At 37.3% G+C, this 72,089-nt stretch overlaps 1 protein-coding gene across 1 annotated transcript; it reads left to right on the top strand.

The window, feature by feature from the left end:
- The first annotated feature begins 15,265 nt into the window (after positions 1-15,265).
- USP38 (ubiquitin specific peptidase 38) lies at positions 15,266-50,053 on the top strand. The gene is made up of 10 exons (XM_079920748.1): positions 15,266-16,447; positions 17,976-18,111; positions 23,975-24,104; positions 26,067-26,168; positions 30,230-30,388; positions 32,509-32,702; positions 35,265-35,358; positions 37,944-38,050; positions 39,233-40,592; positions 48,061-50,053. The coding sequence occupies exons 1-10, from the start codon at positions 15,766-15,768 to the stop codon at positions 48,220-48,222; spliced, it is 3,126 nt and encodes a 1,041-aa protein (XP_079776874.1). The 5' UTR covers positions 15,266-15,765; the 3' UTR covers positions 48,223-50,053.
- Positions 50,054-72,089: the final 22,036 nt, after the last annotated feature.

Genomic DNA, 72,089 nt, shown 5'->3' with positions numbered 1-72,089 from the left:
TAGGTAAAATTTCCCCTGAAGATAGGACATTTAAATTGAGATCTGAAAGAATGAGTTAGTGACACTTGAGGAAAGGGACCACAGCAGGGAAGATCTACTATGATTAAACACACACACACATACATATGTGTATAGCTAGCACAAGGTTAAAGAGCTTATCTAAATAACTACAGAGGTTTTTTGCAACCAGAAGTTGTTATTTTATTTCTGTAAAACATTCGAAAACTAATGAGATAATTTCCAGAAAACTTTTAAGAAAGGAGATGCAACTTAAGCCAAGCACTGGGCTCTGTACCTTGCATATTTAATTTACTCTTTCAACAAAATTATGAGGTAGCTATTTGTGGGCCCTGGTTTTATTCCTTCTACAATTTGCCAAGCCAAAGTGTGTCTTGCACACTGACTGTCACAGCAGAAACTTTAAAAAGAACCTAAACAGTAAATGATAAAGTTCTCTGTCCTGCCTTCCATCTAAATCTTAAACCTGTACACAAACACTGCATAAGTATCCATTCCAGCCCTCTCCCCTTCTTAGCAAACTTGAGTTTTCAGACTCCGTAGTAAACACCCCAATCACATAACAAATAAAACTGCAGCTATGCCATAGCCATCTACTCTCTTGCTCTCCACCTCATTCCTACTTACATCACCCTGTGATTACATGGCCCTCTCTGAGCCAGTCAAAGCCTTCGCTGTCCCTGACCAGAAAATTTTTCACCTCTCAACGTTCAAAAGTAGCAATGATAGTTGTGAATTCTTGTTATAAATAAGTGAAGAAGAGACACACAGATCTAGTCTTAGGGAGAAGATAAGTGAGTTGACCAAAACAAGAATTAGATAAAAATTAATAATCCCACACAGTGTTTCTTCCTGTAGCACATGTTGATTATTTTAGGCAGAATAGGAAAAACTGTTACAGTTTTTAATGTGTCTATAAATATTTATGTCCATTTTCTAGGTTTGGAATCTTCCCACCATTTCTTTATTTTGAATTCATGTTCAGCCAGTTATGCCTGTTTTGATCTTTTGGGATTTTCAAAACATCAAATTTCAAGTTTCAAATTTTGTTTGAATGTAACAACAGGTAAAATGTCTACAAATCAACAAGATGATACTGATATTCCAACTCCCCTCAGGTAAGAGGGCAGAAACTTACTGCCTAGATTTTGAGAAAGATCCTCTTGTGATGATGAAAGTCTTTGAGATAGCAGCAATAATTGCTGTATGGTGTAAATTGAAGGTAATGAATAGTAAACCTGATTATCTCCAAGGTCTTCTGATTCCTTCCTAACCCCAAAGACCACCCTGCACCCTTTACAAGGTAGACATTTGGCCAACAGGCATTTCACTCATGACTAATCCAAGCCCAAGATTGTCCTTGAATAGGCACTAAGGTTGCACATTTGTTTAATTATAGTTTCCTTTCTGAACTTAAAGCTTTTTTCAAAGACTTTCATCAAGATGAATCTCACTATGCACCTCATGCCTGTTGATTTTAGTTGCCACAAAAAGCCAAAGTTAACTCTCATCTTCAGGACTCTAATTCCTATAAGACTCTGAACATCTCCTTTTCTGACCCATTTCTTATCCCTGTCGGACACCTGAAAACTTTCCACTGGGCCCTCTGAGACTCAGTCATCAGCAAAATCACCTTCTCTAAACATATCCTTCACTTTTTTGCTTTAAAACCTGATCAGCCCTCTCCTCTGCAGCCCAAACTCCCAAACTCCACCACTACGAAGCCTGGAGGTGGAGAGGATGACATTCCTGCTCCCTGCAGCTCCTTCCAGACCACTCTTCTTCCCTCCTCCAAAAGCTGCCCATTTAAATTTTATGACATCAAACAACCGCACGAACTCCCTCTCCCTGCTGCGGTTCTCAAACAATCCCCAGGCTAGTCTCCCTCCACCCCATTCCTTGGAGATTTTAGTTCTTAACTCCCTGACACTGTCTTAAACCGCATTCCTGTCATAATTCTCAGCGGGCTTCAGTGTCCACATAGATGATCTACCCAATACATTGTCACTCAGTGCCTTGATCTCCTCTCCTCCACTGACTTTTTATTCTCCACCTTACCTCAGCTACTTACTCGCATGGCCATACCTCAATCCTCCTCTTTCCCAATAACTACCGTCAGCCCTCCATATCTGTGGGGTTCCACATCCTCTAATTCAACCAGTCGTGGATTAAAAATATTCAGGAAAAAAAAAATCCAGAAAGTTTCAAAAGGCAAAACTTGAATTTGCTGCGCACTGGCAACTATCTACACGGCATTTACATTGTATTTATATAGCATTTACAGTTGACCCTTGAACAACATGGACAGTGCAGGTCCTTACACGTGGGTTTTTTTCACTAAATACTACAGTACTGCATGATCCATGGTTGGATGAATCTGTGAATGTGGAACCGAGGATACAGAGGGCCGACTGTAAAGTTAAACATGGATTTTCCCACTGCACAAAGGGTCAGCGCCCCTAACTCCCACACTGCTCAAGGGTCAGCTGTACATTGTATTAGATATTATAAGCAATCTAGAGATGACTTAAAGTATATGGGAGGATGCGCATAGGATATATGCAAATCCAATGCCATTTTATATAAGGGATTGAGCATTCATGGATTTTGGTATCCATGAGGGCACCGGGAAACAACCTCCTCAGATACCAAAGGACGACTCTATTGCCTCTTGATCATCTCAATTTGAGGTTATCTCATTTTGACTATCATCTCCTATTTTTCCAGCTCACCACCTCTACTTAGAATCTGGAAAATTCCAACAATCCTCTGACCCCACCAGAACCTACAGTTCATTGATTCTAACGTCTTTTTCTCGTCTCCCACCCCTCATACCTTAACTTCTGTCCTTGTCCAGCTTAAATTGCACAGTCAATAATAATCACTCCTTTGCATACACTCTTCACTCTCCTGCCCTTTTCTTGTCTCCCTGTACATGGCTAAACCACAACCCTGGTAATGTCCAACTCTCTGCCTATTCCATGGTTGTACTTGTGCATGTACACATGGCTGGAGGAAACAAATAAACAAACTGACTGGTTTCACTTATATTCATGACCTCTAACTTCAATGGGCCCCTAATGCTGCCTGGAATCATACTGTATTTCCATTCTCCTCAACACTAAACAACTATTACATGGCTTTACCTCTCTCCTAAAACCTCCAACTCTTCTTTCAGTCTCACTCTCAACTGACGACCTTGCTTTCTATTTTACTGATAAAATAGAAACAATCAGATGAGAATTTCTGCAGACTCCCACGACATTCACCCACCTACCTGCAGCTGCTGTCTCTCCCGTTACTGAGTGAACTCGTTCATGCTCCTAGCAAAGGGAAACCCTTCCATTTGTGCACTAGATCCTTTCCCATCTACTCAAAGTCATTGTCTCAGCAATTCTTCCTTCTCTCTCCAGTATCAAAAATCTCCTTTCCTAGATTTTTTTGCCATTAATGAACAAACATGCTTTTTCTCTTTTCTTAAAATTTCGCTTTATCCTGCTCTGCGTTATAGCTACCACCCCATTTTTTCCCTTCTTGTTAGCAAACCTCCTTGAAAGAGTTGTTTATTCTTGCTGTCATCAATTTCTTTCCCATTTTCTCTTCAGTCTCCTACAGGCTTTAACACTCACCACACCACTCCATCCAACTGCTTATCTTTACATTGTTAATTCCAGCAGCAATCCTCATCTTATTATAATATTTAGCAACATATAATGTAGCTAATTGTTTTCTTCATGCAGGATACCAGGATACTTGGTTTTCTTTCCACCATGCTAGTAGCTTCTTCATAGCCCCTTCTGTTGCTTCTTCATAGCCTTCCAAATATCTTAATATTATAGAGCCCAACTTAGAGCTATTTCTCTTCTCCCATCTACACTAATTCCCTTAGTGATCTCAATCAACCACCAGTGGGCAAATGAGAAATGCTAGACCTGCCTCGGTTTAACATGGAGGAAGGGATTCAAAGGCTTAAGGAGATTGGAATGTTAGAGTGGATTTGTCATTTAAGACCTATGTATCCATATCGGAAGGGTACAGAAAACATATCTTTCACCACTACCGTGAGAAATAACCTTGTGAGAGGAGCCCCAACATCTCTGAAGAACTCTGTGATCACTCTTCTTTATAGGCGAGGCCTTATAGCAGGGACTGCAGTCACTGAATTGGAAAACCTAAATGCAATGGGAGTGATTGAATCTCAGAGAGCAGGGATCAAGTGGCACTGCCAAAGGCAAGGTGCTCTGGTTACCATAATGGACAGCAGAGACGTAGCAACCAGAAAAGTCTGACTTGCATAGACCTAAGGCACTGGCTAGTGGATCGTGGTGTTCCTAGAAATGAAATAGATAGGAAGCCTACTAAATTCTTACTTGATCTGTATAAGCAGGAAAGTTCTAGGCCAAATGAAGACAAGTCTAACCTGAGTCATGAAAAGAAAGAGTCATGGTCCTTCATTTAGTTCCCAGACTTGAGCCAGTTTGTAGACCCAGAACCCCTTGAATGAACTGCCAAAAATTTATACTGTTAATCTTTTTCCCAGCCTTCCCCAAAGTAACCTACAGCTTTTTGCCAGGGTAAGTGTGATTGGGCAAAAGGAAATACTCAGAGATTTGGGGGACTACTGGACTCTGACTCAGAACTGACACTAATTCCGGGAGATCAAAAACATCATTATGATCTACCAGTTAGAGTAGGAACATATGGAGGTCAAGTGATCAATGGAATTTTAGCTCAAGTCTGTCTCACAGCGAGTGAGCCCAGTGGGTCCCCTAACCCATTCTGTGGTTATTTCCCCAATACCAGAATTAATTATTGGAACAGATATACTCAGCAACTAGCAGAATCCCCACAAAGGTTCCTTGACCCGTGTAGTGAGGGCTATTCAAGTGGAAAAGGCCAAGTGGAATCCATTAGAACTGCCTCTACCTAGGAAAATAGTAAACAAAAAGCACTACCATATTCCTGGAAAGACTGCAGAGATTAGTGTCACAATCAAGGACTTGAAAGATGCAGGAGTGGTGATTCCCACCACGTCCCCATTCAACTCACCTGTTTAACCTGTTCAGAAGACAGATGGATCTCGGAGAATGACCGTGGACTATCGTAAGCTTAACCAGGTGGAGACTCCAACTACAGTTACTCTACCAGATGTGGTTTCATTGCTTGAGCAAATTAACACATTCCTTGGTATCTGGTATGCAGCTACTGATCTTACAAATGTTTTTTCTCTATACCTATTGGTAGGATCACCAGAAGCAGTTTGTTTCCAGCTAGCAAGGCCAGCAGCAATACACCTTCACTTTCCTGTCTCAGGGGACTAAACTCTCCAGTCCTAACTTAGGGGATCATAATTTAATTCACAAGTATCTTGACTGCCTTTCTCTTCCACAAGACATTACACTGCTCCATTACATTGATGACAGTATACGGATTGGACCTGGTGAGCAAAAGATGGACCTGGAATAGGAACTACTCTAGACTTAATGGTAAGACATTTGCATGCCACAGTGAGAAATAAATCTGCCTCTGTGGCCTCATGGGGAGTTCCCTAAATCAATTGACAGAGGAAGAGAAGACTCTGGCCTGGTTTACAGATGATTTTGGACAATATGCAAGCACCACCCAAAAGTGGACGGCTATAGCACTACATCCCCTTGTTCTGGGACATCCCTGAAGGACAGTAGTGAAGGAACTCCTCCAAGCAGGTGAACTTCAAGCAGTGAACCTGGCTGTTCACTTTCAATGGAAGGAGAAATGGCCAGACATATGATTACATACTGAATCACTTTTTCCCCAGCCACCCCTGTATTCACCCAATGTTCTCACAGACAAAGTGGTCATGGTGACAGGGATGGAGGTTATGCATGGGCTCAGCAACATGGACTTCCACTTACCAAGGCCTGGCTATGGCCACTGCTGAGTGCCCAACCTGTCAACAGCAGAGACCAACACCATGGCACGAGTTCCTTGGGTGGTAGCCAGCTATCTGGTGGCAGGTTGATTACACTGGACTCCTTCCATCATGGAAGGGGGAATATTTTGTTCTTACTGGAATAAACATTTACTCTGGATATAAATTTGTGGATATAAATTTGTCTCCCCTGAACACAATGCTTTTGCCAAAACTACCATCCATGAACTTACAGAATACTTTATCCACCATCATAGTATTCTACACAGCATTGCTTCTGATCAAGGAACTCACTTCACAGCAAATGAAGTGAGGCAATGGACCCATGCTCATGAAATTCACTGATCTTACCATGTATCCCACCATCCTGAAGCAGATGGCTTGACAGAATGGTGGAATAGCCTTTTGAAGACTCAGTTACGGTGCCACTAGGTGACTAGAACTTGCAGGACTGTAGCAAAGTTCTCCAGAATGCTGTATATGCTCTGAATCAGCATCCAATACATGGTGCTATTTCTCTCGTAGCCAGGATTCACAGGTCCAGAAACCAAGGGATAGAAATGGGAGGGGTACCACTCACTATTTCTCCTAGTGACATTTTTTGCAAAATGTTTGCTCCCTGTTCCTGTGACCTTATGCTCTGCTGCTGTAGAAGTCTTAGTTTCAAAGAGAAGAATTCTGCCACCAGGAAACGCAACAATGATTCCATCCCACTCATAAAAAAAAAAAAAAAAAATGAGACGGCAAAAAAATGTCACAGATGAAGGAGCAAGGTAAAAACTACAAGACCAAATAAATGAAGAGGAAATAGGCAGTCTACCCAAAAAGGAATTCAGATAATGACAGTAAATATGATCCAGAATCTTGGAAATAGAATGGAGGTATGGATTGAGAAAATACAAGAAATGTTTAACAAAGATCTAGAAGAACTAAAGAACAAACAGAGATGAACAACACAATAACTGAAATGAAACATACACTAGAAGGAATCAATAATAGGATAATTGAGGCACAAGGACGAATAAGTGAGCTGGAAGACAAAATGGTGGAAATAACTGCTGATGAGTAGAATAAAGAAAAAGGAATGAAAAGAATTGAAGACCACCTCAGAGACCTCTGGGACAACACTAAACGCACCAACAATCAAACTATAGGGGTTCCAGAAGAAGAAGAGAAAAAGAAAGAGTCTGAGAAAATATCTGAAGAGATTATAGTTGAAAACTTCCCTAACATGGGAAAGGAAATAGTCACCCAAGTCCAGGAAGCACAGAGAGTCCCAAACAGGATAAACCCTAGGAAAAACACACCAAGACACATATTAATCAAACTAACAAAAAAATAATTCAAAGAAAAAATATTAAAAGCAGCAAGGGAAAAACAAAAAGTAGCATACAAAGAAATCCCCATAAGGTTATCAGCTGATTTTTCAACGGAAACTCTGAAGGCCAGAAGGGAGTGGCAGGATACACTTAAAGTGATAAAAGAGAAAAACCTACAACCAAGATTATTCTACCCAGCAAGGATCTCAGTCAGATTCAGTGGAGAAGTTAAAAGCTTTTCAAACAAGCAAAAGCTAAGAGAATTCAGCACCACCAAACCAGCTTCACAACAAATGCTAAAGAAACTTCTCTAAGCAGGAAACACAAAAGAAAAAAAAGATTCACAAAACCAAACCAAAAACAATTAAGAAAATGGTAATAAGAACATACATATTGAATTTAATAACCTTGAATGTAAATGGATTAAATGCCCAAACCAAAAGACACAGACTGGCTGAATGGATACAAAAACAAGATGCATATATATGCTGTTTACAAGAGACCCACTTCAGACCTAGGGACACATAAGGACTGAAAGTGAAGGGATGGAAAAGATATTCCATGCAAATGGAAATCAAAAGAAAGTTGGAGTAGCAATACTTATATCACATAAAATAGACTAAAATAAAGACTGTTACAAGAGATAAGGAGGGACACTACATAGTGATCAAAGGATCAATCCAAGAAGAAGATATAACAATTATAAATGTTTATGCACCCAACACAGGAGCACCTCAATATGTATGGCAAATGCTAACAACCATGAAAGGAGAAATTGACAGTAACACAATACTAGTAGGGGACTTTAACACCCCACTTACACCAATGGACAGATCATCCAAACAGAAAATTAATAAGGAAACACAAGCTTTAAATGACACAATAGACCAGGTAGATCTAATTGACATTTATAAAACTTCCACCCAAAAGTAGCAGAATACACTTTCTTCTCAAGTGCACGTGGAACATTCTCCAGGATAGATCACATCTTGGGTCACAAATCAAGCCTAAATAAATTTAAGAAAATTGAAATCATATCAAGCATCTTTCCTGACCACAATGCTATGAGATTGGAAATCAATTACAGGAAAAATACGGTAAAAATCACAAATACATGGAGGCTAAACAGTGCACTACTAAATAACCAAGAGATTACTGAAGAAATCAAAGAAGAAATAAAAAATACACTGAAACAAATGACAACAAAAACACGACGACCCAAAACCTATGGGACACAGCAGTTCTAAGATGGAAGTTCACAGCAATTCAATCTCACCTCAAGAAACAAGAAAAATCTCAAATAGATAATCTAACCTTACACTTAAAACAACTAGAGAAAGAAGGACAAAGAAAACCCAAAGTCAGTAGAAGGAAAGAAAGCATAAAGATCAGAGCAGAAATAAATAAAATAGAAATGAAGAAAAAATAGCAAAGATCAATAAAACTAAAAGCTGGTTCTTTGAAAAGATAAACAAAATTGATAAACCCTTAGCCAGACTCATCAAGAAAAAAAAGGAGAGGACACAAATCAATAAAATTAGAAATGAAAAAGGGAAAATCACAACTGACACTGCAGAAATACAAAGGATTATAAGAGATTACTACAAACAACTATATGCCAATAAAATGGACAACCATGAAGAAATGGACAAATTCTTGGAAGGTACAACTTTCCAAGACTGAACCAGGAAGAATTAGAAAATACAAACAGACCTATCACACGTAATGAAATTGAAACTGTAATTAGAAATCTTCCAACAAACAAAACTCCAGGACCAGATGGCTTCACTGGTGAATTCTATCAAACATTTAGAGAAGAGCTAACACTGATCCTTCTCAAACTCTTCCAGAAAATTGCAGAGGGAGAAACACTCCCAAATTCATTCTACAAAGCCACCATCAGCCTGATAACAAAAACAGAAAACGATATCACAAAAAAAAAAAAATTATAGGCCAATATCACTGACGAACATAGATACAAAAATCCTGAAGAAAATGATAGCAAACAGAATCCAACAGCACATTAAAAGGATCATACACCATGATCAAGTGGGATTTATCCCAGGGATGCAAGGGTTCTTCAATATACACAAATCAATCAATGTGATACATCACATTAACAAATTAAGGAATAAAAACCATATGATACTCTCAGTAGATGCAGAAAAAGCTTTTGACAAAATTCAACACTGATTTATGATAAAAACTCTCCAGAAAATGGGCAGAGAGGAAACCTACCTCAACATAATAAAGGCCATATATGACAAACCCACAGCAAGCATCATACTCAATGGTGAAAACCTGAAAGCATTTCCACAAATACCAGGAACAAAACAAGGATATCCACTCTCACCACTCTTATTCAACATACTTTTGGAAATCCTAGCCACAGCAATCAGAGAAGAAAAAGAAATTAAAGGAATAAATATTGGAAAAGAAGAAGTAAAACTGTCACCTTCTGCCAACGACATGATAATATACATAGAAAATCCTAAAGATGCCACCAGAAAACTACTAGAACTAATCATTGAATTTGGTAAGGTTGCAGGATACAAAATTAATGCACAGAAATCTCTGGCATTCATATACACCAACAACGAAAAATCAGAAAGAGAAATTAAGGAAATACTCTCATTAACCATTGCAACAAAAAGAATAAAATACCTAGGAATAAACCTGCCTAAGGAGGTGAAAGACCTGTACTCAGAAAACTATAAAATACTGATGAAAGCAATCAACGATGACATAAACAGATAGAGAAATATATCATGTTCTTGGATTGGAAGAATCAATATTGTGAAAATGACTATATTACCCAAAGCAATCTACAGATTCAATGCAATCCCTATCAAACTACCAATGGCATTCTTCATAGAATTAGAACAAAAAATTTTACAATTCGTATGGAAACACAAAAGACCCCGAATAGCCAAAGCAATCTTCAAAAAGAAAAACAGAGTTGGAGGAATCAGGCTCCCTGACTTCAAACTATACCACAAAGCTACAGTAATCAAGACAGTATGGTACTGAAACAAAACCAGAAATATAGATCAATGGTACAAGACAGAATGCCCAGAGATACACCCACATACATATGGGCACTTAATTTATGACAAAGGAGGCAAGAACATACAATGGAGAAAAGACAGCCTCTTCAACAAGTGGTGCTGGGAAAACTGGACCGTTACATGTAACAGAATGAAATTAGGACACTACCTAACACCATACACAAAAATAAACGCCAAATCATTAAAGACTTAAATGTAAGACCAGACACTATTAAACTCTTAGAGGAAAACATAGGACAAACACTCTTTGACATAAACCACAGCAAGATCTTTTTTGACCCACCTCCTAGAGTAATGGAAATAGAAATAAAACTAAACAAATGGGACCTAATGAAACTTAAAAGCTTTTGCACAACAAAGGAAACCATAAATAAGACAAAAAGACAACCCTCAGAATGGGAAAAATATTTGCAAATGAAACAACAGGCAAAGGATTAATCTCCAAAATATACAAACAGCTCATGGAGCTCAATATCAAAAAAACAAACAATCCAGTTAAAAAATGGGTGGAAGCACACATATGGACACCTTATCTTTGATAAAGGTGGCAGGAATGCACAGTGGAGAAAGAACAGCCTCTTCAATAAGTGGTGCTGGGAAAACTGGACAGGTACATGTAAAAGTATGAGATTAGATCACTCCCTAACACCATACACAAAAATAAGCTCAAAATGGATTAAAGACCTAAATGTAAGGCCAGAAACTATCAAACTCTTAGAGGAAAACATAGGCAGAACACTCTATGACATAAATCACAGCAAGATCCTTTCTGACCCACCTCCTAGAGAAATGGAAATAAAAACAAAAATAAACAAATGGGACCTAATGAAACTTCAAAGCTTTTGCACAGCAAAGGAAACCATAAACAACACCAAAAGACAACCCTCAGAATGGGAGAAAATATTTTCAAATGAAGCAACTGACAAAGGATTAATCTCCAAAATTTACAAGCAGCTCATTCAGCTCAATAACAAAAAACGAACAACCCAATCCAAAAATGGGCAGAAGACCTAAATAGACATTTCTCCAAAGAAGATATACAGACTGCCAAAAAACACATGAAAGAATGCTCAACATCATTAATCATTAGAGAAATGCAAATCAAAACTACAATGAGATATCATCTCACACCAGTCAGAATGGCCATCATCAAAAAATCTAGAAACAATAAATGCTGGAGAGGGTGTGGAGAAAAGGGAACACTCTTGCACTGCTGGTGGCAATGTGAATTGGTTCAGCCACTATGGAGAACAGTATAGAGGTTCCTTAAAAAACTACAAATAGAACTACCATATGACCCAGCAATCCCACTACTGGGCATATACCCTGAGAAAACCAAAATTCAAAAAGAGTCATGTACCAAAATGTTCGCTGCAGCTCTATTTACAATAGCCCGGAGATGGAAACAACCTAAGTGCCCATCATCGGATGAATGGATAAAGAAGATGTGGCACATATATACAATGGAATATTACTCAGCCACAAAAAGAAACGAAATTGAGCTATTTGTAATGAGGTGGATAGACCTAGAGTCTGTCATACAGAGTGAAGTAAGTCAGAAAGAAAAAGACAAATACCATATGCTAACACATATATATGGAATTTAAGAAAAAAAATGTCATGAAGAACCTAGGGGTAAGACAGGAATAAAGACGCAGACCTACTGGAGAATGGACTTGAGGATATGGGGAGGGGGAAGTGTAAGCTGTGACAAAGCGAGAGAGAGTCATGGACATATATACACTACCAAACGTAAGGTAGATAGCTAGTGGGAAGCAGCCGCATGGCACAGGGATATGGGCTCGGTGCTTTGTGACCACCTGGAGGGGTGGGATAGGGAGAGTGGGAGGGAGGGAGATGCAAGAGGGAAGAGATATGGGAACATATGTATATGTATAACTGATTCACTTTGTTATAAAGCAGAAACTAACACACCATTGTAAAGCGATTATACCGCAATAAAGATGTTAAAAAAAAAAAAAAAAGGGTGGAAGACCTAAATAGACATTTCACCAAGGAAGACATACAGATGGTCAAGAGGCACATGAAAAGATGCTCAATATCACTAATCATTAGAGAAATGCAAATCAAAACTACAATGAGGTATCACCTCAGGCCCATCAGAATGGCTATCATCAAAAAATCTACAAACAATAGCTGGAGAGGGTGTGGAGAAAAGGGAACCCTCTTGCACTGTTGGTGGGAATGTAAATTGATACAGCCACTATGGAGAACAGTATGGAGGTTTCTTAAAAAACTAAAAATAGAACTACCATATGACCCAGCAATCCCACTCCTGGGCATATACCCTGAGAAAACCATAATTCAAAAAGTGACATGTACCACAATGTTCACTGCAGCACTATTTACAATAGCCAGGACATGGAACCAACCTAAATGTCCATCAACAGATGAATGGATAAAAATGTGGCACATATATACAATGGAATATTACTCAGCCATAAAGAGAAACGAAATTGAGTTATTTGTAGTGAGTTGAATGGACCTAGAGTCTGTCATACAGAATGAAGTAAGTCAAAAAGAGAAAAATACTGTATGCTAACGCATATATATATATGGAATCTAAAAAAAAAAAAAAAACGGTACTGATGAACCTAGTTGTAGGGCAGGAATAAAGAGGTAAACATAGAAAATGAACTTGAGGACATGGGGTGGGAGGGTGAAGCTGGGGCAAAGTGAGAGTAGCATGAACATATATACACTACAGAATGAGAAGCAGCAGCATAGCACAGGGAAATCGGCTTGGTGCGTTGCGATGACTTAGAGGGGTGGGATAGGGAGGATGGGAGGGAGGCTCAAGAGGGAGGGGATATGGGGACATGTGTATGCATATGGCTGATTTGCTTCCTTGGGCAACAGAAACTAACACAGTATTGTGAAGCAATTATACTCCAATAAAGATCTATTTTTTAAAAAAACATGCAAAGAAGGGAATTAGTGTGCTGGCTGGGGTGATTAATCCTCACTATCAAGAGGAAATTGGACAGCAACTCTACTATTAATACAATGGAGATAAGGAATGCATTGTCTGGAATACAAGAGATCCCTTAGGGCATCTCCTAGTATTACTATGCTCTGTGATTAAAATCAATGGAAATCTACAACAATCCAATCCAGGTAGGACTAGTAATGGCCCAGATTCTTCAGGAATGAAGGTTTGGGTCACTCCACCAAGCAAAGAACTACAACCAGCTGAGGTACTTGCTGAAGGCAAAGGAAATACGAAACAGTAGTGGGAAAAGGCTGTTATAAATACCAACTATAACATGACCATTTACAGACTTATAAGTATTTCCTCCTTTTTTCGTTGTGAATGTGTAATATATTTGCTTAGTATATATAACAAAAATATTTGCTTAGATTATATATTAATATATATAACAAATATAACAAATATTGTTTTCTTTCTTCTGTTATTCCCTTGTCACATAACATAGGATGTAACAGATAGTCATTAAGTATTGTTAATTTTACATCTCAGCATTTAAGTTACAGGGTATCAGCAAATCCACAATCCTACCACTCAGTCCTCTTAATGCTTTACTTTCTACCTTATTTTTGTCTTCCAACGTGGCACCATTCCCAGTAAAGGCGAACTTTCCTCTGTAGTTTTACTTCCATCTATTGGAAAAGGAAAAGTTCCAAAGCTATTCCTGTGTTCTAGCATGACTGTCTTAGATCCATCAATTACTTCATATCTCTTTTATCTTCAATCTCTTCCTGCAAACTAACTCGGTCTCAAGTTTCCTCTACCCAGCTCCTACCTTGTCTAAACAGACATTCTTTTCAAGATTATCCTTACTGATGCGTGAAATATATTGGTGTAACCATTTTGTAAATTGGTAAAAACCAAAACACTATTAAGCAAGGTAAACAACTTACAATTTTGTTCGTTTTTCTACTGGACATTTCAACTAAACCGTTTTAAAGTTTCGTCTGTATTACAGGCCGTTAACGTCTGACATCACAATCATATTAGTCAAGTCTTAACGGAGCTATAATTAGGCAATATTTTCCAATTTAAAGGTCTCCAATTAAAGCCTAAATTCTTATGGTGAATCCTTGGAATTTAACTTGAAAGAGTACAAGCGTGATGACTCCATCTATTCTTCTTTATTGTAAACCATCTTCAGTGTCAGCCTACACGTAAATACTGTGAAAATTTCACCTTTTTTATTTTCAAAGTACTCTTTCATTCTTTCTCACCTGTCATTTTCCTTACTCTCCCCCCATTTTTCGGACAACATAAATTTTCGACACGCCACAAAAGCTCATTAAAAAGATATTTGCTAAAGATAACGGATCGTCTCCAAACGCATATGGCCACCAGTACAGCCCTTACTTTAATAACCACACGCAAGAGAAAGGCAATCTCATTTAGGAACCCTAGCTCATTTCTTGATGAATGGGCCACGACCTCAAACGATTTCCCTTCAATCCGGATTTTGAGTTCTTTTCCTTACTTTCTCCCCAAATGCTCTTCTACTCGTGTTTCCAAAACTTTCCCATTCACAAGGTTTTACCTAAATAAAACTTTCTCGGCCTTTCACAAGTAACCTGACTCGGACAGAACGGATAGAGATAGGAAGGTGGAACTCGTAGAGTCGTAGTCACCTCCAACGCGTCCGCTCCCGGCCGCTTCTCCCGGGAAGCCTCCTGTGACTTATACACGATCCCCAGTGACACTACGGTAGCCGCCCCACTCAGCCAGAGGCAGCCGCGCCAGCGCAGCAGCTAAGCTGCGGGTCAGCGAGGGGGTACCAGCTCGGCCCATGAGGTAGGAGGCGATTGTGGGCGGAGGACGGTGAGAGGGGAGGGAGGAAAGGAGTGGGGCGGGGCGAAGGGGCGGAGGGGCGGGCCTTTCCGGAGGTTCCAACGTCCTCCACTTCCTGTTTGCCGGACCTTCTGAATCCGGGTCAAGGGTGTCCACCCCCTCTTCTCCCCGGCTGATCCGGCACCGTCCGTGACAGCGGCTCCTGACTCAACCCGGGGCGGTTTTCATCCTACGACCTGCCGGAGCCCGGACTCCCACAACTGCCGCAGAACGCGGAGGCGTGCTTCCTCATCCACTGGCTCGCAGCCCCGGCCCCTGAGCACCCGTAGCCGCCAGGGGACCCCGCTGGCCCCTCAGAGCTGATGCTGAGGCCCCGCGGGCCCGGGGCGGCGGCGGAGTGCGGGCCTCTGGCTTCTTAGGCCCATCGCGGGCGGTGCCGATTCTTACGCTCCCCAGGCTTGCCAACTCCCGCCCGGGCTTGGATGGGCCCCCCTGCCCGATAAATGTGGCTACTGAGGCAGCGGTGGCGGTGGTCGGTCCCGCTGCTGCTGCTGCGCTCCAAGTTCACCTCCGCCCCGGGGCTCTCCTGGCCCACCCTGGGGCCGTGGCCGCCCGCTCCTTCCTCACTGGGCCGGGCCTTGCAGCGTGGCGACAATGGACAAGATCCTGGAGGGCCTGGTGAGTTCTTCGCACCCGCTGCCCCTCAAGCGGGTGATCGTGCGGAAGGTGGTGGAGTCGGCGGAGCATTGGCTGGACGAGGCGCAATGCGAGGCCATGTTTGACCTCACGACGCGGCTCATCCTGGAGGGCCAGGACCCCTTTCAGCGGCAGGTGGGCCATCAAGTGCTGGAGGCCTACGCGCGCTACCACCGGCCAGAGTTCGAGTCCTTCTTCAATAAGACGTTCGTGCTGGGCCTCCTCCAACAGGGCTACCACTCGCTGGACAGGAAGGACGTAGCCATCCTGGACTACATTCACAACGGCCTGAAGCTGATCATGAGCTGCCCGTCGGTGCTGGACCTCTTCAGCCTGCTGCAGGTGGAGGTGCTGCGGATGGTGTGTGAGAGGCCGGAGCCGCAGCTTTGCGCCCGACTGAGCGACCTCCTGACCGACTTCGTGCAGTGCATCCCCAAGGGGAAATTGTCCATCACCTTCTGCCAACAGCTGGTTCGAACGATAGGCCACTTCCAGTGCGTGTCCACCCAGGAGAAAGAGCTGCGGGAATATGTCTCACAGGTGACAAAAGTGAGTAACTTGCTCCAGAACATCTGGAAGGCCGAGCCCTCCACCTTGCTGCCTTCCCTGCAAGAAGTTTTTGCAAGCATTTCTTCCACAGGTAAGGGTCATTACATTGCGAGAAAATCTCTCTTGGAAATTTAGTGTGTGTCTCTTACGTACACACCGTGTTTGTTTCCCTGCTCTGAAAACATCTTAATGGGAGAGGACATCTTAACACCTTCATCCAAATTCTTATCCACTGCCCTATTCAGGCTGTCGCTTTGGACATTAAAAAACGGGCAGTGTTTCCAGTTTAGAGGCTGAGAACGTCGAGGTCTAAGACCTTTGGCAGCAAACAAGTTGCTTAACTACCCAGCTTCTGCTCAAGTTATGGAATGCTTTGAAGATGACAGCTACTATGTGAAAGCTTCTATTCATTAGTGACTAATGGCCGCATAATAATGTTTACTGTATCATCATTGTACTGTGATTCTGTCATCTTGCTGTCATGAGTTTTTCCTTAGTTTCTGAATTTTTCCATTTTTTAATTCATGGACTGTGTGCCATTTATTATTAGATTATCCTAGTTAACTGTGTCGTTGTTGAATATTGACATTTTATGTCTGCAGTAGTTTGTGAGAGTAGATACAGGTGGACGAGTGAAGGGAAAGAGCATGAAGACTTAAATAGGTGTTTTTGCGCTCCAGGTGTCAATAGCCCACGGATCATGTCCTTAGAAATCCGGGAGGGATCAGGTGATACTTAGCAGGAAAATGCTTTCTCACTCGGGAATTTTACCTGTATGTTTGCATTCCTTGTTCGGACATGGAGCTTCCAGCTCTGTAAGTTGTGAAACAATAGATCCAAAACTGTGTTCACTCCCTCTCTGCTTGGTACAATCGTTCTCTGGCTGTTGTTCGAAATTGAACTTGTGAAGGAGGTATCCTTTTATGTTGAGAATAAGAAATAAGAGTAGAGTTTTAACAGGCTCCATGCTTTCCTGATGAATTAAGTACATTTATGAAAGAATTACCAACTATATATTTGCATTATCTGAGTTTTGGTTTATTTTTTAATTGTAATTTTTTATGTATTGCCTGTGTTGCTATAACAGTTCGATTTCCCCAGAACTTTTTCAACTGTAGTAGTAAAGCTGCTCATCTTGGATTTGCTTAATTTTCATGTAGTTTAAGCAAAGTCCCCCCCAAATTTATCTTAGTTTCTACTTCTTTAAGTGATTTTAAAATTTTTCCTTAGAACAATGTGATGACTACTATAATTAATAGGGGTAAGTTACTTTGGAGGATCTAAAATGGGAATTATGATACCTTGCATGTCTTTTCTGACTACTGCTTTACAAATGAATATTTTAACACGACAATAACAATATTAAAGAGTGCAAGAAAATAAAGTAATTTACGGACTAAATATGGCCATAGTGAAGAATAGTTTTTATGTTGCAGTACTGTCGAACTACTACTCTTAATCTCTCGTTTCTGCAGTTTAACATTCCTTGTATGTTAGAGTCTACCCATGAGATGGAGTGTAACAACTGCCTGGTGGAGGGGTGGTAAATTGTTGTTCTCTCTGAATACTTCCCTTGAACCTTCTTGCCATGTTCCTTTTTCTTTTCATTTAAAAAATAGATGCATCATTTGAACCTTCTGTGGCATTGGCAAGCCTTGTGCAGCACATTCCTCTTCAGATGATAACAGTTCTCATCAGGAGCCTTACTACAGATCCAAATGTAAAAGATGCAAGTATGACCCAAGCTCTTTGCAGGTACTTCTTCATAACACCATAGATGGTAATTGTAGATTTGGGAGGAGGAGATATTTTGCTGTATTTTGTGGGTAATGAAAAACTTAGGGAAATGTTTAAAACTGATATTGTGGAATCAAATATATAAAGACTCTCCAAATTAATTGAAATGAATTGTTTACCTTACTATAGGCTTGACAGGCATCCAGTAACTCACATATCTGTTTTCTATTCAGCTTTTTTAAATTCCAAAAATATAGCACACATATACACTTACTGTTCAGCCAGGAGTTGGTTGGATTATCAATATATTTTACTAATTTCTTTGCTCAGTATTGTTGCCTGCAACCTATTTCCTCCCTCTGAGATCTTTTTTTTTCTGGCTAAGTATATACTTTTACTTAGTACATACTTTTACTTTCTCTTTCAACCAGGACCTCTGGGTAATACTTTCTTAGCCTTTGTTTGAAATGGTGTTTTTTTCTTGCTTATTCCCAAGTAGATGATTTGGCAAGATACAGAATTCTAATTTAATAATTATTTTCTCTTAGCATTTTGAAAATAATACTGCATTGTCTTCTGGCATCTATTGTTGCTGATGTGGAGTCTGCAGTCAATTTGATTATCGTTCCTTTGTGAGTAGTTAGGGTCTTCTGGTAATGTTTATGCTTTTCTCTTTATCCTTGATGTTTTGCAGTTTTATTCTTATATTTCTAGGTGTAAACTTAATGTTATTTTTGCTTCTCAGAACTCTTGTGCTTTTATTAATTCAATCATTCATTCTTTCAACTATTAAAATCACATTTATTGGGCACTTACTATGAGTGCCAAGCAGTGTTTAAAAACCTCATTGAACAAATGGGTAGAAATATCCTAACGGGCTTCTAGCTGGGGAGGCAGGCAGGCAATATCAGTAACATATTTGAAGAGATACATCCTGATCTCAGAGATGCTAAAATGTGGAAAGGTACAGTCATTGGTGTTCTAGTTTAGATTACAGGACTTTTCTTGCCTTAGTGGTACATAAACTAAATTTTACATCCTAAAACTGATTTTGTTTTAGATTTCATTAAGTATGGTAAGTAAAATAATTTTGTATGTTGGATAGTGATGAGCGTTTTTGGAAAAAAGTAGATAGGAAAGCAAGAAAGCATGGGGAATGGTTTGCAATTTTAAATATGATAGATGAGGAAGGCCTCACTGAGAAGGTGACCATGAAATAAAGATATGAAGGAAATGAGGGTGCAGACCTTGTGGTGATCTAAGGGGAAGAGCATCAATACTGTCTTATAATTTACTAGTTTTTCCTTCAAAGATACCCATTTATAGAGATTATTCCAGTTATTGAGTGTCTTTATTTCAATGACTATATTTTTCTAATTGAGCTTTTCCTGTCTTCCTGTTCTTGTTTCATATCTGTCTGGTTTTGTTTTATAATTTTTTTCTATTTATTTCCTGTGTGCACATATATGTGTGTATGCATAGCACATTTAAATAAAATGTAAGAATTTATTTATTTATTTTTGGCTGTGTCAGGTCTTAGTTGTGGTGCGTGGGCTTCTCTCTAGTTGTGGTGCGTGGGCTTCTCTCTAGTTGTGGTGTGTGGGGTTCCTCTTCTCTAGTTGTGTCACGTGGGCTCTGTAGTTGTGGCACATGGGCTCTCTAGTTGTGGCACATGGGCTCTAGTTGAGGCTCATGAGCTCAGTAGTTGTGGTGTGCGGGCTTAGTTGCCCTGCAGCATGTGGGATCTTAGTTCAAGAAGAAGACAGGAACCCGCGCCCCTGCATTGTAAGGCAGATTCTTTACCACTGGACCACCAGGGAAGTCCCCTAAAATGTAAGGATTTAGAACAGTGGTTTCTGTGCACCTGTTGTAAATTACAGTCATAAAGTAACCTGTAAACTTAAGTATTTATTTTGGGTTCTCAGAAAGCTCCATGTGTACAATTCTCGCCCTCTAGCATTTAGTCTTTTTTTCCTCTTTTTTTCTTATAGTTGATTTATAATGTTCTGTATGGCACTCTTAGTCTTAATTTTTTAACCTCTTCAAAACAACCATAGTGTCCAATTTACGAATTTATTTTTAAGATATATTTGTAAATTAATTTTTACCTATGTTTCTATGGAAAGTTGTGATCCAGTTTCCATTGCATTTCCAATTTATCTGACATGATCCTATTTAACTTATAATATACCTGGAGTAATTATTCTTGTATTGCAAATGTAATTGAAAAGAATAGTAATGTTTACTTTTATCACACTCCCACCTTCTACTCCCCCATACTCTACGCTTCCCCACACATAGCACTTGTCATGCTTTACTGTCATTTTCTGTAATCCAAAGAAATGCAAATGCAGGTATTGTACAAGAACCAGATAGTAACATTAAAGTATGAAATAGGCCGGGGTAACTGAAGTAATAGGGAATGGGGTATACAAGCATTTTCTGAAAGAGAAAGCTGATCCTCAACTCCAGTTGTCTTGTTATCACAGGGAAATTTGAGTTCAGTGTTGCTAATCTGATTTTTCAAAAGGAGACTGAAATCCAGTTTTTATGTGGAGTTTTCTAATATTTAAAACATTGGAACAAATAAAACTGAAGGCTGGATCTAGCCCTTAAGCTGCTACCTACAATAAAGTGAAAATTGGCTTTATTCTCTACAAATTAAGATTAAATCTATTTTGTGGCCTTTCATAATATTGCCAATTTTAAGATTTTCAAGTTGCATGTACTTTTTTTGGCTATAGAGAGAAATGGTTTCATTTGTTCAACAAATTTGAGCTCCATTTTAATGCAGATCAAAGATTAAAGATTAAAAAACAAAACAACAAGATCGCTGTTCTTAAGCCCACAATCTAACAGAGGAAACAAGATTTATTACAACTACAGCTAACTGTTCTTTAAATAGTAAGAAATTAAATCAGCCTATCACAGTTAAGTGTCCTTAAAATTCAAAGTGTAACCAATACATGGTGGATAAGATTACTGTAGTTAACCATAAAAATAACTGATTCTATAGTGCCTTTGTCTGAGAGGATTTGAGCATACGTAAGTCCAATCAAATTGAAGCAAGACTAGAATATAATTAAAGTGTAGCCAAAGGTGTTGCATTATACGCCAGCAGAGCTTAGTTCAGATACCAGTACTAGTACTTATTGTGTGACTGTTGAGAATTTCCTAACTTTCCTTATCAGTTTGAGGGCAGAAACCATATTTTACTATTATATTCTTAGCACTTAACACAGTGCCTATTATATAATAGATACTCAAATATTTTTTGAATGAGTGGTTTCTAATTTGTGTTACTTCTGGCTTGAAATATCTTTAGGGTGGTTAGGAGATTGGGTACACATGGGATAAGATAAAGACTAGAGGCTTATGAGATGGGAAGCTAGAAATGGAGAGGATGGAGGAAAAGGCTGATTGGGTGATTAGAGATAATGAAAAGCCATGGCCAAGTGGAATTTTGTACTCTGCCCCCTCACTCTTCACTAGTACCCCCCTTAGACCTGAGCTAAAGGGAGTTCTGGCCTTGGGCCCTGTGTGCTAGGGAGCCCAACCTGGTTCTACTCTGGGACTTTGCTCCCCATGGGGAAGAGTCCATACGGCCAAAGAGATGTGCACACATATATTCCTTATCTAAACCACATGTTTTTTTGTGCACGTATTTACGCTAAAAAATATATATACAATATGTACTCATGTGTTTTCTTTTAAACAAACAAAAAACAGTTTTAAAAAGGTTTACCGGGCTTCCCTGGTGGCACAGTGGTTGAGAGTCTGCCTGCCGATGCAGGGGACATGCGTTCGTGCCCCGGTCCGGGAGGATCCCACATGCCGCGGAGCGGCTGGGCCCGTGAGCCATGGCCGCTGGGCCTGTGCGTCCGGAGCCTGTGCTCCGCAACGAGAGAGGCCACAGCAGTGAGAGGCCCGCGTACCGCAAAAAAAAAAAAGATTTACTGGCATTTTTTTCTTTTTTAATTCAACAATATCTCAGACCTTTCTGTGTTAGATCCCTGTTGCTAGATTCATATTGATCTATCTCATCTTTTAAAACTCAACATAATGTTTCATAGTATCAGTACCATAGTATATTTAGCCATTTCCTTATGATGGACATTTAGATAATTTGCATTTTTTCTGTATCATAAGCAGTGCTGCAGTGAATATACTCTTTGTACACAAATGCAAGTATCTCTACTTTCTACTTCATGTACTTAGAGTGGCCACAGACTTGTGAAAAACAGGCTAACAATAGTTGAGAGACGTGGAACAGCTGTTAGGGACTACTTTAATGACTTACAACCATCATTGTTGGCCAGAAAAACAAGAAGGGAGATAAAATGTGTGCAGGGAGCAGAGGGAACATACAAATAACTCGTAGTAAAATGAGTTTGAACTTCGGAGCCACTCTTAATGTCTGATGAAACATTTTAATCTTAAGAGCAAAAACCTTAATAAAGATAACACTCCAATGTTAATGTATTGATAGATAGTTTATAACATATCATATGAAAGTCAGTCCTTTTGACATGTTAGTTGCTCTTTTGGTCACGTGTTTATGTACTTAGTATTTATATTTTACATTTTGTACAATCAAAGTATTTATTTATTGCCACATGTGTAAATATTTGGAAGAAAGACATTCACAGTATTTCCAGTGTATTAACTCATTTAACCTTCACATCGGTCCTGTAAAATTTATCCGTAATCTACAGATAAGGAACTGAGACACAAAGAAGTGAAATAACTTACATAAGTATTTAGGGTTCCCCAGCTAATAAATGGTGAATTGAGATTTTTAAACTATATCATTCTGACTTTAAAATCCTGGTTTGTTTTACTATTTTTTTTATTATATAGTCCTCCCAATTGGATTACTGGATCAAGTAATATTAACATTTGGCCCAGTTGCTTTCCAAAAGAGTCATAGCAGTCTTTTTCATTGTGGTTGATGTGTAACATTAAGGATAGTCTCCATCATACCCCATATTACTTTATCTTTATTTCCATTAAACGGGATTGGTACTCAAAAAGAAAAACACTCATTATTACAAAATTAGGCCACTTCAGTATTTACACATTTGGTGCCCTTTTTATCTATTTGAAATTTCTTCTTGTTGTCTTTATATGGTAAGATTTTGAAAGGGATGAAGAGACCTGTTTCACAATTCAAAATATAATCTTTTTTAACACTGCATTTCATATTTAGACTGTAATCACCAGAAAGGAGAAATTTTGGTCCGTATCCATATGTCTCAGTTCAGATAGCCATATTTTTGTTTTTTTAATATTTATTTATTGGCTGCATCTGGTCTTAGTTGCGGCACGTGGGCTCTTCATTGCAGTGCACGGGCTTCTCTCTAGTTGTGGTGCAGGCTCAGTAGCTGTGGCGTGTGGGCTCAGTAGCTGCAGCACTCGGGCTTAGTTGCCCCGTGGCATGTGGGATCTTAGTTCCCTAACCAGGGATTGAACCAGTGTCCCCTGCATTGAAAGATGGATTCTTAACCACTGTACCACCAGGAAAGTCCCAGATAGCCGTATTTTAACTGTTCTTCTTAGAGTAAATTTGCCTAATAAATTATTGATACCACTCACTATATAGCATGTTTAAAACTTTGCATTTATGCAAAATGCTTGTTTATCAGAAATTATTTTTAATGCAAATATGTTATATAAGAAACTGTCAGCTTACAAGATTGGAAACTCCTTGAGTTCTAGCACCCATTATAGTCATTTCTACATCTTGAATAGTACTTTTCACAAGCAAGCTCAGTTTGAGTCACAAAGTGAGTGATTATCTAGTATAACTCGTGTTATTCCTCAATAAGTAATGTTAAAGATATTTTCAATGCTGATAGTTTTGTTTTCCTTCAATTTTCAGAATGATTGACTGGCTCTCCTGGCCGTTGGCTCAGCATGTAGACACATGGGTGATTGCACTCCTGAAAGGACTGGCAGCTGTCCAGAAGTTTACTATTTTGATAGATGTTACTTTACTGAAGATAGAACTGGTAAGTGGGAGTGTATAAATCTATTGGAATATATGGACCCATATAATAAGTCTTTTTATCTTTGGGTTGTCCCCTTTAAAGTGTCTAATTTTGAATGTGGTCTTGTTTTTGGTTTTCTTTTGAATGGGCTTTAGAAATTTAAAATGCTACTTAAGATTAGGTAATTAAAATAATTTTGCTGTTTTCAAATATTTATTACGAAAACACATTCCTCCCGTTATCTCTTGAATCCCAGCTAATCAAACTTTTACCACCATTATTCTGCCAAAGCTATCTTTGACACCAGTGCTTTCCAGTGTTGCTTAACTCAGGAGTTATTTCTCAAGCCTTCTCTCGTTGACCTGTTAGTCATTTGACATAGTTGATCACTCCCTCTTGAAACACTTTCCTGCTAGTTTCCAGGACATTATACTCTCCTGACTTTTGTCCTAGTTCACTGGCTTCTCAGTCTCCTGTAGTGGATCTTTCTAACTTTGGAGTGCCTTAGAATCATATCTCTGGTTCACTTTCTTCTCAGTCCATACTTATAGTGACCCATGGCTTTAAATAATGTCTCTAAGTTAATGACTGCCAGGTTTATATTTCAAGTCCATTATTCTCCCATGAACTCCATATTCACTTACCCAGCTTAGACAGTTGGATCTCAAGTTCAACTTATCCACAATCTAACCCCTGATTTTTCCCTCCCAGACCTGTTCTTCCCCATCTTAAATGACTGCTTCATCCTTCTACACGCTCAGGCCCAAAACCTTGAAGCTATTCTTCTCTCTTTTCATTCTCTCTCAGTCCATATCTTACAAATCCTGTTGACTCCACCTTTAAAATATATCCCGAATTCTACCACTTTTAACCAGCTACATCACTACCACCCTGGTCCAAAGTAATCATCACCCCTTGATATGTATAGATAGATAGATAGATTTTTTTTTTTTTTTTTTTTTTTTTGCGGTACGCGGGCCTCTCACTGTTGTGGTCTCTCCCGTTGCGGAGCACAGGCTCTGGACGCGCAGCCTCAGCGGCCATGACTCACGGGCCCAGCCGCTCCGCGGCACGTGGGATCTTCCCGGACCGGGGCACGAACCCGCGTCCCTTGCATCGGCAAGCGGACTCTCAACCACTGCGCCACCAGGGAAGCCCACCCCTTGCTATATTGATTGCAGTAGCCTTGCAGCTCCTGCCCTTGGTCCTCTTCAGGTGTCACACAAGGTCCTACCTGATCTGGCCCACTGCTACTTCTCTCATCCGGTCTCCCACTATTATTGCCTCAGTCTCTGTGCTTTACTTACACTGCCCTAGTTGTTATATCTCTAGTCCACCAGGGTGGAGGCCTCAGGGCCTTTGCTCTGCTTCCTACGCTCTTCTCCAAGTTATCTGTCAGACTTACTCTCATTCCTTTCAGTTTTTTTAAGTCAGGTATCACCTTTATCACGATGCATTTTTTAAATTCCGTATATAAAATAGCAGATCTTTTTGCCATTCAACACTCCCTCTTCAACATACCCTGCTTTCATAGCATTTCTCTCCCATGTTACTTTATATTGTCTCTACTCACCCTCTAGACAGTAAGCCCTGTAAGATCAGAGATTTCTTTTTTTTTAATCTACCATTGTATCTCCAGTACTTAGAATAGTGCCAAGCAGCAGTAGGTGGTCAATAAGTATTTGCTGAATGAATTGAATGAATAAAGGACCAGGGAGATATCACCTTGTAAACATGGTTTGACAGATTTTTATTTGATCAGGGAGTTTTCAGAGTTGGTTAGGTCCTTTTATTCTCTTGATCTCTGTCATATTATTTCCCAACTTTCTCCCTTTCCCAGAATTTAATAACATATTTTATGACAGAACTTCTCAGGAAAGGGGATATTCACACAAATAATTTTTGGCCCTAGGAAGATAATCACTGATTGGATTAATTATTTCCCTACCAACTCTTAAAGTGGATGTCTTGTCTTTTCTGCAGGTTTTTAATCGGCTTTGGTTTCCTCTTGTGAGACCCGGTGCTCTCACAGTTCTTTCTCACATGCTGCTTAGTTTTCAGCATTCTCCAGAGGCGTTCCATTTGGTAAGTTATGACACAAGCTTTCTACACTGAAAAGACTTGTTTTAAAATTTCAATTTAATATTGAGTCACATTTGTATTTGTGAAAACCTTGTAGGTTGGTCCTAAATCTAACTATTTTCATGTAGCTTTATGATTCCTTTTAAAATTGAGATTGTGAGATTTCCTTCCAAAGAATATGTTTTTAGAATGTTTTGGGTCTCACCAAAATTGCTCCACTTGCAATCACAACCAGCAATTGAAAGTTAAAAGTTACTCTTGTACATGGGAGATGTCACATGTCAGTGTCACTGTTGGTTGTGTGTTGCACAGGTGAACAGTGTAGGGGAAAAATGGTTTAAAACCACTGACTAGGGCTTCCCTGGTGGGGCAGTGGTTGAGAGTCCGCCTGCCGATGCAGGGGACACGTTCGTGCCCCGGTCCAGGAAGATCCTACATGCCACGGAGCAGCTGGGTCCGTGAGCCGTGGCCACTGAGCCTGTGCGTCCGGAGCCTGTGCTCTGCAACGGGAGAGGCCACAACAGTGAGACGCCTGCGTACCACAAAAAAAAAAAAAAAAAACCACTGACTGCTTTAGAATTTCAGAAGCATGAAACCATAAGTCTTTGTTTTGTTGCCCCAGAATTAGGGCTTTTCATTCTCTTTCAGGCCATATCCTACAAATTCTGTTGATTCCACCTTTAAAATATATCCAGAATCCTACCACTTTTAACCAGCTACATCACTGCTTTTGATTTGATTTGATTTTGATTATTTGATTATCAGTTATTGCAGGTGAAAAATGACAAAATGTTATTTTAGGAACCTGTCCATTTTTCTATCTAGGGGATCACAGGAAAGCAGTGGTGTATGTGGTTACGTGCTTCCTCCAAGGTCTGATCCTCAGTTTTACAGGACTAGAAACTCATTATCAACACACCCACAATGTTAAAATCTTGGGAATACTGACCCACCACAAACAAATTCAAAGGAGACTGATAAAGTGCAGAATTTCAGTTGTTGATTGTCAGCTAGAAATGTAACTAGCCTCAGAGAATTATATACTCACATAGGCTACTTGGTGCCTCATTTCCAAAATCTTCAGGCTTAATAGAAGTAAACCTTACTAACAAGTAATTACATTATACATTATCTCTTAGGGTGAGTGATTTCTGCAGTTCATTGCCCTAATTGGTGAGCTTGATCATCAGTTAATAACCTTATATCCATTACACAAACAAAACTCACACTTGAGCTAATACAGCAGCTATACTAGCAAAATCTTCCAAGGGAAAAAAAACAACTATTTTTCCCTGTCTTCAGGCATGATCATGTATAGGCCATTTGAGAAAAGGTTTATTTTCAGAATTTCTGGGAAGGAAATCATCCATTCTAATATTTATTGCTCTCCATACATTCCTTAATCTCTCTGAAAAGTCACTTTTGCTGTACTCTAAACCTATTTCTTTGCTCAATTTTTTTAAAGATAGAAGATATCTCCTTACCTTGTATTGCTTTTTTTTCCCCTGAAAATAGTAATTGAAATGGCAAATGGTTGACTTTGAAATATTTGGCTACTGAAATAAGTAAATATTAAATCATTTATTTAAAGAACAGTTAGATCTAAAGTAGAAAATTGTGATCTGGCCTAGTAAAGTCTAAAAACAAAGACCTACTAACTCTCTACATTCTGTGTGTATCCTGACCTGCTACTCAACTAAAATTAACTTGGGCATCTAGTAGTGGATCATGTGGTAGTTAAATCACCTATAACTCTAAATAACTCAGCGAAGGACTCAGGTTTAGGAGTTGCTAAGAATGAACAATAATCTGGAATCACCAGCATCATTATTCATTGTATTATACATTTAGAATATTTTAGAGCAAACTGAGATTGAAATTATAGTGTGTGTTATTATGGACCAAGTTGCTTTTCGTATGCTTTTTATAAGTGGAAAAAAAATTTTTAACAAAAGAGAAAATATCAAAGCTTCTAATTAAATAAGTTATACACATTTTCTCAAATAGTAACTTAAGTTTAATGAGTATCACAATAATGTCTGCAAATATTTAGATTTGCTCATTCAGGAAAAAAATCAACTTTCAGATATTTAGAAGGTAATAACCTGCTTGGATGTCTATCTATATGCTTGTGAAGAACTTAGTGTTATTTCCACGTCAGTGATCATTTTGACATAGGATGTAGTAGTAGACAATTATGTGTATTATCTGACTGCAGAGATCCAATCTACACTAGGAAGATTGTACGCTAGCTTTTAGAAGATTTGGTATTTGTAAATTAAACAATCATTTTAAAAATTCTTTCCTCTTCCCTTCCATCTCTGTCTCTCCTGTCACCTCTGAAGAAACAATAATTTGGATTTCTGACTATTTTAGCAAGAGAGTATCTGATAGATATGGCTTTATGGAGCAAACTTATAATTCAGATTTGCTTTGAAATGTAGAGATGATAGCAGTAGAGTGAACCATTAGGAACTGGTAGTTTTATGGTCAGATTAATACCTTTTTTGGAGGTAAGATTAAAGAAAGTGGTGCAAAAGCTAAAGTGTGATTTCAGACCTCAAAGCACAAGAGTAAAACCAGAGACAGCAGAATGAGAATAGCAGTGTTAATTTAAGAATATGATTTTCTTTCTACAGGAAGGAAGGGAGTTGATTGGGATATAACTATAATTGTTGTCACTGCTGTTTGATGATAAGTCCATAGAGCTATAACTTCACTTTTATCACGAGTTAGACGAGTAAGATGCTTTTTACATGTGAACTGTAAATATGTAGTATCAGATTATAAGTAATAATTAGTTGAGACAAGTATAGCACCGTACTAATGGAATGAGCCATTACTGCATAATAGAATTTATTTTATTTTGTTAATAACCTCTTAAATATGTGATTGGCTCTGTATTGACTTTTTATTGTAATTTTATAATGAAAGGACATTGTTGTGCTTATTATCAGTATTAATAGTTTTCTACATATTTATGAGCAATGAGCATTTTAGATTTCGCCTTCATTTTTAACCCCAATTCCTTAAAAATAAGAGAAATTTCTAATTCACTTTAGTTTTAGAACTGTCTCTTCTTTTCGGAGGTGGGGCATAGGGATTGTTAGCAAGGATAACCATGCTTACATAAGACACCGACCGTAAAATAGAGGTAGTCCCTTATCTTAAAGAGAGGTACTGCTGTAGCCTGAGCTGTAATTTTATTTTTATTTATTTATTTATAATTTTATTTATTTGTTTATTTATGGCTGTGTTGGGTCTTTGCGCCTGGGCTTTCTCTAGTTGCGGCGAGTGGGGGCTACTCTTCGTTGCGGTGCACGGGCTTCTCATTGCGGTGGCTTCTCTTGTTGCAGAGCACGGGCTCTAGGCACGCGGGCTTCAGTAGTTGTGGCTCATGGGCTCTAGAGAGCAGGCTCAGTAGTTGTGGCACACGGGCTTAGTTGCTCCGCAGCATGTGGGATCTTCCTGGACCAGGGCTTGAACCTGTGTCCCCTGCATTGTCAGGAGGATTCTTATCCACTGCGCCACTGGGGAAGTCTGATCTGTAATTTTAGTTACATGCATAAATTATCTTGAAGGTTTTTTGAAGTAGACTTTAATGTTCACACTCCTGTATAATTCTTTCAAGTGAAAAATCTAAAATTCACACTAGATGGAGCTCTTAAGCTAATTCTGGGTTTATCTTTTAAAACTTTCTCCCTACTGAACAATCTGGTAAATATAATAGCCCTAACATTTTTCAACTTAAGCCATTTTTTAGAATGGTGGCAGTGACTAAGGCTCCTATTTTGTACCTTAATTTGTTTGTACCTTAGTTTTAGATGGAGTCTAAGAATGAGGAGAGGGGTCTTATATGGAATTACAATTATATGTGATTTAAACCTAGATTTACCTTGATATTCTAGAAATGTTTAGCTTCATAACTTTTTTAGAAAAAGGCAGTGACTAAACATACAGAAAAGCATTTGCTGATCATGTAACATTTGCATTCCATTTGTAGGCTAGAGGATTTGTTGACAATTTGTATAAATAGAGGAATGTTTGTCTTCTTTTCTGTTCAGATTGTTCCTCATGTAGTTAATTTGGTTCACTCCTTCAAAAGTGATGGTCTGCCTTCCAGTACAACCTTCCTAGTGCAATTAACAGAACTGATACACTGTATGATGTATCATTATTCTGGATTTCCAGATCTCTACGAACCTATCCTGGAAGCAATAAAGGTATGATAATAGTTGCACCAGTATTTGCGGAGCTGCAGCCCATGATGTGATAGATGAATGCGGTGAAACATTCCTATAAGCAGCTATTCATTTTACTATTTTATGGAACTATGCCTTTTATATGTAATAAAATATGTAATTGGAATCAAGTTTCATTAATTTTTAGGGAGTAATCTCTTATTTACTATAACTAATCTAAATTAATAACCATATTTCTTCAGTTCTACAATGCCAACAATGATAAGGTGTCCCTGTAAATTTGTAATACCTTTGGGGGAGATTTGGTTTAAAAAATGCTACATTAAGTTAATACATACATCAGAGTTGCATCCCAATATCAGAAACGTTAAAATATGTAAGATATGTCTTAGAATCAAGGAAAGACACTTTAATAAAATATTTGACTTACGTTTCTTCTGTTTTTTATTTCATTTTTGCTATGCATTGTTCATGAATGTCCATATTTCATAGAATCTTTACTTGAATTATTTGTGAACTTACTGGTTTTCAACTTTGTATAGATAACTGGATCTAAAAAGCGTTGATTCTGTTTGTCTTGAAAAATGGGTCACAATAAGCACACTTTCCTCTTAGTAGATTTATTGCGTGATCAGGGTAGAGTGAAAGAATTGAAGAACTTGCCTCAGCTAGGTGTATTCAGAAGTTATTACAAATCATTTCTATTAACAGTGTTCCTTTTTGAGATCTGAAATAAAATATAAGGTCTCATTATCTTTACTTCTTATGTATCTGAAGTGAATTCAGAGCATGCTCTTTTTACTGTAGAGTTAGCTAAATCAAACTGAGCCCAGAACACAAGACTGTTCAGCAATTATTGTGTACTAGTGGTATGACAGTTTGACACTTCAGAAGTAAATGTCTTTATGTATAAAAGGGTTTTTTTGGGGTTTTTTTGTTTTCTTTTTTTACTTTTTTTTTTGAACTTTAGAATTCTATTTTTTTACACAGCAGGTTCTTATTAGTTATCCATTTCATACATATTAGTGTATACATGTCAATCCCAGTCTCCCAGTTCATCCCACCACCACCACCCCCCGCCACTTTCCCCTCTTGGTGTCCATACGTTTGTTCTCTACATCTGTGTCTCTATTTCTGCCCTGCAAACTCGTTTTTGTCATGGATTTGATAGTAATGTTAATCTCTTTCTGCAGTGTCGCTGTGTCCATAGATGAAAGCTATTGCTGTTGTTAAATGTCATTCTTCACTGCTGAATGTTGAAAATTCTGATAACTGAAATAGGCTCGGAAGAATCAAGGATCTCCCTCTTAAACCAAGGGAAGCACTTTCCATTAGCTGTCAGCAACAACAACAGCAAAATCAAATCCAAAGATTAAAATTCCTTCAGAAAATGTTTTCTGAGCTCTAAGTACCTTCGATGGTAATAGTCCAAAAAAGCCTGAATGATTTTACCAACTTTCCTTATTCTCCAGTGCTCTACTCATGCTTGAAACCACTTACACTTATATCTCATATGTCACAAAGCAGGGAAGAAACTGTATCCTGTAATAATTTTTCTATATGGTTAAACATGAGATTGAGTTTTATTTCTTAAAGTCAGAGGTCATTGTGCTTAGATGCTTTCATTTTTCATTCCCTGATTACTTTGAGCTTTTATTTCTAAGGGTTAGTACTGGGTAAATATTAGTATTGAATGAAAAGGAGATATTATTTTCACTACAAAATTTGAAAGCAAATTGTTTGTTAAGCTTATTCAATTCTGTACTAATTTAAGTCCTTATTCTACTGCCTTTGAATAGCACTGCAATATACTCTCTGATGTCAGAGGTTTATTTTGAAAACATTTTGCTGGCAAATAGGAAATATAAATAATTCAAATGTGACTTCAATTCCTGGTTCTTGAGTATTCCTCAGCTTGATAAACTCTACCTTAGGAGATACTTATTCATTTTAGGAGACAATTATTTTTGCCATGTAGTGTAATTTGATTTTTTGATGACTGCTCAAGTATTATCAGTGATTTCCAAACTAAGTGGGAGAAAACAAAGGTTAAGTGTCAGTGGAAGAATCTTGTTTATGGTGTTAACTTAATAAAAAAAAGTTTATATTTTTACACTACTTTTCCTCTTTATGATCTACAGGATTTTCCTAAGCCCAGTGAAGAGAAGATTAAACTGATTCTCAGTCAAAGTGCCTGGACTTCTCAATCCAATTCTTTGGCATCTTGCTTGTCTAGACTTTCTGGAAAATCTGAAACTGGGAAAACTGGTCTTATTAATCTAGGGAATACATGTTATATGAACAGTGTTATACAAGCACTGTTTATGGCCACAGAGTAAGTTTAAATTTGAGCTTTTTTGTTTGTTTGTTTTCATTTTAACTGTAGAAATTGTTGCATGTTGATGAAATGTAAATGGTGGGACTATCTTCACATTATTTCCTATATATGGCAGAAATATTCATATTTTCATATAATTACCTTATTCAGAAATGAATTGCTTTTACTGCTCAGGAACTTCTAAAATGTTAACTTATATAAATTCTACTTCATGTTTATATTATATATTGCATTTAGAGTCTTTTGAATTACTCCAAGTTGATATTTATTAATGTAACAGAGGTATTGATTGAGCTTATTTCAGAATTTAAGGGTCCTCAAGTACTAATTTGTTATTATCCTGTTTCTTTTAACCTGTGTATCTTTTAAGGTGGTCATGTTTTTTCTGCTTATAGATATTTTGCTGTTTTATCAGATCAATAACTCCTTTGTTGCTGTTAAGGAAATTCAAGCTCTGCTTCCCACCCCAAGTTGATAGATACTGAACAACTGTATAAACAGACATGTTTCTTTGCCGTCTTACAGATTTACTTTCAAATTCATTTTCTTTTGCAGCCAAGCAAATAGGAAATCAGAGGTTGTTAGCTATGTGAATACAATCTGTAAAGGTACAAAATAATGATAAATTTTCCTGAAGGCAAAAGCATGGTTGAATTTTTCTCTTCTGTACCAATAGAGTATTCATGGGACTTGAGCAAAGATGTTTACAAATTGAGTTCTAAGCCCGTGTAAGTTTTTATGCCTACATAGAGGAATCATAAACTGAAAGATAAAGAGTTTAGCTTTATTTTCTTTCCTGGCCTCAGAATATACTGTCAACACTAAGGTGTTTTTCATTTGGTCTAGTGTTTTCTTTTGTCTTTCGGTTTGTTTGTATTTGGGATTTTTTTTTTTTTTAAGAAAATGTATACTCTTAGACACAAGTGATACTAGGCATAAAGCTAAAGTAATCCATGTCTCACCACCAGAGGTCATCTAATCCAGCCGTCTCATTTTACAGATGATAGAGAAAGCAGAGACCCAAAGCAGTTATAACTGGCAACCACAATTCAAAGAGCACATCTTATTGTACAGTGGCCAATACTATCTCAGAATAAGCAGACAGGATATTTTATTTCTTTGGTAATATGTAAATTCTTTGTGGTTTTAAAAAAATAAATCTAGAAGTACATAAAATAAAAATCAGACATTCCCATCCCCAAGGGTAATTTGTTAACAGTTTTGCTTGTATTGTTCCAAACCTATTTTTTGTACAGAGATAAGATTTATCTAGTACAAGAACAAATGAATTGTTTTTTTAAAAATGTGTTTATAAAGGATCCTATTTATATATTCTTTTCCAGCCACTTGTTTTTTTTCTTTTAATGATTTGTGTTGGAAAGAGTCCCACGTTAGTACAAATGACAGAACTGTGTCATTCTGAGTAAATAGGTGTACCATGATTTATTTAATCATATTCCTCTGATGAATATTAGATTGTTTTGCTTATAATTAATATCTTTCTGCCCATATGCAGTTATAGAGGATATTCTTTGAATAGGGTATGCCAAATTGCTTCCAGAAAGGCTATAGCATTTGAACTTGCATACGAATACATGATTGTACCTATGACCCCATGCCTTTAGCAGTACTTGATATAATCAGTCTTTAAAAATTTTTCCAATCTGGAGGAAAATGTGTATTGCTGACCATTACAGAGTTTTTCCCTCTCTAGTTTTCTTTGTTCATTTGTGTTTATTTTTTGAATAACCTATTTTTTCCATTGTGCACCTGTTGGGTCCTTTTCTTTTTCATACTGATTTATATATACTATGGGTGATAATCCTTTGTTTCATGCTTTCTTCCAGTCAGTATGATTCAAATTTGTGGAGTGTTTTGTTTGCAATTTTTTTATTTTATGTAGTCAAATCTGCTATTTATCATTTATAGTGTCTGAATTTTAGGAAGCCTTCCCCTCTATACCCCTTCCCCACCTTTTTTTTTCTTTTAAATACTTCAGTACTTTTTTTTTTTTTCTTCAGTACTTTTGTATTTTACATTTAGCTCATTACTCCTCTGTGGCATCTGTAATGATGTGAAATCTTAATCTAATTCCATTTTTTTTCCAAATGGATACCCATTTGTTCCTATACTGTTTTTTGTATAGCTTCTTTTCCCATCTGGCACTAGTACCACACTCTTTAAATCACTCTAACTTCATAGTAGTTTTGATGACGGCATATTTTTTTATTTCATGCAGATGTGAAAGAATTCAAAAGTTGTTTACTTAAGTTATTAGTTAATAGCTTAATCTATTTCTATTTGCTAATCCAGAAGATAGGAATAATATGTGACTGCACGTGGCCATTGCCAGGCCATGTAGTAAGAGTTCAATTACCGTCATTCTCTTCCTTCTTCACTACATGGTAGGCAGTGAATTTGCCAGGTAAAGGGCCTTCAGGTAAGTGAAATTTTACTTTGAGGATAATAAGTTCTTGAACTAACTTCCTTTTAGCTTTTAAAAAAATGCATCGTGTGTATACATGTATACAAAAATCATTATATTTTATTATCTTTCAGTTTCAGGAGACAAGTATTATCTTTAAATCTAAATGGGTGCAATTCATTAATGAAAAAATTACAGCATCTTTTTGCCTTTTTGGCTCATACACAGGTGAGTGTGTGTGTAGTGTGTATATGTTAATTGCATTGAAAATCTTCTTTAAACTTCACATTATACCAAACTTGGTGAACCTTTTTAACTGATGAAATAATATATATCCTCCCAACACAACAAATCCACATAGAAATCTAAAAAGATACTGCCTAAAATCAGGATATGCTCTAAGTTTTTATTTCTCCCTTCTGCTTTCCATTCTTGTAGATGAATATTTTACTGACTCATTATACTGATTATTATATATCTGATTTTCTATCCAAAAGTTAAGCTCCTTCATGAAGAAATCGTTAAAAATGAATCTTTAATATTAAGTTTATAGATACTAATTGGTAGATCTTCACAGTAATGAACAATTAAAATAATTTTGTGGCATCTTGGCTTCTTTTTTATCTCATTTCTAACATATGTACCCTTTAATTATGACTACTTCTAAGCTCTAGAACTAATGGATAAACTGTTTACCTATTCTAGAGCTTAAAATTTTGTGATAATCATTTATGTCCACAGATTAATCCAAGGAAATGAGTTTATACTAATGGCAAGAACATCACATAGTAAACAGACATTTATTGAGAGACACAATATGCAGTCTGATAAGCATTCAAAAAGGAATCCTTATGCTTGAGGAACTTATACTTTAAGTTTTGAGTAATACATATGAATAATATATATCATTTATAAATAATACATATTATTTTCTGGTTATACTCTGATTGTCTTAGTTTCACAGAGGTCTAAAGGAGTAGGTAGTTACAGCCAGAAGAGAAGATAGATTCGGAATCGGTGGAATTGAGTTGATAGGAATGGTTTGTTTCCTGTCTACAAGCTGAGAAATATCTCAGGTATAACTTCTTAAATGGAAAGAATCAAGACAAGATTGACATGAGATGATGGCCTATGAGATACTCAAAGGATCATTTATACTATTCTCTATCTGGGGGAAATATGTTCATATATTAAATTTAACATCTCAGGACCAAGGGAGATGAAATCTCCTCCCTGCAACTCCCCCCAAACATTGTTTTCTAGTAAATGGATTTATGCACTTGCTTTATCACTAGTCTGTATTTACTGTATACTGTATAGAGTCGGCCCTTGAACATCACAGGTCTGAACTGCAGGAGTCCACTTACACATGGATTTTTTTCAATAAATATGTACTATAGTACTACATAATCCATGGTGGTTTGAGTCAGCAGATGCAGAACCACAGATACATGAACAGATACACAGTATAACTTCTCAGTATACTGTAAAGTTTTTGACTAAGCAGAGGATAGGCACCCCAACCCCTATGTTGTTCAGTGGTCAGCTGTATAATATATATGTGTGTATCTCTGCGTATACATGTAGATATTAATACATTATATATACTATATTAACTTATTAAGTCAGAGCTATTGGGAAAAAATTTTTAGGAGGCTTCCAAACTCCCAATAAAAGACAAAAGGAATTAACAGGAGAACCTAATTAAAGTTCTGTCATAGTTGAGACCCTATCTGATAGCAGCCTGACAAGGATTGTTTTAGGGAGATTTTCCCTATATAATTTAAAAGGCTTTTCTTCTTATAATTAATAAAACTAACATTTATTGAGCATTTAAATTTGTCTAGCTCCTGTGCTAAGTGGTTTACATATATTATCTCTTAATCCTCAAAATCAATCTATGAGGTAATAAGGTAGCATACCCATTTTACAGGTGAAGAAGTAGGGCTTACATTACTTGCTTTCATGGTCATGCAAACAAACAGCAAGATTGGAATGTAAACCAAATGATTCTGGAACCCATGTTCAACCAGTCCACCAAATTCCTTTCCTTCAAAAAACCATAAACACTCCTATTTTGATAAAAAAATTTCCTTAACTGAGAACTCTGTCATATACCACAAATAAATTATAAATTTTCAAGTTATAATCACGACTCTTCAGATGCCTTTTTCAGTTCTTTTCTTTTTTTGTCATGGCAAAATCTAGGATTTCAACCTAGCTTGCTCTGAAGTCCACTAGCAGCCACTTCACTAAACTGCCTCTGTACTAAAAAAAAGAAAGAAAGTCAGCAACCAGTGAAAAGTCCCTAGCCAGTGTGTTCATATTCTGTACATTTATGACATGTGTACCCAGTCAAGGAAATTTTCACCTAAAATAAGTACGCATGGCTCTGTAGAGTATGCCCCTTATTACTTTAGCAAGGATATATATTCACTAACATTTTTTTCAGATTTGATTTTTTTTTTTAATTGTGGACTCAAGCACATAGAGGGTAATGCCAGGAGCATTATATTAATTTAAAGAGACTTGGGTTCTGATATAATCCCCTCTGCCATTAATTTAGCTATATGACCTTGGGCAAGTCCCATAGTTTCTCTAGATCTTAATTCTCATCTGCAGAATAAGAAGTTATGACTGAAAGTTACCTAAATTTATTTCTAACTAATTTTATGTGCCCTCATGTTTGGCACTTTGTGGTAAAGGTTAAGCCAGTGTAATTTTAGTAATCTTTATTAAGCATTATATATTAAGATTTCAGTTATTTGGTTCATGGTGTGAGAATCACTCCCTTGTGTTTTCTCTGTCAAAAGAGAGAAGCGTATGCACCTCGGATATTCTTTGAGGCTTCCAGACCTCCATGGTTTACCCCCAGATCACAACAAGACTGTTCTGAATACCTCAGGTTTCTACTAGACAGGTAAGAAGTATTTCTAAAGCTATGATTTGAATTATGTTCTTTCATAACAGATTATTTCTACAAAACATCATTTCCTTTAAAGACATATTTCAACTGTTAATCCCTAAAATACCTTGCATTTATTGTATTTTTTAAAGTGTTCTTTTGTTTTCAATTTGGTTTCTTTTTTAAATTTTCTTACTTTAGACCAGCTGTTCTCAAAGTGTGGTACAAGGACCCCTAGGGGTTCCCAGAACACTTTCAGGGCTCTTCCCTTTTCGAACTGCACATCTGTTTATATGTAGTTGAGGCCAGATTTTCTTCATATACTTCATCCAGAACAACATATCACGATAGACTGAATGCAGGGCAGATATGAGGATCCAGCCTGTCTTCTATTAAGCCAGATACTTGAAGTATTGGCAAAATGTAAAACAGCGCCATTCTTCTAAGTTTTGGGGGGTTTAGAAAATATAACTATTTTTTTATTTTAAAAAATGTTATTTATATTAACATGTAATGAGTTTATTATTGTTTTTAAATGTAATATTACTTTTATTCTCAATTTTTGAATACAGTAAATATTAATAGGTATAACCACATAAATGAAAGCTCTTAGGTTCCTCAATTTTGTTTAAGAGTATAAAGGCATCCTGAGACAAAAAAAATTAATAACTGCTCTTTAAACCAGTTCATAATTCAGTGGGTTTGGTAAATTTTATTGTCTTCTTACCACTTAGTTAATAAAACCTATTATCTTCCTGTATTTCCCTGTCTTTGCCTCCCTTCTGTTATGTGAATGACTAGTAAAGTTAGTTGAACTCAACCTTCCTTCCATTCAGCAAGGATATGTTGAGTAGTTTCTTTGTGCCAGGCTTTCTGTGAAGTGTCAGGCAAACAAAGATATATAAGACAGTTAGTGGACATGTATAATTAACTATAATAAGTGCTATAAAATAGCAGTATGACGAAAGTGTAATGAGAATATAGCGTAGGAACAGTTCCTAACTTCTCTTCTGATCTACCTTCTCAAACTGTTCAATATTCCTCTTGATTAAAGGAGGAGAAACTTGATTTTTTTTTAGTTAAGCATTATATTTGATAAGAATAATTTGGCTATTTATATAGGCAACCAATATTTTAAAGTAGAAATGACATTTAAATTTAAGCAAAGTAGCTATATAATGATATACTCTTCTACAGGCTCCATGAAGAAGAAAAGATCTTGAAAGTTCAGTCCTCACACAAGCTTTCTGAAAGTCTGGGGTGCAGTGAAACTTCTTTACAAGAAGTAGCCAATAAGGCAGCTGTACTAACAGAGACCCCTTGCACAAGTGATAGTGAGAAGACATTAATCGAAAAAATGTTTGGAGGAAAACTACAAACTCACATATGTTGTTTGAACTGCAGGAGTACCTCACAAAAAGTGGAAGCCTTTACAGATCTTTCACTTGCCTTTTGTCCTTCCTCTTCTATGGAAAACTTGTCTTTTCAAGAACCGGCATCATCACCCAGTACACAAGATGGTGGTCTAATGCAGGCCAGTGTACCTGGTCCTTCAAAAGAACCAGGAGTCTGTAATCCATCAACAGCTGCCTTTGCCTGTTACTCAGCTGTGAATGAAAGAATGGTGGATAGTCCTGATGAGTTTCGCTGTAGTGAAGACACTTCTGTCCCTAATGACTCTAACAAGATGCTTGTTAATAAAGATGTACCTCAGAAAGCAGGAGGTGAAACCACATCTTCAGTAACTGACTTACTAAATTATTTTTTGGCTCCAGAGATTCTTACTGGTGACAACCAATATTATTGTGAAAACTGTGCCTCTCTGCAGAATGCTGAGAAAACTATGCAAATCACGGAGGAACCTGAATACCTTATTCTTACTCTCCTAAGATTTTCATATGATCAGAAGTATCATGTGAGAAGAAAAATCCTAGACAATGTGTCACTGCCACTGGTTTTGGAGTTGCCAGTTAAAAGAACTACTTCTTTCTCTTCGTTGTCAGAAAGTTGGTCTTTAGATGTTGACTTCACTGATATTAGTGAGAATCTAGCTAAAAAATTAAAGCCTTCTGGGACTGAAGAAGCTTGCTCCCCAAAATTGGTGCCCTATCTATTGAGTTCTGTTGTCGTTCACTCTGGTGTATCCTCTGAAAGCGGACATTACTATTCTTATGCCAGAAACATCACAGGTACAGAGTCCTCATACCAGATGTGCCACCAGCCCGAAACTCTGACATTAGCCTCCTCCCAGAGTCATTTATTAGGGAGAGATAGTCCCAGTGCAGTTATTGAACAGGATTTGGAAAATAAGGAAATGTCAAAAGAATGGTTTTTATTTAATGACAGCAGAGTGACGTTTACTTCATTTCAGTCAGTCCAGAAAATTACGAGTAGGTTTCCCAAGGACACAGCTTATGTGCTGTTGTATAAAAAACAGAACAGCACTAATGGTTTAAGTGGGAATAATTCAACCACTGGACTCTGGGTAAATGGAGACCCACCTCTACAGAAAGAACTAATGGATGCTATAACAAAAGACAATAAACTATATTTACAGGTAAGTTGGAAATATAAGCTTCATCATTTGTGGAAAATATTTAAACAATTGACAGGTGGTTAAATGAGTGCCTTAATTTTGAAATCCAACTTCTGCATTTTTAAGGAATTTACAACGAGGTGATTTGAAATTTGAATCTGGGTTTATATGAAATGGGTTCAACCTATATAGCTAAATTTTCTTTCTAATGTTACAAATTAGTAATGAAAAGTCACAAGTACATGCAGTATAGAAGCACTTGTTTGTTTTTTTTCTGTTTTTTTTTAACATCTTTATTGCAGTATAATTGCTTTACAATGGTGTGTTAGTTTCTGCTTTATAACAAAGTGAATCAGTTATACATATACATATGTTCCCATATCTCTTCCCTCTTGCGTCTCCCTCCCTCCCACCCTCCCTATCCCACCCCTCTAGGTGGTCACAAAGCACTGAGCTGATCTCCCTGTGCTATGCGGCTGCTTCCCACTAGCTATCTATTTTACGTTTGGTAGTGTATATATGTCCATGACACTCTCTCACTTTGTCACAGCTTACCCTTCCCCCTCCCCATATCCTCAAGTCCATTCTCTAGTAGGTCTGTGTCTTTATTCCCATCTTGCCCCTAGGTTCTTCATGACCTTTTTTTATTTTCTTAGATTCCAAATATATGTGTTAGCATACAGTATTTGTTTTTCTCTTTCTGACTTACTTCACTCTGTATGACAGACTCTAGGTCCATCCACCTCACTACTAATAACTCAGTTTCGTTTCTTTTTATGGCTGAGTAATATTCCATTGTATATATGTGCCACATCTTCTTTATCCATTCATTTGTTGATGGACACTTAGGTTGCTTCCATGTCCTGGCTATTGTAAATAGAGCTGCAATGAACATTTTGGTACATGACTCTTTTTGAATTATGGTTTTCTCAGGGTATATGCCCAATAGTGGGATTGCTGGATCATATGGTAGTTCTATTTGTAGTTTTTTAAGGAACCTCCATACTGTTCTCCATAGTGGCTGTATCAATTTACATTCCCACCAACAGTGCAAGAGTGTTCCCCTTTCTCCACACCCTCTCCAGCATTTATTGTTTGTAGGTTTTTTGATGATGGCCATTCTGACCCATGTGAGATGATATTTCATTCTAGTTTTGATTTGCATTTCTCTAATGATTAATGATGTTGAGCATTCTTTCATGTGTTTGTTGGCAATCTGTATATCTTCTTCGGAGAAATGTCTATTTAGGTCTTCTACCCATTTTTGGATTGGGTTTTTTGTTTTTTTGATATTGAGCTGCATGAGCTGCTTGTATATTTTGGAGATTAATCCTTTGTCAGTTGCTTCATTTGCAAATATTTTCTCCCATTCTGAGAGTTGTCTTTTGGTCTTGTTTATGGTTTCCTTTGCTGTGCAAAAGCTTTGAAGTTTCATTAGGTCCCATTTGTTTATTTTTGTTTTTATTTCCATTTCTGTAGGAGGTGGGTCAAAAAGGATCTTGCTGTGATTTATGTCATAGTGTTCTGCCTATGTTTTCCTCTAAGAGTTTGATAGTGTCTGGCCTTACATTTAGGTCTTTAATCCATTTTGAGTTTATTTTTGTGAATGGTGTTAGGGAGTGATCTAATCTCATACTTTTACATGTACCTGTCCAGTTTTCCCAGCACCACTTATTGAAGAGGCTGTCTTTTCTCCACTGTATATTCTCACCTCCTTTATCAAAGATAAGGTGACCATATGTGTGTGGGTTTATCTCTGGGCTTTCTATCCTGTTCCATTGATCTATATTTCTGTTTTTGTGCCGGTACCATACTGTCTTGATTACGGTAGCTTTGTAGTATAGTCTGAAGTCAGGCAGCCTGATTCCTCCAGCTCCGTTTTTCGTTCTCAAGATTGCTTTGGCTATTCGGGGTCTTTTGTGTTTCCATACAAATTGTGAAATTTTTTGTTCTAGTTCTGTGAAAAATGCCAGTGGTCGTTTGATAGGGATTGCACTGAATCTGTAGATTGCTTTGGGTAGTAGAGTCATTTTCACAGTGTTGATTCTTCCAATCCAAAAACATGGTATATCTCTCTCTCTATTGTATCATCTTTAATTTCTTTCATCAGTGTCTTATAATTTTCTGCATACAGGTCTTTTGTCTCCTTAGGTAGGCTTATTCCTAGATATTTTATTCTTTTTGTTGCAATGGTAAATGGGAGTGTTTTCGTAATTTCACTTTCAGATTTTTCATCATTAGTGTATAGGAATGCCACAGATTTCTGTGCATTAATTTTGTATCCTGCTACTTTACCAAATTCATTGATTAGCTCTAGTAGTTTTCTGGTAGCGTCTTTAGGATTCTCTATGTATAGTATCATGTCATCTGCAAACAGTGACAGCTTTACTTCTTCTTTACCAATTTGCATTCCTTTTATTTCTTTTTCTTCTCTGATTGCTGTGGCTAAAACTTCCAAAACTATGTTGAGTAACCTTGTTTGTTTTTAATTAGAAAAGATGTGATCATTATAAAATCATGCCATACAGAAATTTAGGAAGCTTAATAAAATGGAAGTATTTTCCTCTTCCCTTCAGTCCCACCTGCCAGGGGAAACAACTGCTAAATTTGTATTTATTCCTTTTAGACCTTTGTATAAATATTTTAAGGACTGTTTATTGACAGTCAGGTGGATAAAATAAAGGACACTAAAAGGTAGAATATGTAAAGAAAGGATATTTGTATTCTTTAAGGACCTGATCAGTAGAATCATGGCAGTAATAGAACAATTAGTAAATAAAAACTGTGGAGTAAAGGTTTCATATGAGCTGAATTTACTTACACTTTTCGCACAGAGTTAGCGCTTTTTCTTACTTTAAAGTTAATAAAGACCTTGCTGAAAGCATTTTTCTTTGAAACCTGCCAACTTGCTATCAACATAAAGGACCAACAGTAAATTGTAGTTAAAATTGTAGGTGTATTAATTGGGTAGTCCAATTGATTGTATGAGTTTAAATAAGTAAGTTTCTAAAAATTTTTTATTACAGACTCCTAAAGGATACAGAATAAGAGAAAAAATAGTACTGATTTTTAGAGGGAAGTTTACTCAAAAAGTTTTCAAATTTACTGTATTAAACAATACTCAGATAACGATACATGATACATTTTTAAAGGAGTATGGCAATGTTCCAGAGTCACACAAAAACAGTACATTTTACAGAAAAAAAATTAGAAACTCAGAATATTCATTATTCACTACCAAAGACTCTAACATCCAGTCAAAAGGCTTATGTTCAAGGTAATAGAGTATACTCAAACATGTCCTCCTCACTACATATTGAATAAGCACTTAGATAGGACTCATGCTTCTTGAAGATTAGAGAGGTGGAGTGTGAGAAGGTTAGGTTAAAATAGAAATTTTCTACAGTATAAAATAAGGAAATAAGGCCCAGTGCAATCTTGACTTTTGGAAATATGCAGAAACTACTCTAATTTGTGTAATTGTAATGCGAAAAGCTCTTTTAACCATAACAACTATTTGTATTGCAACCTGGCTCTACATGATTTTCTCTATCTTGCCGTTTACCCCATTACACCCGGATTTTACAATGTTTGTATGTGAAGAGCCATTCTTTTCATTATTATTTTAATACCCTATGTCATTATAAAGGAAAACCATTATGTACTTTGTTAATTCAGTTTCTCAGTGTTGTGCAGTTGTTCTGAATTCCATTTTAAGTCTCAGGCCAGTTGTTCAATGCAAAAAAGATATCACTAAATTTTACATTAAGGTATTTATTTATTTACCTGTATTAAGACTCTTAGGCTATTAAAGCTTCATTATCAAAGTGCTTTTTTAAAGCAAATTACAAAAACATACTCTTAATTAGAAACTTAAATATATTTAGACTTTACTTTAATTGATAAGGTTTGAATTGTGATGTTTCTCATACTGTGTAACTGAATCATCTGGCATCTTAAGTTTGTATTAGGAGACTATAGTGTTTCTTCTGTTCTACTGATGAACATGTTCTCATAATTGCCAGGCAGTGAGAATGTGTGATGTTGAGATTTTTGTATACAGCCGCTTTCAGCTATCATTTCTTAGTTTTGAACAAGTGGAACCTGTATGTGTATGTTTTTGCTCTTATTTTCAGTTTTGTTTTTACATTCATTCCTGGGGTATAGTTAAAAGTTTGTGCCCATTTCATAGTAATAATGCTGTGTAATAGATTGCTATGTCTAGGATACAACTTTGGCTTTAAGAAACAGCATTATACCTATTTATAAAACAGTTGTAGAAAACTTAATCAGATCTTAGTAAAAATAAGGGTGTGGAGTTGAGTAAAGTCACAACTAGATTTACAAGTGTTAGAAAGACTCTTGCTGTTTCCATAGTATTAGCAGGATTAGTGGTTGTGAAAAGCCTAGGCAAAAAAATCCTGTCTGACAAACTATTTTCTACTCTGTATCATAGCCTGACACATAAGAGAGCAATGCGAATTGTGGATCTTAAAGTAAATTTTGGAAAGGGCTTATCTCTTCATATATATTTCTCTCCCCAGCTTCCATTAGGAGTATCTCCATTATTTTAGTGTCTGGACTACCAAAATCATGCTTTCAGTTAGGATCCAGTGAGAGAAAAGCTGTGTGAGTCGCACCACCTATCCCCATGTGTCCCACACCAGCTGCAGACAGTTCTCTCCTTTCGTGTTCGGTTTCTTTCCTTTGTTTCTTTGGAGAAGGTGGGACTTTGTCTTAATTTTTTTCTTCATCACACATACAGAAGAGTATACATTATATCTGTGTAAAGGAAAAAAAAAGATGGATTAATTTAATGTTTACAGATTTATTTAAATGAGAGATCTAAGTATACTGAAAGGTTTTTGTCCCAAAGCAACAGGAACTCCTTTTTGTCACTAGATGTACAGTCCACTGCTGAAATAAGAATTAATTTTAATACTTGATATAAATTTGGGATATAAATTACATATGCACTGAGATTCATAGTTTGTGACATTTACCTAATATTGTCATCTGTATTAAAAGAAATAAAATGAAAAGCAGTTTCCCCTACTTCTATCCATAGTTTAAGCTTATCTTCTGAAAATAGAATAGCGTACATTTTTCTCCCTCAGCCATGTATGTATGTATGTATGTATGTATGTATTTATTTATTTATTTTACATCTTTATTGGCGTATAATTGCTTTACAATGGTGTGTTAGTTTCTGCTTTATAACGAAGTGAATTGGCTATACATTTACATATATCCCCATATCTCCTCCCTCTTGCATCTCCCTCCCTCCCACCCTCCCTATCCCACCCCTCTAGGTGGTCACAAAGCACCGAGCTGATTTCCCTGGGCCATGCAGCTACATCCCACTAGCTATCTGTTTTACATTTGATAGTGTATATTTGTCCATGCCACTTTCTCACTTCGTCCCATCTTACCCTTCCCCCTTCCCCTCCCCGTGTCCTCAAGTCCATTCTCTACGTCTGTATCTTTATTCCTATCCTGCCCCTAGGTTCTTCAGAACCTTTTTTTTCTTTTTTCTTTCTTCTTTTTTTTAGATTCAAGCCATGTATTTATATAAATAGCTAAGAAAGTAAAAATGGAATATTTCTTTCTTGGGAAGCTCTCTATCTTAAAATATAATATAGGTTTCAGGTGTCTCAGAAGCAGTGGAGTTACTAAGTTTTGTATTTTGTAGGTCCTTCAACATAGTTTCTGGTGAGAAGTCACTTTTTAACAAAGTCCAGGCAAAATTTGCCGTATCTTTTGGGAGCAGAACTTCTTGAACTCTGCCTTGCATATTTACTCAGTTTTATTTATTTCATTGGGGAAGATGATCTGTATCCTAAACCAGATATTGTTTCTTAGATCCAGAGTCATATATTCATTGCTTGTTTAGATAGCTTAATAGATTATAGAGCCATAATAGAGGATTTTTGTTTCTTATTTTTGTGTCTATTTCTGATAGATCCATTGCAGCTTTTATTTTCTCTCTGTAAAATGTATGTAATTCTTACTTTAATTTTACAAATTGAAGAATAAATTACTATAGCTCCTGAAAAATATTGTGTGGTTGGACATGATACAGAGGAGCCAGCAGTTATAAATGTTGTAAATGATAGAGTTAATTTAAAAAATGTTTTTGAGAAATATCCTGCAAATTAAGTTTTAAAAGCCTTTCTAAGACCTGTCAGAGACTGGTTAATTAGGCCATTCTGCTATAAGGATTTCTTAGGTCACATTCAGCCCTAAAAATTTGTGGTTCTTGATAATTTTGTGTATTGGGAATCACACAGCAGTCGCTGTATGCTTACTGAGAAACAGGGTGTCCGTAATATGAGGGACAGATGTCAGGTTAAGCCTGGGATTTTTTTCTCCATAATAAAAATTGGGCATCTCATGAAGGGGGTAGAATAGTCGACCAAGAAAATTTAGCTAGAAATTGTAAAATAAAATTACCTTGCCAGGAGGAGCAAAGTAATTGGGCTTTTAGTTGAAAAATTGAAAGTAGTACAGTTTTTGTTATTAATGTTGACTGTACTATGAAAGTTCTTCAGGATGATTATACCTAACCATTTAAGGGTTATGCTGTTGCTAGTGGCTTTTAGACCTTGTTGACACCGATGACCTCACTTGAAAGTTATAGACTCTTTCCCAGGAACATGGACATATATCAGAATATTTTCTTCCTAGGAGTTTGTGCCAGTTTTAGAATCCAGTTCTACACCTTGCCAAATGAATTTGCGGTTTCTTTATAAATAAATAAATAAGTGCTTATTCACATTTGTTCCTTTCGTGGCCAAGTACCTAATAGTGTTCTAGTCTGAAATCATTAATATTTACTGAGCACTTAATATGTGTCAGGCACATAGATGAATATGGTTCTTTATAAAAGTTCTAATAATCTGGTAGGGGGAAGTTTTAAGTAATACTGTAAGGAGACAGGCTCCTTTTCCTTAGCAGTGTTTTTGAGCTGTTATTTACTGAGAAATATTCTGAGGAAAGGGTAGGAAAAAAATTCAGCCTTCTTTCATTATTTATACCTTTTACTGTAATCACCCACTTCCAAAATAGCTCCACTTGACAGAAAGTGTAACCTTTGAATCCTGTGTTCTGTGTATTAGAAAAGAAATCCATTCTTGTATACGGTGATGAGTGTTGCAACAACTGTGATATTTCTGTAGAGAAATTTTAAGACTGTGGAGCTTCAGTTTCATCTTCTGTAAAGGAGGGTACTGAAAGAGAATGGCCTTTAGGATCTGTCATTCTGTAGAGTTATACTAGGATTTTGCTCTCTACCTTGTTCGCTCCATCTGTGATTAGGTACTCGACTTTAGTAAGATTTGGTAAAGACTAGTGTAATCAATATTTTTAAAGTTACTGAGATTTGAAGGATGCTTATTAAGGATTAAGGCAATTTAAAAATATTTGTGTAGGTGATACCCATCCACTGTATTTAGAATTTTAATTTCATAAAAACAATTTTTAATTTTAGGAACAAGAGCTGAATGCTCGAGCCCGGGCCCTACAAGCTGCATCTGCATCCTGTTCATTTCGGCCCAATGGATTTGACGACAATGATCCACCAGGAAGCTGTGGACCAACTGGTGGTGGGGGTGGAGGAGGGTTTAATACAGTTGGCAGACTCGTATTTTGATGCTGAGAGAGTCCAAAATGCACTGGTCACAAAACATCCAATACTATGACTGTTTAAATGTCAGACTGTAACAAATATCATATCTATCTTTTATTTTTCTTTTCATTAGACCGTTATACAAGAAAACATAGTGCTTGTTTTCATTTTGTTGACAAAACGTTTATTAACAAAATGCATCATTGGGAAAAAATCTACCTCTTAAAATTCCATTTTCTTTTATGGTTAGACATGCTTGACCAAAAATTTTCAGAGGCAAATATGTACCTGGTCCCTAATTAAGCTGCATTAAATTTAGTAGAGGCAATTAAATGGTCCTGTCCTCAGTTTTACTGAACAAAAGATAGATTTCATTTAGCATCCTTTATAAAAGAATTGGTGTTAGAGGTGAAGGAAATATTGTTAGTAAGGAAAGAAAGAAAATCTTTTATTTCCTGTGTAGTTACCCCATTATTAAATTCAAGTCTTTGAGAATACTAGAGATGATATAGTCTCTCATGAAGGCAATAACATAAACTTTATCGAGCTGTAGTACTTTTCAGGTTTGTTCAGTGCTGTCTTCAGCATCACTGTATCTACATTTCAAGTACAAATGTTTTAAAAAAGGATTATTTATACATATGTGCTGAATTGATTTTAAGAAAGGTGCATGATCCTGTAGGAGCCACATTTTTACCTAAAAATTGCTAACTTTGTAGTGTTTCTAATTGTTTGAGGATTTTAAAAATTCTATTTCAGGGAGTATATCTTCTGTGTGTTTTGAAGGAGGTGAGTTCTGTATGTGCCTTGCAGTACTGTAATTCAAAAATAGGAATCTTTGGCTGCGGAAAAGTTTTTTACAAATGAAATGTTAGGAAGTAATTTTTTGTGCTAATGTTAAAATTATAACCTTTTGAAAGGTATTAGATTTTCCTGAAGTAAAATCTGATGGTTCTAAATCAATAAGTGTAATAGTTTGTTTTTAACTCTTAGAAGAATTCAGAGGAAATCAACCTAGTCAAGTAAAAAAATTTTTTCGATTTTGTTACTTAATCCTCAGAATATTAAACATTGATCACATATTTTTAGAGTTATACATTTGTGGGGTTTTTTGTTTTTTCTCGTTTGAGTCATGCGTTTTGCACAGTTGTTTCTGTTTCACAGTTTCAGATAAAATGTCGAAATGTCAGCCCCTGTGGTCCCACATTTTCTTTTGCCAGGAAACTGGAAACAAGTCACTTCTCCTGGGTCTTGATTATACAGTATTTAGAAGTTATCCCAGTTGTCCCCATTCCTAAAAGTTTTAACTTATCCATGGTGTACATTGTTCTGAAGATTGGTCACATATTTATTTTGAAAACATTTTAAGGAAAGAATGTTCTTTGGTGATTTGGGGTTTATCTTTTTCCCAAGCTTTTAATGGCAGTGGTTAAAAACAGAACTCCTCATCTTCATTCTACTACTTCCCACTCCTAACCTGTTTCTAGTCACCAGGAAGATTAGGAAAACTGACTGGATTAGTTAAAAACTGGAAATTCTTTTGCAGAATTGAGACTTCTCTTGCCTACAAATCACTGAACCAGAAAGTTTTTTTTATCAACTGTCTTTCCTCTGGACTTCCTATTGTTCTAATAATGAATGTCTAAGCTATGCGTTCAGTTATCCACTGGCTAGATAATGATTTATAGTCAGACTATATCAGTCTTAGCATCTATTGAAATTGGTAAAGTCATGTAATACTTGGTGGGTTGATAGTGGGCTCAGCTGCTTCTACTAGAAACTTCCATAAAGACAATTAGACCTACACAAAGTTTTATCTATGAAAATAGCAAGTCCTTCAAAGATTTTTATGTGTCAAGGTAATACATATTGAATTTTCAAAATGATAAGAGAAAGATGAAACTCTAGTTATATAATAATACCGAGCATATTTAGATAACTTCATACCACTACCAAAGACTGGAAATTAAAGATTTCCTTTTAAGATTAAAAATATAGTAACATTAATTATTTGCTGAACTTTTATTTATTTTAGAGAAAATTGTTAATTTTTTCCTTTTTTTTTAAACATTTTTATTGGAGTATAACTGCTTTACAATGGTGTGTTAGTTTCTGCTGTATAGCAGAGTGAATCAACTATACATATACATATATCCCCATATCTCCTCCTTCTTGGTCTCCCTCCCACCCCTCTAGGTGGACACAAAGCATGAAGCTGATCTCCCTGTGCTATGTGGCTGCTTCCCACTAGCTAACTATTTTACATTTGGTAGTGTATATACGTCCATGCCACTCTCTCACTTTGTCCCAGCTTATCCTTCCCCTTCCCCGTGTCCTCAAGTCCATTCTCTACGTCTGTGTCTTTATTCCTGTCCTGCCCCTAGGTTCAACAGAACCATTTTTTTTTAGATTCCATATATATGTGTTAGCATACGGTATTAGTTTTTCTCTTCACTCTGTATGTGAATTTTTTTAATTGAAGTATAGTTGATTTACAATGCTGTGCTAATTTCTGTTGTACAGCAAAGTGATTCAGTTATACATATATATACATTCTTTATTATATTCTTTTCCATTTTGGCTTAGCTCAGAATATTGAATACAGTTCCCTGTGCTATACAGTAGGACCTTGTTGTTTATCCCTTCTATATGTTATAGTTTGTATCTGCTAACCCCAAACTCCCAGTCCATCCCTCCCATGCCCCTCCTCCACCTTTGCAACCACAAGTCTGTTCTCTATGTCTGTGTGTCTGTTTCTGTTTTGTAGATATGTTCCTTTGTGTCATATTCGAGATTCCATGTATAAGTGATATATTGTCTTTCTCTTTCTGACTTATTTCACTTAGTATGGTAATCTATAGTTCCATCCATGTTGCTGCAAATGGCATTATTTCATTCTTTTTTATGGCTGAGTAGTATTCCATTGTGTATATGTACCACATCTTCTTTATCCATTCATTTGTTGATGGACATTTACATTGTTTCCATGTCTTGGCTGTTGTGAATAGTGCTGCTATGACCATAGGCGTGCATATATCTTTTTGAATTATAGTTTTTTCTGGATATATGCCCAGGAGCGGGATTGCTAGATCATATGGTAATTCTATTTTTAGCTTTTTGAGGAACCTTCATACTGTTTTCCATAGTGGCTGCACCAACTTACATTCCCACCAGCAGTGTAGGAGGGTTCCCTTTTCTCCACAGTCTCTCCAGCATTTGTTATTTGTAGAGTTTTTAGTGATGGCCATTCTGACTGGTGTGAGTTGGTACCTCATTGTAGTTTTGATTTGCATTTGTCTAATAATTAGTGATGTTGAGCATCTTTTCATGTGCCTATTGGTTATCTGTGTGTCTTTGAAGAAATGTCTATTTAGGTCTTCTGGCCATTTTTCTATTGAGTTGTTTTTTTGTTATTGAGTTGTATGAGCTGTTTGTATATTTTGGAAATTAAGCCCTTGTCGGTCACATTGTTTGCAAATATTTTCTTCCATTCCGTAGGTTGTCTTTTCATTTTGTTTATGGTTTCCTTTGTAAGTTTCATTAGATCTCATTTGTTTATTTTCGTTTTTATTTCTATTGCCTTGGGAAACTGACCTAAGAAAACATTGGTACAATTTCTGTCAGAGAATGTTTTGCTTATTATCTCTTCTAGGAGTTTTATGGTGTCATGTCTTATGTTTAAGTCTTTAAGCCATTTGAGTCTATTTTTATGCATAGTGTCGGGGTGTGTTCTAACTTCACTGATTTCCGTGCGGCTGTCCAACTTTCCCAGCACCCCTTGCTGAAGAGACTGTCTTTTTTCCTATTGTATATTCTTGCCTCCTTTGTCTAAGATTAATTGTCCATAGGTGTGTGGGTTTATTTTGGGGCTCGCTATTCTGTCCCATGTATCTGTATGTCTGTTTTTGTGCCAGTACCATGCTGCTGTGATTACTGTAGCTTTGTAGTATTATCTGAGGTCTGGGAGGGCTATGCCTCCATCTTCGTTCTTTTTCCTCAGGATTGCTTTGGCAATTCTGGGTCTTTTATGGTTCCATACAAATTTTAGGATTATTCTAGTTCTGTGAAAAATGTCATGGGTAATTTGTTAGGGATCTCGTTAAATCTGTAGATTGTTTTGGGTAGTATGGCCATTTAACAATATTAATTCTTCCAATCCAAGAGCGTGGGATACCTTTCCATTTCTTTGAATCACCTTTAGTTTCCTATATTAATGTTTCATAGTTCTCAGCATTTAAGTCTTTTGCCTTCTTAGCCAGGTTTATTCCTAAGTACTTTTTTTTTTGGCGCAATTGTAAAAGGTAGTCTTTTTTTTTACATTCCCTTTCTGATATTTCATTGTTAGTGTAAAGAAATGCAACTGATTTCTGTATGTTAATCTTGTATCCTGCTACCTTGCTGAATTTGTTTATCAGTTCTAGTAGTTTTTGTGTGGAATCTTGAGGGTTTTCTATATATAGTATCATGTCATCTGCGTGTAATGACAGTTTTACCTCTTCCCTTCCAATTTGGATACCTTTTATTTATTTTTCTTGCCTGAGTGCTGTGGCTAGGACTTCAGTAGTATGTTGAATAAAAGTGGTGAGAGTGGGCATCTTTATCATGTTGTGTTGATTTTAGTGGGAAGGCTTTCACCTTTTCACCATTGAGTGTTATATTGGCTCTGGGTTTGTCATAAATAGCTTTTATTATGTTGAGATATGTTCCTTCTATATCTACTTTAGTAAGAGTTTTTATCATGAATGGATGTAGAATTTTGTCAAATGTTTTTTCTGCATCTGTTGAGATGATTGTGTGGTTTTTGTCTTTTGTTGATGTGGTGTATCACATTGATTGATTTGCATATGTTGAACCATACTTGTGAACATGGGATGAATACCACTGGTTGTGTAAAATCCTCTTCCTGTATTGATACTTTTATCATGTTATAGTGTCCTTATCTTTCTTTATGGCCTTTGTTTTAAAGTCTATTTTGTCTGATATGAGCATTGCGACCCCTACTTTCTTGTCATTTATGTTTGCGTGAAATATCTTTTTCCATCCCCTTACTTTCAATCTATGTGTGTCCTTTGCCCTAAAGTGACTCTCTTGTAGGCAGCATATTATAGGCTCTTGTTTTTTTTATCCAATCTGCCACTCTTATGTCTTTTGATTGGATCATTTAGTCCATTGACATTTAAGGTAATTATTGATATGTATTTATTACTATTTTAAACCTTGTTTTCCTGTTGTTTTTATATTTCTTCCTTGTCCCTTTTTCTTTTTTGCTTTTCCTTTTGTGATTTGATTTTTTTTTTTTTTTTTGGATTATACTTACGTTGTCTTCTCTTTGGTGTTTGTGACTTTATTGTATGTTTTTGAGTTGTTTTGGTTACCCTGTTTTTCAAGTATGTTAACCCCTTCCTACATCTACTTTGCCTTAGACTGGTAGTCATATAGGCTCAAATGCATTCTTTAAAATTAAAACCAAAAAAAGAATCTAAATTTTCTTTCTCTCCTCCCCCACATTTTGTGATTTTGATGTCCTCTTTTACAGCTTCATGTTCATCCTTTTGCTGTTCCTTGTGGTTATCATCACTTTCACAAATAGATTTTTTTTTCTTTTTAATCAGTATACTGGCTCATTTAAGTGATTTACTTTCCTATTGTGATTTCTTCTTTCCTATAGCTTCTTGCCTCTTTTCTATTTAGAGAAATCCTTTCAATATTTCTTTTAGGATAGGTTTAGTATTGCTGTATTCTTTTAGTTTTTGCTTTTCTAAGAAATTCCTTATCTCTTTCTATTTTAAACGGTAATCTTGCTGGGTGGAGTATTCTCGGTTGCAGACTTTTCCCTTTCAAGACTTTGAATATATTTTGCCATTCTCTTCTGGCCTGTAACAGTTCTGTAGAAAAATCAGCTGATAGCCCTATGGGGGTTCCCTTGTAATTAACCTTGTTTTTCTCTTGCTGCCTTTAGAATCCTTTCTTTAACATTTGCCATTTTAATTATAATATGTCTTGGTGTATGTCTGTTTGGGTTCATCTTCTTTGGAACCCTGTGCTTCCTGTACCTGGATATCTGTTTCCTTCTTTAAGTTTGAGAAGTTTTCAGCCATAATTTCTTCAAATACATTTTCAATCCCCTTTTCTCCTTCTTCTCCTTCTGGAATCCCTATTATGCATAGATTGGCAGGCTTTTAATTATCCCATAGGTCTCTCATACTGCTTTCGTTTCTTTTCATTTGGCTTTCTGTCCGCTGTTCTGACTGGGTGATTTCCATTATTCTATCTTCCAGATCATTTACTCATTCTTCATTCTTACTTCATTCTTACTGCTGTTCATTGCCTTTAGTTCAGCTTTTGCCTCTGCAAATGAATTTTCTAATTTTCCTTGGCTCCTCCTCCTATTTTCTAGTTCCTTTTTAAAGTAATCTGCATTTCTGTCGACAGCCTTTCTAATTCCTTTAGTATTTTCATTATCTCCTCTTTAAACTTGGTGTCTATTAGACTGAAGAGGTCTCTTTCGTTGTTCTTTCAGGGGAATTCTCTTGGTCTTTTAAGTGGGAGTGGTTCCTCTGCTTCTTCATTTTACTTATATTTCTCTTACTCTGAGTTTAGGAGAAACAGTTATCTACTGTGGTCTTGGAAAGCTATTTATACGTGGGAGTGTCCCTGTGCACCTTGGGTAGGTTTATTATTTTTGGCGCAAGGGCTCTTTTTAGTATGGATGCCTGCCACCTTTTTCCTCAGCGTGTGCTGGCTGTTATCCCCTTGATAGGGGATACACAGATGTGGTGGCTCGTGCACCCTCCCAGAGCCCTCAACAGGGCAGTGGTGGCCAGTACGCACTCCCAGATCTCAACAGCAGAGGCTTGTGCACGCTCCTAGATCCCACAACAGTGGTGGCAACGGCTGGCACACACTCCCAGATCTCTCAGTGGTGGCTGCTCACATGTGCTCCAGAGCCTGCAACAGCAGAGATAGCAGCTGGCACCTGCTCCCTGATATTTCAGCAGTGGTGTGCATTGGTGGCAGCAGCTCACACCCACCCCTAGGGCTCGTGACAGCAGTGTCCTGTCACCTGAGAGTGCGCACATGGGGAAAGAGTCTCCTGTGGCAGGGCCGGGCCCTCCCCTCGCCCGCCCCCCAGCAATGGCGCCTCACCTCTACGGCAGGCCAAGGATTCGTCCGCTTGCACGCTCGGTTACAGCCACATCACACTCCAGCCCTTTCAGGCTGTCTCCTCACAGCCGAGCCCAGTCCTCTCCCTGGGCCTGACCTCTGAAGCCTGAGCTTCAGCACCGAGCCCCCGTCTGCACCAGCAGACATGCATCTCAGGCTGGGGATTGCAGGGCAGCAGCACTGACAATCTGTTCGTCTCTCTCCATTTTGCCTCCCAAAAACAGGTTGCTGCACTCTGCTCCGAGGCTCCAAAGCTCCTCCTCCATCCAGGCTGATCTCCCCACCAGTGAGAGGACTTCCCAGGGTGCAGGAACCTTTCCTCTTTCACAGCTCACTCCCAGGGCCACAGGTCCCATCCTGATTCCTTTTTTTTTTTTTTTTTCTTTGTCTTTTGTCCTACATGGTTACATGGAGATTTTCTTGCCCTTTTGGAAGTCTGAGGTCTGCTAGCATGCAGTAGATGTTCTGTGAGAATAGTCCCACATGTTGATATATTTTTGATGTATTTTGGGGAGGAGGTGACCTCCATGTCCTACTACTATGCCATCTTGATCGCTCTTCTTATTTGCTGAATTTAAAGTATTTATACCTATGGAAGATTTGGAACCAGAATAATGAGACACTTCATTCAAAAACTCATCTAACTGACCCTTTTCAATAAGCTAATACTAAGGATTGCTAAGGATCATTTTATTCCTCAGTAATTAGCATCTCCATTGCTTTCATGCAGCTTTATTTGATTGTCGTATTAGGTCTTTTCTTTCTCCCATATTCCTAACCCTTGTACTTTCCTCTGACTCTTGCATATAAGGTCTGACTGAAGGCTGACTAGAGAACTACTGTTTCTCTTTAGTTCAGCCTAAGGTAATCAGTTTAAATGAAGCTGCTCATTGCTGCTGAGAAGAACACATTAGGCCTCACTAACAAAAATAAAAAACTAGAAATCTAAGTCTATTCTTTCAAGGATGTTTATTGCCACATTGAGAAAAGTAGAATTTTTTTCCAGAGAGATATACAAAGAAGAAAATACATGTGATGATGTTGGATATGTAAGCCCTTGTAACCCATCCACTAAGAAAATGCCTGTGCACCTCTGACTCATGACATTTACATAGCTCATGTTGGAGAAAGGAATGTAGCTCATTCCCCAAGTATCTTCCCATCACTTCTCTTCCAGCTGAATAATCAGAGAAACAGGGCAGCATTGTGTTAGAGATCCCTGACTTTCGTTTCCATACTTTAAGTTTCCAGAAGAATCCTTTGGATGTAGAAGTAAAGATCTCTCATAATGTCTAGAGGTATTGTGGGACTTTGTGGCAGGTTCAGAAGGCCTATTATATTTTTAACTCACATTTGGAAAGAACAAAAATATTTCGAAAGTAAGTCTTAACCTCAAATCCATAATGTTCTTTGTCATTTAGTTCCATTCTTTTTATGATAATGTTATTTACAAAAGCAGTTATATTTTCATAGACTACCTCTTCAAAAACTTTTTGCTACCTCTTTTAAAAGGGGATTGAATGCTTATTGTGTGCCCAGCACAGTTTAAGGAAAACATAATTGGCATAATCTGTCCAGTACACATATCTTAATATAAATCACCATTTTGATGTTGTATTCTTAGTTCCAGTTCTTAATTCCCAGTATATATTTTTCTATGATTATGCACTTCACATAATATGCACTATACAAAGAGAGCTTTTTAAATGAATATTTCAGAGAAATTAATATATATATGGCATCTTATCTCATCAGTGTTGTATTTTGTATATATTTTTACCCTCTGTTTTTTCTAATAAGTTTAGATTTCTAAAACTAAATAGTCCTGAAGTAATGGATAAGTTCTTCACATCTTAGGAAAACTTATTAGGAAATGTTAACTATGATTAATAACTTAGTAACATAATCTACAGGAATAAGGTTAAACCTTGGATAATGTGATCTTGTAACTAACAGGTTAAAGTGAAAGCAAGGAAATTTGAATTGAAGTTAACCCAATGACTCTCTTCCACTGGAAGGGAACCAGAAAGCATGTTGCCATTGTTGCTGCTCATGGTCTTCTTTCAGTAGTGAAGGATGTCACCTTGAAGACAAAGCCTACACACAAAGGAGGGCAAAGCAAAGCAAAGCAAGAGAATTGTAGAGAAATAGTGCTGGAGTCCTGACTGTACTTCACTCAGTCCTCATGACCCGAGTTTCTTGCTATACCAGGGATGGAATAAGAACTAACTGAGAGGAGCTTGGGACAAGATGGCAGAGTAGAAGGATGTTGGGCTCACTTCCTCTCACGAGCACACCAAAATCACAACTGCTGAACAGCAATCAATAAAAAAGACTGGAACCTGCCAAAAAAGATAGTCTTCATCCAAGGATATAAAGAAGAAGCCACAAGATGGTAGGAGAGGCGCACTTGTGATATAATCAAATCCCGTACTCCCTAGGTGGGCAACCCACAAACTGGAGAAAGTTATATCGCAGAAATTCTCCCACAGGAGTGAGAGCTCTGAGCCCCACGTCAGGCTCCCCAGCCTGGGGGTCTGGCATTAGGAGGAGCCCACAGAGTATTTGGCTTTGAAGGCCAGTGGGGCTTGATTGCAGGAGCTCCACAGGACTGGGGGGAACAGAGACCCCACTTTTGGAGAGTGCACACAAGGTCTCACACATACCAGGACACAGGGCAAAAGCAGAGTTTTCATGGGAGCCTGGGCTGGACCTACCTGCTGGTCTTGGAGTGTCTCCTGGGGAGGCAGGGTGTGACTATGACGCTCCCTGGGGATGTGGACACTGGTGGTAGAGATTTCAGGGAAAGTTCAGCTATGTGGACTTGAGGAGGCAGACATCTTGCTTGTGTCATCAGCATGAAGACCTGGCCCCACCCAACAGCCTGTAGACTCCAGTGCTGGGACGCCTCAGGCCAAACAACCAACAGGGTGGGAACACAGCCCCACCTATCAGCAGACAAGCCACCTAAAAACTTTCTGAGCCCACAGCTGCCTCTAGACACACCCCTTGACATGGCCCTGCTCACCAGACTGCCAAGACCCAGCTCCACCTACCACTGGACAGGCACCAACTTCTCCCACCAGGAAGCCTGCACAAGCCTGTAGACCAACCTCACCCACCAGGAGACAGACACCAGAAGCAAGAATACTACAATCCTGCATCCTGCGGAACTGAGTCTGCAAACACAGAAATTTAGACAAAATGAGATGGCAAAGGAATCTGTTCTAGATGAAGGAACAAGATAAAACCCCAGAAGAACAACTAAGTAAAGATAGGCAGTCTACCCAAGAAAGAGTTCAGAGTACTGAATGTAATGATTATCCAAGATCTCAGGAAAAGAATGAATGCACAGAGTGAGAAGTTACAAGAAATTATTAACAAAGAATTAGAAAATATAAAGAACAACCAAGCAGAGTTGAAGAATACAATAATTGAAATGAAAAATACACTAGAAGGAATCAACAGCAAAATAAATGAGGCAGAAGAGTGAATAACTGAGCTGGAAGACAGAATGGGGGAAATCACTGCCATGGAACAGAATAAAGAAAAAAGAATGAAAAGAAATGAGGACAGTTTAAGAGACTTCTGAGACAACAATAAATGCACCAATATTTGCATTATAGGGGTCCCAAAAGGACAAGAGAGAAAGAAAGGGCCTGAGAAAATATGTGAAGAGATAACAGATGAAAACTTGCCTAACATGGGAAAAGAAACAGTCATCCAAGTCCAGGAAGTGCAGAGAGTGCCAGGCAGGTTAACCCAAGGAGAAACCAAGACACATAATAATCAAACTGACAACAATTAAAGACAAAGAGAAAATATTAAAAGCAACAAGGGAGAAGCAACAAATAACATACAAGTTCATCCCCATAAGGATATCAGCTGATTTTTCAGCAGAAACTCTGCAGGCCAGAAGAGAGTGACATGATTTTTTAAAGTGATAAAAGCAAAAAACCTATAACCAAGAATACTCTACCCAGCAAGGCTCTCTTTCGGATTCGATGGAGAAATCAAAAGCTTTACATACAAGCAAAAGTTAAAAGAATTCAGCACCACCAAACCAGCTTTACAACAAATGCTAAAGGAACTTCTCTAGGTGGAAAAGAAAATGCCACAACTAGAAACGAGAAAAGTATGAAATGGGAAAGCTCACCAGTAAAGGTAAATATACAGTAAAGGTAGGAAATCATCCACACACAAATACATCAAAACCAGTAATCATGAGATCAGGAGAGTACAAATGCAGGATATTTTAAATGCATTTGAAATTAAGAGGTCAGCCACTTAGAATAATCATGTATATATAGACACTGCTATATCAAAACCTCATGGTAACCACAAACCAAAAATCTATAATAGATATACACGCAAAAAAGAAAATGGAATCCAAACACAACTCTAAAAATAGTCATCAAATCACAAGGCAAGATAACAAAAGAGGAAAGGAAGGAAAAAGATCTACAAAAACAAATCCAAAACAATTAACAAAATGGCATTAAGAACGTGTATATCAATAATTACCTCAAATGTAAATGGATTAAGTGCTCCAACCAAAAGACAGACAGGCTGAATGGATAAAAACACAAGACCCATATATATGCTGTCTACAAGACACCCACTTCAGATCTAGAGACACATACAGACTGAAAGTAAGGTGATGGAAAAAGTATTCCATGCAAATGGAAATCAAAGAAAGCTAGAGTAGTAATACTCATATCATACAAAATAGACTTTAAAATAAAGACTGTTACAGGAGAAAAAGAAGGACATTATGTAATGATCAAGGGATCAATCAAGAAGAAGATATAACAATTGTAAATATATATGCACCCAACATAGGAGCACCTCAGTATATAAGGTAAATGCTAATAGCCATAAAAGGTGAAATTGACAGTAACACAATAATAGTGGGGGACTTTAACAACCCACTTACATCAATTGAAAGATCATCCAGACAGAAAACAAATAAAGGAAACACAGGCCTTAAATGACACATTAGACCAGGTGGACTTAAGTGATATTTATAGAGCATTCCACATGAAAGCAGCAGAATACACATTCTTTTCTAGTGTACATAGAATATTCTCCAGGTAGATCACATGCTGGGCCACAAAGCAAGCCTTGGTAAATTTAAGAAAACTGAAATCATATCAAGCATCTTTTCAGACCACAACACTATGAGTGAAAATCAACTACAAGAAAAAAACTGTAAAAAACACAAACATGTGGAGGCTAAACAATATGCTACTAAACAACCAATGGATCACTGAAGAAATCAAAGAGGAAATCAAAAAATACCTAGAGATAGGGCTTCCCTGGTGGCGCAGTGGTTGAGAGTCCGCCTGCCGATGCAGGGACACGGGTTCGTGTCCCGGTCCGGGAAGATCCCACATGCCACGGAGCGGCTAGGCCCGTGAGCCATGGCCGCTGAGCCTGCGTGTCCAGAGCCTGTGCTCCGCAATGGGAGAGGCCACAACACTGAGAGGCCTGCATACTGCAAAATATATATATATATATAGAGAGAGAGAGAGAGAGAGAGATAAAAATGAGAACACAATGATCCAAAACCAATGGGACACAGCAAAAGCAGTTCTAAAAGGGAAGCGTATAGTGATACAAGCTTACCTCAAGAAACAAGAAAACTGGGCTTCCCTGGTGGCACAGTGGTTGAGAGTCCGCCTGCCGATGCAGGGGACACGGGTTCGTGCCCCGGTCCGGGAAGATCCCACATGCTGCAGAGTGGCTGGGCCCGTGAGCCATGGCCGCTGAGCCTGCGTGTCCGGAGCCTGTGCTCTACAACGGGAGAGGCCACAACAGTGAGAGGCCCGCGTACCACAAAAAAAAAAAGAAAGAAAACTGGCGAATAAATAACCCAACCTTACAGCTAAAGCAACTAGAGAAAGGAGAGCAAAAAAAAACCCAAAGTTAGTAGAAGGAAAAATATCATAAAGATCAGAGCAGAAATAAATGAAATGGAAACAAAGAAAAAAATAGCAAAGATCAATGAAACTAAAAGCTGGTTCTTTGAAAAGATAAACAAAACTGATAACCCTTTAGCCAGACTCATCAAGAAACAACAGGGACAGGGACTGAATGAACAAAATGAGAAATGAAAAAGGAGAAGTTAACAACAGACACCACAGAAGTACAAAGGACAATAAGAGACTACTACAAGCAACTGTATGCCAATAAAATGGACATAGAAGAAATGGACAAATTCTTAGAAAGGTACAATCTCCCAAGACTGAACCAGGAAGAAATAGAAAATATGAACAGACCAATTACAAGTCCTGAAATTTAATCTGTGATTTTAAAACTCCCAACAAACAAAAACCCAGGACCATATGGCTTCACAGGCAAATTCTATCAAACATTTAGAGAAGAGTTAACATCTATCCTTCTGAACTATTACAAAAAAATTGCACAGGAAGGAACACTCCCAGGCTCATTCTATGAGGCCAGCATTACCCTGATACCAAAACCAGACAAAGATACCACAAAGAAAGAAAATTACACACCAATATCACTGATGAACTTAGATGCAAAAATCCTCAACAAAATACTATCAAACTGAATCCAACAAACATTAAAAGGATCATACACCATGATCAAGTGGAATTTATCACAGAGATACAAGGATTTTTCAACTTCCGCAAATCAAGCAGTTTGATACACCACATTAACAAACTGAAGAATAAAAACCATATGATCATCTCAATAGATGCAGGAGAAGCTTTTGATAAAATTCAACATCCATTTATGACAGTAAAAGTGTCACTGTTTGCAGATGACAGAGACATAGAAAATCCTAAATATGCTACCAGAAAACTACTAGAGCTTATCAGTGAATTCTGTAAAGTTGCAGGATACAAAATTAACACAGAGAAATCAGTTGCATTTCTATAAACTAACAATGAAAGATCAGAAAGAGAAATTAAGGAAACAAACCCATTTACCATTGCATCAAAAAGAATAAAATACTTAGGAATAAACCTCCCGAAGGAGGCAAAAGACCTGTACTGTGAAAACTATAAGATGCTGATGAAAGAAATCAAAGATGACACAGATTGAAAGATATACTGTGTTCTTGAATTGGAAGAATCAATATTGTTAAAATGACCATACTGCCCAAGGCAATCTACAGATTCAATGCAATCCTTATCAAATTACCAATGGCATTTTTCACAGCTCTAGCGCAAAAAAAAATCTTAAAATTTGTATGGAAACACAAAAGACCCCGAATCACCAAACAATCTTGAGAAAGAAAAATGGAGCTGGAGGAATCAGACTCCCTGGCATCGGACTACACTACAAAGCTACAGTAATCAAAACAGTATGGTACTGGCACAAAAACAGACTTATAGATCAATGGAACAGGATAGAAAGCCCAGAAACAAACCCACACACCTACAACAAAGGAGGCAAGACCATACAATGGAGAAAAGACAGTCTCTTCAATAAGTGGTGCTGGGAAAACTGGACAGCTACATGTAAAGAATGAAATTAGAAAATTCTCTAACACCATAAACAAAAATAAACTGAAAATGGATTAAAGACCTAAATGCAAGGCCAGATACTATAAAACTCTTAGAGGATAACATAGGCAGAACACTCTTTGACACAAATCACAGCAATATCTTTTTGGATCCATCTCCTAGAGTAATGGAAATAAAAACAAAAATAAACAGATGTGACCTAATTAATCTTAAAAGTGTTTGCACAGCAAAGGAAACCATAAACAAAATGAAAAAGACAACCTACAGAATGCGAGAAAATATCTGCAAACAGTGTGACTGACAAGGGATTAATCTCCAAAATATATAGATAGCTCATACAGCTCAATATCAAAAAAAAAAAAACCAATCAAAAAATGGGCAGAATATCTAAATAGACATTTCTCCAAAGAAGACACACAGATGGTCAATCACATGAAAAGATGCTCAATACTGCTAATTATTAGAGAAATGCAAGTCAAAACCACAATGGGGTATCATCTCACACCAGTCAGAATGGCTATCATCAAAAAGTCTACGAATAATAAATGCTGGAGAGGGTGTGGAGAAAAGGGAACACTACACTGTTGGTGGGAATGTAAATTAGTAGAGCCACTATGGAAAATGGTGTGGAGGTTCCTTTAAAAACTAAAAATGGAGCTACCATATGACCCTGCAATCCCACTCCTGAGCATATATCTGGAGAAAACCATAATTCGAAAATATGGATGCACCCCAATGTTCACAGAAGCACTATTTGCAATAGCCAAGACATGGAAACAACCTAAGTGTGCATCGACAGGTGAATGGATAAAGAAGACGTGGAATATATATATCAATACAATGGAATATCACTCCATCGTATAAAAAAAGCCATAAAAAAGAATGAAATATTGCTATTTGCAACAACATGGATGGACCTAGAGTTTATCATACTAAGTGAAATAAGTCAGAGAAAGACAAATATCATGATATCGCTTGTATGCAGAATCTAAAAAAATGATACAAATGAACTTGTTTACAAAACAGAAGAGACTTGCAGACAAAGGAAACAAACTTATGGTAACCAAAGTGGAAAGGTGGAGGGAGGGATAAATTAGGAGTTTGGGAGTAACATATACACACTACTGTATATATATAAAATAGATAACCAACAAGGACCTATTGTATAGCATAAGGAACTATACTCAGTATTTTATAATAACATATATTGGAAAAGAATCTGAAAAACTGAATCACTTTGCTGTACACCTGAAACTAACACAACATTGTAAGTCAACTATACTTCAGTTTAAAAAATAAAGAAAATTTAAAAATAAAGAAAAAGATAAGCCAAAACAATTTAACCCAATGAAGCTTAAAAAAGAACTCTAAAATATAAGTTGTTCCATATATATTCTTAAGCATTTACCAAACTGTCATATCATTATAATGTTAGCCTTATTTTTTGTTTTACTAAGTTAATTTTCTTACAGAGTCCTTTTTGGAAGTGAATGAACCTCAAAATGAATGAGGGATTTAAAAAAGCAAGGATTCAAAGTAAACAGTTCTTTTAAAAAAAATAGGGCTTCTCTGGTGGCGCAGTGGTTGGGGGTCCGCCTGCTGGTGCAGGGGACGTGGGTTCGTGCCCTGGTCCAGGAGGGTCCCGCATGCTGCGAAGCGGCTGGGTCCGTGGGCCGTGGCCGCTGGGCCTGCGCGTCCGGAGCCTGTGCTCCGCGACGGGAGAGGCCGCGGCAGTCACAGGCCCGTGTACCGCAAAAAGGAAGGAAAAAGAAAAAAATAATAAAAAGGAAAAAGTTAGCTTATAAAGAAACTGCAGGTTTCCTGTATGAAAAGAAGTTTTGCTATAGAAATAATTTTAAAGAAATAAAGAGTTTTATTCAACAAATTAACTATCTGGGTTTTACAAAATCAAAGGGATTTGTTATGTAAAACCTTTAGCCACAGTGTTACATAACCAATGTGGATTTAAAATTAAAAATAGAATCTAAGAAGTCAGCCAAGTGTGTAGCCAGCTCTCATCTGTGTCAGTTATGGCCTGCAGTCGTTTTTCTCTTAATAAATCTCATGTTTTCAAGTTTTGCTTTGTATGCTAGACACACACACACACATCTTGATTTCAGAGGGATAAAAAGGTTAGCCTTTCCTGGCTAGATCAGCAGTTTTCAACCTTGTATTATGTTAGTAACACTTGGAAAGCTTTTAAAAAATAATACCATGCCTGGCCCTGCCCCTGCCCCAGGCCTATTAAATTACATGGGGAGTGGGCACCAATATTTTTTGAAGTTCCTCACATGATTTAAATGTGCAACCTTGGTTGAGAACTGCTGGGTTAGAAAAGGAGTTGTTTTCTCTAGGGCTTTTATCCAAGGACACTAACATGTTGAGTGTCTATCATGTGCTGGATACTGATAGATATTTATATGTCTTGTTAACTTATATCAGCCCTGTAAGTGAGTTCATACCTTTACCCTCCCTTACTCTTTTATGGATAAAGTGAAGACTCAGATTAAGGAACTTGCTCAAAATTTTGAAGCTAAAAAATCAGAAATTGAGATTTTTAAAAATCATAATTGAGATTTTAATCCAGGTCTTCAGAACTCCAAAGTCAATGCTCTGACAGAGGGACAGTAACAAGTAGGAGAAAAATGTGATCAAAAGACTTAAGCAAATTACATATTAATAAGGGTTTGCAATAAACTTAATGAAATAAAATTTCTATAATCTGTATCAATTATACTTTTGCACTCTAAACATTATTCAAAAAAGAAAAAATGTGAGACCTGCTTTGTTAAAACTTATATGGTTGAGAAACACGGTTCTGAGCAAACTCATTTGCTACATCTGTTTAATCTCTGTTTACTAGCCTTATTTCTTCCATTCTCCCTTTTCTGTCCTCCCAAGTCATACTGGACCTTGTATAGTTCTTATTCAGACAACATTATATACTTGCCATCTCTAGGCTTTTGCACATGCAAGTCTCAGTATAGCACACCATTCCCCTCACCCCACTTTTCCCTCCCTGTTTTCATTTGACTAATTCCTGCTCACCTGTCAATATGCTCAAGTCTTCTCATAAAAACCTCCCAAACTGACTAGTCTCCCCTTTTGTCCTGGGTTGTGTCTTGTGCTTCTCCTTGAAAAGACCATGGCTTAGTAATGGAGCTAAATTAGCCTTAAAGGCTGATCCTCTATAGCAACAAAGATTAAAAGCAGGTCTTAACACAAACAGGCTATTTTAGTTAGCATAAAATTCAAGTTAGCTCACGTATAAGCCAGAATGACTTCCTTATATCTCAATATGTGAAATTTTATTTTATCATTTCCCTGTTACAATGACAAGATGTTCTTTCCAATCTCCTTCTTCTACTCTTCCTGCGAAAGACCCTGCACCCCACTAAATCATGTTACACAAACATATAACTATAATCCAGGTACAAACATTTCCCCAAAGACCCTATTTTTCTATAAAACAATAGGTCGATGCTTATATTTAACTTTTAATAAACACTTAAATTTTGGGGGAGGAAAAAAAAGCTGACTTTCAAAGGATCAAACTCATCTGTAAGTAATTTAACTGCATGCAGAACAAAATCCAACACTCTTTAAAGTAATATGACAAACCCAGTACTTAAGAAAATAAAATTCACAATATTCAGGAACTGATAAAAAAATTATTAGGCATTCAAAGGAGGAAAATATGACTCATACCAAGAAGAAAAACCAATCAATAGAAACAGACTCAGAAATTATGGAAAGGAAGGAATTGACAAACTAGGAGCTTAAAAGAATGTAAAGAAAAATATGAACAAAATGAACAAAAAATATGAATAAAGAAATGGGAAATCCAAGAAGCTCAACAAACCGTCAACAGAATAAACATAAAAGAAACTACACTGGGCTTCCCTGGTGGCTCAGTGGTTAGGAATCTGCCTGCCAATGCAGGGGACATTGGTTTGAGCCCTGGTCCGGGAAGATCCCACATGCCGTGGAGCAACTAAGCCCATGCGCCACAACTACTGAGCCTGCATGCCACAACTACTGAAGCCCGTGTGCCTAGAGCCCATGCTCCACAACAAGAGAAGCCACCACAATGAGAAGCCTGTGCACCACAACAAAGAGTAGCTCCCGATCGCTGCAACTAGAGAAGGCCCGTGAACAGCAACAAAGACCCAACTCAGCCAAGAAAAAGAATCATTAAAAAAAGAAAAAAGAAGCTACACTGAGGCACACCATAATCAAATTTGTTAAAAACAGTGATAAAGAGAAATTCTTAAAAGCAACTGGAGAAAAAGAACACATTACATATGGAACAGAGGTTAGCACACTATATACAGCCCTCAAGCCAAATCTATCATGCCTCCTGTTTTTCATAAATAAAATTTTATTGTAACACTGACACACCTATTTATTTACCTATTGTCTACAGCAGTTTTTACACTACAATGGCAGAGTTGAGTAGTTGTGACAGAGACCATTTATCCTGGAAAGCCAAAAATAGTTATTAAAGTACTTTACAGAAGAAGTCTGTGATACCTGATATAGAAAAACAGCAGAAAGACAGCAGTCTTCTTACTAGAAAATATGCAAGCTGGAAGGCAATGGAATCATCTAAAAAGTGCAGAAAGAAAAACTGCCTAGTGAATATTTGCTATATTATACAAGTGAAAATGTCATTCAAAATGAAGGTAAAATAGACGTTTTTAGACAAAAGTTGAGAATTTTTTTTTTTTTTTTTTTAGTATTTGCACTACATGTATGTTAAAGAAAATTCTTGGCTTCCCTGGTGGCGCAATGGTTGAGAATCTGCCTGCCAATGCAGGGGACACGGGTTCGATCCCTGGTCTGGGAAGATCCCACATGCCGCGGAGCAACTAAGCCCATGTGCCGCCAACTACTGAGCCTGTGCTCTAGAGCCCAAGAGCCACAACTACTGAACCCGCATGCTGCAACTACTGAAGCCTGCGTGCCTAGAGCCCATGCTGTGCAACGAGAAGCCACTGCAATGAGAAGCCCGTGCACCACAATGAAGAGTAACCCCTGCTCGCCACAACTAGAGAAAGCCCACATAGCAACAAAGACCCAATGCAGCCAAAAAAATAAATAAATAAATTTATTTAAAAAAAAAGAAAGAAAATTCTTCAGGCTGAAAGAAAATGATACTAGATGGAAACTTGGATTTACACAAAGAAATAAAGAGTGCTGAAATAGATTTGGCACAATTGACTCAATATTCAGGGAAGGAGGGACAGCTTTGGAAAGCTCAAGACTCACCCTGTGCCCATAAGCAGCAATTTGGACCTCCTGCTGCATCCACCATGCATCCAACATACCATACAGACAGACAAGACTTCCTTCCAGGAAAAGAAGTATAAACATGGACTAAAGCACAATTTGGCAAACTACAGCCTATGAGCCAGCCATCTGTTTATGTAGAAAATCCAAAATAATTAAGAATGTCCAACTTACATATAAAATTTTAAAATTAATAAGCAAGTTTAGCAAGTTACCTGAATATAAAGCCAATATACCAAATTCAAATGTATATTTATATATCAGGAATAATTATTAGAATATGAAATCAAATCCTGATACAGCAATATAAAAAAATCAGTTTTTTAACACTGAACAGTCAATACACAAGACCTTCACACAGAATGCTAAAAAACATTACTTAGGAAATTAAAGAAGACCTAAACAATTCATGGCTTTGGAAAACTCAATATTATAAATACCTAATTTTCCTCACACTGACCTATAGAATCAATGCACTCCCAATCTTGGAATTTTTACTTCTATTAATTGAAAAGCTGATTCTAAAATAGAAATGAAAAAATTCTAAAAATAGCCAAGACTCTCTTGGAAATGAACAAGATAGGATGACTTTCTTTATAGGATAACAAGGTTTATTATAAAACTAATTAAGACAGAACGGGCTTATTATTCTGTTCAGAAAAGAGAATCCAGAAATAGACCCATACTTATGCACACATGATTTGTGACAATAGTAAGATAACCATCCATCCTAGCTTGCCTGAGCCTGAGGCTGTTCCCAGGATATAGAACTTTCAGAGCTAAAACAAGGAAAATTAGTATAAGTTGGTCTCCACAGACAAAGGTAGCACTTCAGAGCAGTGAGGAAAGGATGGCCTTTTCAATAAATTATAGTGGGGCAATTGGATAATCATATAAAATAAAAGACTTAACCCTTACCTCACACTATATACAAAAATATATTTCAGATGGATTATAAATCTAAACTGAAGGGCAAAATAACACTTCTTAAAGATTACTTGGTAGAATATCTTCAAAACCTTGGAATATGGAAAGATTTCTTTAAAAGGACCCAAAAAGCCCTGTCATGAAGAAAAACAATGATAAAATGGATAACAGAAAATGAAAAACTTCTGATCCTCAAAGACACCATTCAGGATGAAAAAGCCGTGGAGTGGAAGATATTTGCAACTCATAAGTGAATATATAAAGAACTACAAATTTAAAAAAAAAAGACAATCCACAGAAAAATGAGGAAAAGAGAAGCAGGAACTTCAAAAGACAACAAATTTCTAAGAAACATACAAAAAGATACTGATCTTCATTAATCATCGGAAAATGTAAGTAAAACCACAATGGTACACCATGAAATGCTCATAAAATGAATCAACTTAAAAAGATTGACAATATCAAATATTGATGAGGATGTAGAATGTGAAGTCTCATACTTACGGGAGTATGGATTGATAAAACCATTTTGGAAAACCAGCAGTATCTTCAAAAACTGAACCTATGAGTACTCTATTACCCAGTAACTCACTGCTAGGAATAGATTCTACAGAAATGTGTTCACAAAACACATTTTAAAAGGTTTAATGTAATATAAATCATAATGACCTAAAACTTGAACTAATCAAAGTGTTTATGAAGAGTAGAATAAATAACTTGTGGTATGTCGTATGTTAGATACCCATACAGCAGTGAAAATGAATGAACTCCAGATACACATTACAACATGGATGAATTCCACAAGCATAATTTAAGGAAAACAAACCACTAATATAAAGCAGGCAGTCTGTGGATGTAAGAAGTATAGATGTTACCTTTGGAGAAGGGGAGGGGGAAGTGATCACAAAGCATCATGAATGGGGACTTCTGTGGTATAATTCACGTTCTATGTCTTACCTAGTTGTTCATTTATCTGTTGTGTTCACTTTATGGTAACATATCAAACTGCATACTTATAATTTTGTACTTTTCTGTATGTCTTTTTTACTTCAAGAAAACATTGAAAAATTTCATTGTAACTGGCATTTTTTTGAGACTGGCCTAGCAGAGTGTAAAACTAAAGGCCAGAAAGCAGTTAAGAAGCTACTCTGAGAGCCCCAAGGATGGATGATGGACTTAAGAGCGTTGAAGAAAACTGGAGAGGATGAGAATGAACTGTTTGCATACATCTAAATTGAGTATCTATTTTAAATTTTAAATTAAATTAAAATGTCAGTTCCTCAGGTACACTAATCACATTTTACTGGTGGTAAACTACATCTTATAATTTTATGCTTCCTTCCCATCCTAACTAACCATCATCTGGATACCCTTATAAAAAATTAAATACATGTCTATTCTCTATGAAATAAATAAAAATGTTTAAGAAAAAACTTCTGGGTATCCATCTTCCTGGAAATTTCAGGCTCAGTTCTGACTTCTGAAAGGGGAACTTGTAACAATAGTAAAGACTTCCCCATTATTAAGGCAACAGAGCAATAGACTTATTTTAATGCTCCTCCTGTTGACCACTTATTAACCAGTCTGTCCATGGCTATAAGAAAGGAAACAACTCACAATGTTTACTTGCCCTTTTAGAACATCTTGTCTTCTTTTTCAGTTTATTTTTACTCCTTGGGTTTTGGGTTATATTCTGTCCTCTACATCCTAGCACTGACCCTAGTTTCTTTAAACAGACAATAATAGAAGGGAATATTTTTCAGGATGTCTGCCTTGTGGTATGTGACCTTGCTACCTCACAATATTCCAGTAGAGCGCACTGCTGCCATTCAGTTTCTCCAGGATCATCCATCCGTGGCTAATTCCCAGGCACGTGTTTATAAATACTATTCATGCTGTAATTTTGACAGCTTATATTTCCTGAGAGCTTTTCAGGTGTGAAGGACAGGTTTGACCTTAATCTGGTTCTGTCTGGAGCAGTTTGTTCTTAAACATGGTCCAGAGTTAATGAGGAAAATATTAAAATCTAGGTTCAAAACACGGAAAAGTAATTTGCTGTTGTAATTGACGGTACACTCCTGTATGTCTCTGCTGCATAGTTTCTTCCCTTGTATAATTTCTACCCTCTCAGCTTTCAGTTATAATAGAAGCAACCGCATAATCAAACCAGCCAATGGTCAGAGAAAAGTTTATTACTTTCTTCACCCATGGCTAAGATGAACACAAAAGAAAAGTAATAATAATGGTAATAACACAAAACTGGCCTCTCAATCTCTACTGCCCTCCCCTGAATCCCGACAAAAGAGTATTAGGGGAAAATTCCAAGCTAAACTAAGAATCTTGCTTTGGGAACTGACTGCCCAGAATATTCTATTGTGTCTTCAGCCAGGACACTGGCTGCCGATATAAACAGGTCAGCAATTGTCTGGAACAGTTTTTGAATATTCTACTACCCCATGTTGGAACATCATGGGTAGACATTTATAAGTATGCAAAGGGCTGAGTTTGTGTTAAATACGAGACAAAATAATAGATTGGCTGCCATCTGGCAAATAAATTCTCTTCCCAGATCTACTATTGACTCAGAATAAGTGCCTTAAGCAATCCACATCTCTATTTTCTAGGCAACGCAGTGTCAGTTAACAACACCTAGTACCCTGGAGGCGTGGTTTTGAAGAAGAACAGTCAGAGTAATAGTATTTTTAATAAAGAGGATCTTCATTTAAAAAACAATGTATGATTACAGTTGACAAGACTTCAGTGATAACCCCAAGCCTCACATTATTCAATTATTTTACTCTCTCCATAGAAATTTAAGAGAGCTGCTAACAAGGAACCACATGACTATTCTCCTCTGATACACCATTTCTAAGTGGAGAGGTGGTTTTAATTTTCATACTTTAAATAAAGTGATTGACGTAATTTTTTGCCATTTCAGTTTCCAACAAAAAGGTATGTTTAACACAGTCTTTGTTAAAGTGTCGAGTACGTGAAGACAGCCTACTGTTA

Source organism: Stenella coeruleoalba, assembly GCF_951394435.1.
Source record: "Stenella coeruleoalba genome assembly, chromosome: 4".
Lineage (NCBI taxonomy): Eukaryota > Metazoa > Chordata > Mammalia > Artiodactyla > Delphinidae > Stenella > Stenella coeruleoalba.
This window is presented reverse-complemented; position numbering and strand designations above follow the sequence as displayed.

Excerpts from the sequence above, each read along its gene's own strand:
- USP38 (XM_079920748.1), top strand. The coding sequence starts at position 15,766 with ATGGACAAGATCCTGGAGGGCCTGGTGAGTTCTTCGCACCCGCTGCCC. Across the intron at positions 30,389-32,508 it reads CTATCCTGGAAGCAATAAAG|GATTTTCCTAAGCCCAGTGA; the intron begins GTATGATAATAG and ends TATGATCTACAG. Across the intron at positions 32,703-35,264 it reads GCACTGTTTATGGCCACAGA|TTTCAGGAGACAAGTATTAT; the intron begins GTAAGTTTAAAT and ends ATTATCTTTCAG.